General features: G+C 40.3%; 1 protein-coding gene across 2 annotated transcripts; it reads left to right on the top strand.

Moving 5' to 3' along the window:
• The first annotated feature begins 53,566 nt into the window (after window positions 1-53,566).
• On the top strand, window positions 53,567-57,552 carry LOC118559850. Of its 2 annotated transcripts, XR_004928973.1 has the most exons (4): window positions 53,567-53,762; window positions 55,059-55,168; window positions 56,322-56,531; window positions 57,032-57,552. XR_004928973.1 is itself a non-coding variant. In XM_036130378.1 (3 exons), exons 1-2 carry the CDS (start codon window positions 54,177-54,179, stop codon window positions 56,350-56,352), a joined length of 1,023 nt encoding a protein of 340 aa, XP_035986271.1. In that variant the 5' UTR covers window positions 54,132-54,176; the 3' UTR covers window positions 56,353-56,531; window positions 57,032-57,552. The 2 variants fall into 2 exon arrangements, 1 of the variants encoding a protein (XP_035986271.1); XM_036130378.1 differs by lacking the exon at window positions 53,567-53,762 and having other exon boundaries at window positions 54,132-55,168.
• The last annotated feature ends 14,537 nt before the right edge of the window (window positions 57,553-72,089 follow it).

Below are 72,089 nucleotides of genomic sequence, written 5' to 3'. Positions count from 1 at the left end.
GCATTTTCGCAGGAAATGCAAATATTTCTAGTTACTGTGAATGCAGTAGGCATTCACAGTTCTTGAGATCCTGTTTCTCTTTATTCTTTATTCTTCTTCTTAGTGTTTATTCTTCCTAATGCGTTTTTCCTGTTTAAAGTTTGATTCGCTTCTCCTCCTACAATTTTTCTCCGATTTCAACCATTCAACTTTTAAACTATTCAGCTTCTTCTGGAATGGATGGCTATGTCTTTTTGTACTTTTAACTCTTCAACTTTTTAAAATATTCAGCTTTTTCTGCAAATTTTCAGCTTTTTTTCTCCCATAGGAAATGAATGTAATTCACTAAAATTCCGCTCATTTCAGCTGCTTTTTGACAGCTTACTGCTTCAGCCTACTTTCAGCTAGAAACGCCATTCAACTTTTAAAATGTAGTGATATCTTTCAGCTATTATGGTCTATTTCAGCTTTTTCATATCTTTTACCATTTTCATATAGTACCTCCTTAAAATAATTTTGGCTTTTCAAGAAATTCAGCAAATAACATGCGTTGCTATGGTCGTCAAGGAGGCAGTTATAGAGTGCGCACTCTAGAAATTCAACAAATTCTTCTTCTCCGAACAACTTCTTCTCACTCGCTCAATTTTCAACCTATCCACATAAATTATACATCAAAACGTAGGAATTTTTGTCTGGATTCAGGAAATGTAACCCTCATTGGTGTAGCATTTATAGATTTTTCGCAAATCACCTCAGAGCGACACAAACCCGAAACCTCCCCCATTCATTTCCTATGGAGCGGTTTTGAAAAATGACGTCTGAAAATCCAAAACATCACACGTTTTCGCATCGTCGCTACTCCTAAACCGTTTGATGTACAGGCATGAGACTTTCACATATGAATGTCCCAACCCTTCTGGCACTCACAAAAAAGGAATTTTGTGGATAACTGTTACGGTTTTTCCGCAGGAACAATTTGTTCGGGAGTAGCGAATTTGCAAAATCCTGAAGACGCTTTAGAGCTGCATGTTCCCACATGATCCACTTTTTTACATCGTCGCTGTGCCTACACCGATTTTTGTACAAACATAAAAATGAGCAACATAGTCCTCAAAAGCCTGCTGATACTCACAGTGAAATAATTGTTTTGATATCTCTTATACTTTTTCAGCTAGAGCGATTTGTTCGGGACTGTTTTTAGAGGATTTTGCAAATTCCTTAAAAAACCCCTTTAGATCATAATTTTTTACGCCTTTATTAAACTTTTTCCAGCAAAAAACGATAGCTTTTCTTCTTCCCCTATCCGTTACGAACTAAACGCAGAAAAAATTACGTCTCTACCATTTAGGGATCAGGAGATATGAAGCGTTGTTCGGGGCAAAGTTCTCCATTATAATCCAATGGGACTTATTGTGAGCAAAGTCTCTGCACTTGGGTAGTACTGGCCGCTGCAGGTGTGTGAGTGAGTTTCCATGACGACGGAACTCTGAGGGCCAGAGGGAGAGGATCAATTGAGATAGAATGGCAACTTTCGACGCTCACCGCAGTTGCTGTGATTAATGTAGGAATCTGAAATTCGCACAGTCACTTCCTCTTGACATTTTAAAATTTTCAAGTGACTTTCAGCTATGTGTCATTTTTCTAGTCCCATTTTGGATTTCACATGCTTTCCTATTGGGCCTTTGCTTCCAACAGGACCTGGCATGATGCCCAGACACGACCCAATTGGCCAATACAGCACCACCCACCTGTGGGAAATGGCGCTACTGACCATTTTGGTCAAATATTGAGTTCTGGGCCCAGATGGGGTGGGGCTGAGTTGCTAAAGGAGGCCAATCTGACCCATGAACTTTGGTGACGTTTGGCGACATTAAGTATTGCCACCCCTATTTGAGGCACTTCCCAGTACAGGATTTGGACCAAACTGACAGAGTACAATCACCCGGTGATCCTGAGCACAACCATGTTAGTGGCTAATGGTTAGCATGTTGCTAATTGGAAGTAGCTCTAGGAAGCTCGGACAAACTTCTGCTTGACAGAGTCTGTACCTCCTTTATACAGAATGCTCCACAATAAGTTTGGGCCTCGTCATGTAAAGCATCTCCAAGTTAGGAGGTGTCAAACATCCAATGCTTTTCAATGGGGGCGAAACCCCTTATACTCCCTAGAAATGCAGGCCCACATATGGCAACAGTATATTCAAGTTTGAAATTCTACTTATGCTTTGTTAAACGATTCAGTGTTTAGAATGAGTTAGGAAAAGTTTGGTGCCTTTCCCTCAGTTTTTTCTTCTTCTAATAATTCAGCTATTGTTCTTTCATGTTCAAATTCTTCAGCTCTTTCAAATTCTTCAACTTTTTCAACTTCTTCAACTTTTTCAACTTCTTCAATGCTTTTCAGCTATTTTTTCTCTTCTTCAAAGATCTTCTGCATCTTTTGCTTAATCATTCAGCTATCTGCATTCACAGTGCATTTTCGCAGGAAATGCAAATTTTTCTAGTTACTGTGAATGCAGTAGGCATTCACAGTTCTTGAGATCCTGTTTCTCTTTATTCTTTATTACTGTGAATGCAGTAGGCATTCACAGTTCTTGAGATCCTGTTTCTCTTTATTACTGTGAATGCAGTAGGCATTCACAGTTCTTGAGATCCTGTTTCTCTTTATTACTGTGAATGCAGTAGGCATTCACAGTTATTGAGATCCTCTTTCGCGTTTTTACTGTTTAAAGTTTGATTCGCTTCTCCTCCTACAGTTTTTGTCCGATTTCAACCATTCAACTTTTAAACTATTCAGCTTCTTCTCTAGAATCGATGGCTATATCTTTTTGTACTTTTAACTTTTCAACTTTTTAAAATTTTCAGCTTTTTCTGCAAATTTCCTGCTTTTTTTTTCTCCCATAGGAAATGAATGTAATTCACTAAAATTCCGCTCATTTCAGCTGCTTTTTGACAGCTTACTGCTTCAGCCTACTTTCAGCTAGAAACGCCATTCAACTTTTAAAATGTAGTGATATCTTTCAGCTATTATGGTCTATTTCAGCTTTTTCATATCTTTTACCATTTTCATATAGTACCTCCTTAAAATACTTTTGGCTTTTCAAGAAATTCAGCAAATAACATGCGTTGCTATGGTCGTCAAGGAGGCAGTTATAGAGTGCGCACTCTAGAAATTCAACAAATTCTTCTTCTCCGAACAACTTCTTCTCACTCGCTCAATTTTTAACCTATCCACATGAATTATACATCAAAACGTATGAATTTTTGTCTGGATTCAGGAAATGTAACCGTCATTGGTGTAGCATTTATAGATTTTTCGCAAATCACCTCAGAGCGACACAAACCCGAAACCTCCCCCATTCATTTCCTATGGAGCGGTTTTGAAAAATGACGTCTGAAAATCCAAAACATCACACGTTTTCGCACCGTCGCTACTCCTAAACCGTTTGATATACAGGCATGACACTTTCACATATGAATGTCCCAACCCTTCTGGCACTCACAAAAAAGGAATTTTGTGGATAACTGTTACGGTTTTTCCGCAGGAACAATTTGTTCGGGAGTAGCGAATTTGCAAAATCCTGAAGACGCTTTGGACCTCCATCACCCCAAATGATCCACTTTTTTACATCGTCGCTGTGCCTACACCGATTTTTGTACAAACATAAAAATGAGCAACATAGTCCTCAAAAGCCTGCTGATACTCACAGTGAAATAATTGTTTTGATATCTCTTATACTTTTTCAGCTAGAGCGATTTGTTCGGGACTGTTTTTAGAGGATTTTGGAAATTCCTTAAAAAAACCCTTTAGATCATAATTTTTTACGCCTTTATTAAACTTTTTCCAGCAAAAAACGATAGCTTTTCTTCTTCCCCTATCCGTTACGAACTATACGCAGAAAAAATTACGTCTCTACCATTTAGGGATCAGGAGATATGAAGCGTTATTCGGGGCAAAGTTCTCCATTATAATCCAATGGGACTTATTGTGAGCAAAGTCTCTGCACTTCGGTAGACTGGCCGCTGCAGGTGTGTGAGTGAGTTTCCATGACGACGGAACTCTGAGGGCCAGAGGGAGTAGCCTCGTGAGACCATCCTGATCTCGCGAGCTTTCAAGGTTTCACTCGCAGATCAGTCTGGCTACTCTCCGTTAAAGAAAATTTGGAGCCGTTCACCAAACGAACGTCCAATCAGCGTTGGCTTTGAGGCGGGTTGAGGTGTGACGCAACGAGAAGATCGACAGTTCAGTCTAAAGAACATGGCGGCTTCAGCCGATGAAACTAGCGTTAGCGTGGCTATCGAGCAAGTTTTATCGGCATTACAGAGTATTTCTTTGCTGAGCTAACAAGCCTTTACCTGCAGCAGCAAGAGTAGCTTGGCTTGTGGTTGTGTTTTTGTCAACAGAGCGACGACGAAGCATGTTGACGAGCACGTCAAATGCTTCGTTGATCTGATTGGTTTATTTGGCTTTTCTATCACCAACATAGGCCAATCAGCTAACCAGTATTTTCGCCCCTTCCCAAAATTACTTCAACAGAAGGTTTCCAGATGGAAATGCGAAGCAAATCTATCTGGCGGCGTCAGGTTACAGAGGGAGAGGATCAATTGAGATAGAATGGCAACTTTCGACGCTCACCGCAGTTGCTGTGATTAATGTAGGAATCTGAAATTCGCACAGTCACTTCCTCTTGACATTTTAAAATTTTCAAGTGACTTTCAGCTATGTGTCACTTTTCTGTCGAATTTTGGATTTCACATGCTTTCCTATTGGGCCTTTGCTTCCAACAGGACCTGGCATGATGCCCAGACACGACCCAATTGGCCAATACAGCACCACCCACCTGTGGGAAATGGCGCTACTGACCATTTTGCTCAAATGTTGAGTTCTGGGCCCAGATGTGGTGAGGCTGAGTTGTTAAAGGAGGCCAATCTGACCCATGAACTTTGGTCACGTTTGGTGACATTAAGTATTGGCACCCCTATTTGAGGCACTTCCCAGTACAGGATTTGGACCAAACTGACAGAGTACAATCACCCGGTGATCCTGAGCACAACCATGTTAGCGGCTAATGGTTAGCATGTTGCTAATTGGAAGTAGCTCTAGGAAGCTCGGACAAACTTCTGCTTTACAGAGTCTGTACCTCCTTTATACAGAATGCTCCACAATAAGTTTGGGCCTCGTCACGTAAAGCATCTCCAAGTTAGGAGGTGTCAAACATCCAATGCTTTTCAATGGGGGCGAAACCCCTAATACTCCCTAGAAATGCAGGCCCACATATGGCTACAGTATATTCAAGTTTGAAATTCTACTTATGCTTTGTTAAACGATTCAGTGATTAGAATGAGTTAGGAAATGTTTGGTGCCTTTCCCTCAGCTTTTTCTTCTTCTAATCATTCAGCTATTGTTCTTTCATGTTCAAATTCTTCAACTCTTTCAAATTCTTCAACTTTTTCAACTTCTTCAATTTTTTCAACTTCTTCATTGCTTTTCAGCTATTTTTTCCCTTCTTCAAAGATCTTCTGCATCTTTTGCTCAATCATTCAGCTATCTGCATTCACAGTGCATTTTCGCAGGAAATGCAAATTTTTCTAGTTCTTTATTATTATTATTATTATTCCTGTTTATTCTTCCAAATGCGTTTTTACTGTTTAAACTTTGCTTCGCTTCTCCTCCTACAATTTTTCTCCGATTTCAACCATTCAACTTTTAAACTATTCAGCTTCTTCTGGAATGGATGGCTATGTCTTTTTGTACTTTTAACTCTTCAACTTTTTAAAATATTCAGCTTTTTCTGCAAATTTTCAGCTTTTTTTCTCCCATAGGAAATGAATGTAATTCACTAAAATTCCGCTCATTTCAGCTGCTTTTTGACAGCTTACTGCTTCAGCCTACTTTCAGCTAGAAACGCCATTCAACTTTTAAAATGTAGTGATATCTTTCAGCTATTATGGTCTATTTCAGCTTTTTCATATCTTTTACCATTTTCATATAGTACCTCCTTAAAATAATTTTGGCTTTTCAAGAAATTCAGCAAATAACATGCGTTGCTATGGTCGTCAAGGAGGCAGTTATAGAGTGCGCACTCTAGAAATTCAACAAATTCTTCTTCTCCGAACAACTTCTTCTCACTCGCTCAATTTTCAACCTATCCACATAAAGTATATATCAAAACGTAGGAATTTTTGTCTGGATTCAGGAAATGTAACCCTCATTGGTGTAGAATTTATAGATATTTCGCAAATCACCCCAGAGCGACACAAACCCGAAACCTCCCCCATTCATTTCCTATGGAGCGGTTTTGAAAAATGACGTCTGAAAATCCAAAACATCACACGTTTTCGCATTGTCGCTACTCCTAAACCGTTTGATGTACAGGCATGAGACTTTCACATATGAATGTCCCAACCCTTCTGGCACTCACAAAAAAGGAATTTTGTGGATAACTGTTACGGTTTTTCCGCAGGAACAATTTGTTCGGGAGTAGCGAATTTGCAAAATCCTGAAAACGCTTTAGAGCTGCATTGTTCCACATGATCCACTTTTTTACATCGTCGCTGTACCTACACCGATTTTTGTACAAACATAAAAATGAGCAACATAGTCCTCAAAAGCCTGCTGATACTCACAGTGAAATAATTGTTTTGATATCTCTTATACTTTTTCAGCTAGAGCGATTTGTTCGGGACTGTTTTTAGAGGATTTTGCAAATTCCTTAAAAAACCCCTTTAGATCATAATTTTTTACGCCTTTATTAAACTTTTTCCAGCAAAAAACGATAGCTTTTCTTATTCCCCTATCCGTTACGAACTAAACGCAGAAAAAATTACGTCTCTACCATTTAGGGATCAGGAGATATGAAGCGTTGTTCGGGGCAAAGTTCTCCATTATAATCCAATGGGACTTATTGTGAGCAAAGTCTCTGCACTTGGGTAGTCTGGCCGATGCAGGTGTGTGAGTGAGTTTCCATGACGACGGAACTCTGAGGGCCAGAGGGAGAGGATCAATTGAGATAGAATGGCAACTTTCGACGCTCACCGCAGTTGCTGTGATTAATGTAGGAATCTGAAATTCGCACAGTCACTTCTTCTTGACATTTTAAAATTTTCAAGTGACTTTCAGCTATGTGTCATTTTTCTATCCCATTTGGGATTTCACATGCTTTCCTATTGGGCCTTTGCTTCCAACAGGACCTGGCATGATGCCCAGACACGACCCAATTGGCCAATACAGCACCACCCACCTGTGGGAAATGGCGCTACTGACCATTTTGGTCAAATATTGAGTTCTGGGCCCAGATGTGGTGAGGCTGAGTTGCTAAAGGAGGCCAATCTGACCCATGAACTTTGGTCATGTTTGGTGACATTAAGTATTGACACCCCTATTTGAGGCACTTCCCAGAACAGGATTTGGACCAAACTGACAGAGTACAATCAACCGGTGATCCTGAGCACAACCATGTTAGCGGCTAATGGTTAGCATGTTGCTAATTGGAAGTAGCTCTAGGAAGCTCGGACAAACTTCTGCTTTACAGAGTCTGTACCTCCTTTATACAGAATGCTCCACAATAAGTTTGGGCCTCGTCACGTAAAGCATCTCCAAGTTAGGAGGTGTCAAACATCCAATGCTTTTCAATGGGGGCGAAACCCCTTATACTCCCTAGAAATGCAGGCCCACATATGGCAACAGTATATTCAAGTTTGAAATTCTACTTATGCTTTGTTAAACGATTCAATGTTTAGAATGAGTTAGGAAATGTTTGGTGCCTTTCCCTCAGTTTTTTCTTCTTCTAATAATTCAGCTATTGTTCTTTCATGTTCAAATTCTTCAACTCTTTCAAATTCTTCAACTTTTTCAACTTCAACTTTTTCAACTTCTTCAATGCTTTTCAGCTATTTTTTCTCTTCTTCAAAGATCTTCTGCATCTTTTGCTTAATCATTCAGCTATCTGCATTCACAGTGCATTTTCGCAGGAAATGCAAATTTTTCTAGTTATTATTATTATTACTGTGAATGCAGTAGGCATTCACAGTTCTTGAGATCCTGTTTCTCTTTATTCTTTATTATTCCCGTTTATTCTTCCAAATGCGTTTTTACTGTTTAAACTTTGCTTCGCTTCTCCTCCTACAATTTTTCTCCGATTTCAACCATTCAACTTTTAAACTATTCAGCTTCTTCTGGAATGGATGGCTATGTCTTTTTGTACTTTAAACTCTTCAACTTTTTAAAATATTCAGCTTTTTCTGCAAATTTTCAGCTTTTTTTCTCCCATAGGAAATGAATGTAATTCACTAAAATTCCGCTCATTTCAGCTGCTTTTTGACAGCTTACTGCTTCAGCCTACTTTCAGCTAGAAACGCCATTCAACTTTTAAAATGTAGTGATATCTTTCAGCTATTATGGTCTATTTCAGCTTTTTCATATCTTTTACCATTTTCATATAGTACCTCCTTAAAATAATTTTGGCTTTTCAAGAAATTCAGCAAATAACATGCGTTGCTATGGTCGTCAAGGAGGCAGTTATAGAGTGCGCACTCTAGAAATTCAACAAATTCTTCTTCTCCGAACAACTTCTTCTCACTCGCTCAATTTTCAACCTATCCACATAAATTATACATCAAAACGTAGGAATTTTTGTCTGGATTCAGGAAATGTAACCCTCATTGGTGTAGCATTTATAGATTTTTCGCAAATCACCTCAGAGCGACACAAACCCGAAACCTCCCCCATTCATTTCCTATGGAGCGGTTTTGAAAAAAGACGTCTGAAAATCCAAAACATCACACGTTTTCACATCGTCGCTTCTCCTAAACCGTTTGATCTACAGGCATGAGACTTTCACATATGAATGTCCCAACCCTTCTGGCACTCACAAAAAAGGAATTTTGTGGATAACTGTTACGGTTTTTCCGCAGGAACAATTTGTTCGGGAGTAGTGAATGTGCAAAATCCTGAAAATGCTTTAGAGCTGCATTGTTCCACATGATCCACCTTTTTACATCGTCGCTGTGCCTACACCCATTTTTGTACAAACATAAAAATGAGCAACATAGTCCTCAAAAGCCTGCTGATACTCACAGTGAAATAATTGTTTTGATATCTCTTATACTTTTTCAGCTAGAGCGATTTGTTCGGGACTGTTTTTAGAGGATTTTGCAAATTCCTTAAAAAACCCCTTTAGATCATAATTTTTTACGCCTTTATTAAACTTTTTCCAGCAAAAACCGATAGCTTTTCTTCTTCCCCTATCCGTTACGAACTAAACGCAGAAAAAAATACGTCTCTACCATTTAGGGATCAGGAGATATGAAGCGTTGTTCGGGGCAAAGTTCTCCATTATAATCCAATGGGACTTATTGTGAGCAAAGTCTCTGCACTTGGCTAGACTGCCCGCTGCAGGTGTGTCAGTGAGTTTCCATGACGACGGAACTCTGAGGCCCAGAGGGAGAGGATCAATTGAGATAGAATGGCAACTTTCGACGCTCACCGCAGTTGCTGTGATTAATGTAGGAATCTGAAATTTGCACAGTCACTTCCTCTTGACATTTTAAAATTTTCAAGTGACTTTCAGCTATGTGTCATTTTTCTGTCCAATTTTGGATTTCACATGCTTTCCTATTGGGCCTTTGCTTCCAACAGGACCTGGCATGATGCCCAGACACGACCCAATTGGCCAATACAGCACCACCCACATGTGGGAAATGGCGCTACTGACCATTTTGGTCAAATATTGAGTTCTGGGCCCAGATGTGGTGAGGCTGAGTTGCTAAAGGAGGCCAATCTGACCCATGAACTTTGGTGACGTTTGGCGACATTAAGTATTGGCACCCCTATTTGAGGCACTTCCCAGTACAGGATTTAGACCAAACTGACAGAGTACAATCACCCGGTGATCCTGAGCACAACCATGTTAGCGGCTAATGGTTAGCATGTTGCTAATTGGAAGTAGCTCTAGGAAGCTCAGACAAACTTCTGCTTTACAGAGTCTGTACCTCCTTTATACAGAATGCTCCACAATAAGTTTGGGCCTCGTCACATAAAGCATCTCCAAGTTAGGACGTGTCAAACATCCAATGCTTTTCAATGGGGGCGAAACCCCTTATACTCGCTAGAAATGCAGGCCCACATATGGCAACAGTATATTCAAGTTTGAAATTCTACTTATGCTTTGTTAAACGATTCAGTGTTTAGAATGAGTTAGGAAATGTTTGGTGCCTTTCCCTCGGTTTTTTCTTCTTCTAATCATTCAGCTATTGTTCTTTCATGTTCAAATTCTTCAACTCTTTCAAATTCTTCAACTTTTTCAACTTCAACTTTTTCAACTTCTTTAATGCTTTTCAGCTATTTTTTCTCTTCTTCAAAGATCTTCTGCATCTTTTGCTTAATCATTCAGCTATCTGCATTCACAGTGCATTTTCGCAGGAAATGCAAATTTTTCTAGTTATTATTATTATTCCTGTTTATTCTTCCAAATGCGTTTTTACTGTTTAAACTTTGCTTCGCTTCTCCTCCTACAATTTTTCTCCGATTTCAACCATTCAACTTTTAAACTATTCAGCTTCTTCTGGAATGGATGGCTATGTCTTTTTGTACTTTTAACTCTTCAACTTTTTAAAATATTCAGCTTTTTCTGCAAATTTTCAGCTTTTTTTCTCCCATAGGAAATGAATGTAATTCACTAAAATTCCGCTCATTTCAGCTGCTTTTTGACAGCTTACTGCTTCAGCCTACTTTCAGCTAGAAACGCCATTCAACTTTTAAAATGTAGTGATATCTTTCAGCTATTATGGTCTATTTCAGCTTTTTCATATCTTTTACCATTTTCATATAGTACCTCCTTAAAATAATTTTGGCTTTTCAAGAAATTCAGCAAATAACATGCGTTGCTATGGTCGTCAAGGAGGCAGTTATAGAGTGCGCACTCTAGAAATTCAACAAATTCTTCTTCTCCGAACAACTTCTTCTCACTCGCTCAATTTTCAACCTATCCACATAAATTATACATCAAAACGTAGGAATTTTTGTCTGGATTCAGGAAATGTAACCCTCATTGGTGTAGCATTTATAGATTTTTCGCAAATCACCTCAGAGCGACACAAACCCGAAACCTCCCCCATTCATTTCCTATGGAGCGGTTTTGAAAAATGACGTCTGAAAATCCAAAACATCACACGTTTTCGCATCGTCGCTACTCCTAAACCGTTTGATGTACAGGCATGAGACTTTCACATATGAATGTCCCAAACCTTCTGGCACTCACAAAAAAGGAGTTTTGTGGATAACTGTTACGGTTTTTCCGCAGGAACAATTTGTTCGGGAGTAGCAAATTTGCAAAATCCTGAAGACGCTTTGGACCTCCATCACCCCAAATGATCCACTTTTTTACATCGTCGCTGTGCCTACACCGATTTTTGTACAAACACAAAAATGAGCAACATAGTCCTCAAAAGCCTGCTGATACTCACAGTTAAAGAATTAATTTGATATCACTTATACTTTTTCAGCTAGAGCGATTTGTTCGGGACCGTTTTTAGAGGATTTTGGAAATTTCTTAAAAATGTCCTTTAGATCATAATTTTTTACGCCTTTATTAAACTTTTTCCAGCAAAAAACGATAGATTTTCTTCTTCCCCTATCCGTTACGAACTAAACGCAAAAAAAATTACGTCTCTACTATTTAGGGATCAGGACATATGAAGCGTTGTTCGGGGCAAAGTTCTCCATTATAATCCAATGGGACTTATTGTGAGCAAAGTGTCTGCACTTCGGGTAGACTGCCCGCTGCAGGTGTGTCAGTGAGTTTCCATGACGACGGAACTCTGAGGGCCAGAGGGAGAGGATCAATTGAGATACAATGGCAACTTTCGACGCTCACTGCAGTTGCTGTGATTAATGTAGGAATCTGAAATTCGCACAGTCACTTCCTCTTGACATTTTAAAATTTTCAAGTGACTTTCAGCTATGTGTCATTTTTCTGTCCAATTTTGGATTTCACATGCTTTCCTATTGGGCCTTTGCTTCCAACAGGACCTGGCATGATGCCCAGACACGACCCAATTGGCCAATACAGCACCACCCACCTGTGGGAAATGGCGCTACTGACCATTTTGGTCAAATATTGAGTTCTGGGCCCAGATGTGGTGAGGCTGAGTTGCTAAAGGAAGCCAATCTGACCCATGAACTTTGGTCATGTTTGGTGACATTAAGTATTGGCACCCCTATTTGAGGCACTTCCCAGTACAGGATTTGGACCAAACTGACAGAGTACAATCAACCGGTGATCCTGAGCACAACCATGTTAGCGGCTAATGGTTAGCATGTTGCTAATTGGAAGTAGCTCTAGGAAGCTCGGACAAACTTCTGCTTTACAGAGTCTCTACCTCCTTTATACAGAATGCTCCACAATAAGTTTGGGCACGTGTCACGTAAAGCATCTCCAAGTTAGGAGGTGTCAAACATCCAATGCTTTTCAATGGGGGCGAAACCCCTTATACTCCCTAGAAATGCAGGCCCACATATGGCAACAGTATATTCAAGTTTGAAATTCTACTTATGCTTTGTTAAACGATTCAGTGTTTAGAATGAGTTAGGAAATGTTTGGTGCCTTTCCCTCAGTTTTTTCTTCTTCTAATCATTCAGCTATTGTTCTTTCATGTTCAAATTCTTCAACTCTTTCAACTTCTACAATTTTTTCAACTTCTTCAATGCTTTTCAGCTATTTTTTTCTCTTCTTCAAAGATCTTCTGCATCTTTTGCTTAATCATTCAGCTATCTGCATTCACAGTGCATTTTCGCAGGAAATGCAAATTTTTCTAGTTATTATTATTATTCCTGTTTATTCTTCCAAATGCGTTTTTACTGTTTAAACTTTGCTTCGCTTCTCCTCCTACAATTTTTCTCCGATTTCAACCATTCAACTTTTAAACTATTCAGCTTCTTCTGGAATGGATGGCTATGTCTTTTTGTACTTTTAACTCTTCAACTTTTTAAAATATTCAGCTTTTTCTGCAAATTTTCAGCTTTTTTTCTCCCATAGGAAATGAATGTAATTCACTAAAATTCCGCTCATTTCAGCTGCTTTTTGACAGCTTACTGCTTCAGCCTACTTTCAGCTAGAAACGCCATTCAACTTTTAAAATGTAGTGATATCTTTCAGCTATTATGGTCTATTTCAGCTTTTTCATATCTTTTACCATTTTCATATAGTACCTCCTTAAAATAATTTTGGCTTTTCAAGAAATTCAGCAAATAACATGCGTTGCTATGGTTGTCAAGGAGGCAGTTATAGAGTGCGCACTCTAGAAATTCAACAAATTCTTCTTCTCCGAACAACTTCTTCTCACTCGCTCAAATTTCAACCTATCCACATCAATTATACATCAAAACGTAGGAATTTTTGTCTGGAATCAGGAAATGTAACCCTCATTGGTGTAGCATTTATAGATTTTTCGCAAATCACCTCAGAGCGACACAAACCCGAAACCTCCCCCATTCATTTCCTATGGAGCGGTTTTGAAAAATGACGTCTGAAAATCCAAAACATCACACGTTTTCGCATCGTCGCTACTCCTAAACCGTTTGATGTACAGGCATGAGTCTTTCACACATGAATGTCCCAACCCTTCTGACACTCACAAAAAAGGAATTTTGTGGATAACTGTTACGGTTTTTCCGCAGGAACAAATTGTTCGGGAGTAGCGAATGTGCAAAATCCTGAAAATGCTTTAGAGCTGCATTTTTCCACATGATCCACTTTTTTACATCGTCGCTGTGCCTACACCGATTTTTGTACAAACATAAAAATGAGCAACATAGTCCTCAAAAGCCTGCTGATACTCACAGTGAAGGAATTATTTTGATATCTCTCATACTTTTTCAGCTAGAGCCATTTGTTCGGGACCATTTATAGAGGATTTTTGAAATTCATTAAAAATTCCCTTTACATCATAATTTTTTACGCCTTTATTAAAATGTTTCCTGCATAAACCGATAGCAAGTCTTCTTCCCCTATCCGTTAAGAAATAAACGCAGAAAAGATTACGTCTCTACCATTTAGGGATCAGGAGATATGAAGCGTTGTTCGGGGCAAAGTTCTCCATTATAATCCAATGGGACTTATTGTGAGCAAAGTCTCTGCACTTCGGTAGACTGGCCGCTGCAGCTGTGTCAGTGAGTTTCCATGACGACGGAACTCTGAGGGCCAGAGGGAGACGCTCCATTGAGATACAATGGCAACTTTCATCGCTCACCGCAGTTGCTGTGATTAATGTAGGGATCTGAAATTCGCACAGTCACTTCCTCTTGACATTTTAAAATTTTCCAGTGACTTTCAGCTACGTGTCATTTTTCTATCCCATTTTGGATTTCACATGCTTTCCTATTGGGCCTTTGCTTCCAACATGACCTGACATGATGCCCAGACACAACCCAATTGGCCAATACAGCACCACCCACATGTGGGAAATGGCGCTACTGACCATTTTGGTCAAATGTTGAGTTCTGGGCCCAGATGTGGTGAGGCTGAGTTGCTAAAGGAGGCCAATCTGACCCATGAACTTTGGTGACGTTTGGCGACATTAAGTATTGGCACCCCTATTTGAGGCACTTCCCAGTACAGGATTTGGACCAAACTGACAGAGTACAATCACCCGGTGATCCCGAGCACAACCATGTTAGCGGCTAATGGTTAGCATGTTGCTAATTGGAAGTAACTCTAGGAAGCTCAGACAAACTTCTGCTTTACAGAGTCTGTACCTCCTTTATACAGAATGTTCCACAATAAGTTTGGGCCTCGTCACGTAAAGCATCTCCAAGTTAGGAGGTGTCAAACATCCAATGCTTTTCAATGGGGGCTAAACCCCTTATACTCCCTAGAAATGCAGGTCCACATATGGCTACAGTATATTCAAGTTTGAAATTCTACTTCTGCTTTGTTAAACGATTCAGTGTTTAGAATGAGTTAGGAAATGTTTGGTGCCTTTCCCTCAGTTTCTTCTTCTTCTAATCATTCAGCTATTGTTCTTTCATGTTCAAATTCTTCAACTCTTTCAAATTCTTCAACTTTTTCAACTTCTTCAATTTTTTCAACTTCTTCAATGCTTTTCAGCTATTTTTTCTGTTCTTCAAAGATCTTCTGCATCTTTTGCTCAATCATTCAGCTATCAGGATCAGCATCAGGTCTCCAGGCCTCCTCTGTCCGAGTGGTGTGAGGCCATAGTGACTTCAAAATAATAATTCTTATAACAGCCTCCTAAGTCCCCATCAAACTTTAAGGATTTTAGTGACCTCCTGTCTGTGATATGTGTTGATTATGACTGTTGAATTATTGTGGGAGACTTCAACTTTCACGTTGACAACCCTGAAGACAGAAGTGCAAAAGAACCAAGTGACACACTTAGAAACTTTGGTTTAACTCAGCATGTTAACCAGCCAACACACAAACGGGGACATATTTTAGACTTGATCATCACTAAATGTCTAAAGATTTCTAAGGTCAATGTAACTGATGTTGCCCTATCTGATCACTTTTCTGTTACCTTTGAAAGCATAATTTCCAGTGACTCATTTAGCCAAAGGGACATCGTAAGAAAACGCACCTTTAAGGACAATGCCACGGAAACTTTCATTCAAGCTTACTCTGCTACTTCAACCTTGGGCTGCAACTCAGTAGATGAGCAAGTAGATAACTTTCATTCTAAAGTCTCAGACATAATAGACTGCATTGCTCCAGTTAAAGTTCTTTCCGGGAAGAAAAAATCTCCTTGGAGAAATGCTCCAGCAGATAGAGGTGAAAGAAGGGAGTGTCGAAAAGCTGAACGCAGGTGGAGAAAGACTAAACTCTAGGTTCACTATAAAGAGAGACTTTACAAATATAACTTACAGTTGAAAAATGCAAGAGAAGCTTTCTTCTCTGAGATCATAAAGAAAAACATTAATAATGCTTGTGTCTCATTTGCCACAAATCCGACAAGTTAAAAAATCTTCCTGTGTCCGTGACTTCCGAACTCCACTCCACCAGGGCCTGCAATGAATTTGCTAACTTCTTTACTGAGAAAATCCTAAAAATTAGAGGATTACTTTGTACTACCATATCAACACCAGAACCAATGCTGTATTCAGCTGGAACTATTTCTGACAAAATGTCCCAATTCAGCCAAATAAACCACAAAAGCTTAGAGCAGATCATTCAGCAGCTAAGTTCCTCCTCCTGCTGCCTTGATGTTCTCCCCACAGCCTTCTTTAACAAAGTTTTACCTGTCATAGCATCTGAGTTGACTCAGATAATAAACACGTCCCTTCTGTCATGTGTTTTCCCCAAGTCCCTAAAAACAGCAATTATCAAACCACTGCTGAAAAAAAACAATTTAGACAAACTTCTACTCCAGAACTACAGGCCCATCTCAAACCTCCCCTTTATCAGTAAGATTACTGAAAAAGCTGTGTTTCAACAATTAAACACCTTCTTAACAACGACCAGCCGATTTGACGTTTTCCAGTCTGGCTTCCGTACTCACCACAGTACAGAGACCGCCCTTATCAAGGTGTTTAATGACATCCACATAAATACAGACTGTGGAAGAACCACTGTGCTGGTACTATTGGATCTCAGTGCAGCATTTGACACTGTCGATCACTCCATCCTGTTAGAGCGCCTGGAGAACTGGGTCGGCTTCTCTGGTACAGCTCTCAACTGGTTTAAATCCTACTTAAAGGACAGGGACTTTTTTGTATCAGTAGGTAACTTTACATCAAAGATGACAAAAATCACATGTGGGGTTCCCCAAGGGTCCATCCTGGGTCCCTTCCTCTTCAATATCTACATGCTCCCTCTAGCTCAGATCATAAAAAACAACAACATCAGCTACCATAACTATGCAGACGATACACAGCTTTACATCACCATGTCACCAGGTGACTATGAACCAGTTCAGGCACCGAGTAAATGCCCAGAAGAAATCGATGCCTGGATGTGTCAAAACTTTCTTTAATTGAATAAAAACAAAACAGAAGTAATAATAGTTGGACCAATAGAGGAGAGATCAAAAGTTAGCTCACAGCTTCAGTCGCTTCAGCTAGAAACCACTGATTAGGCCCGAAACCTGGGTGTAGTGATGGACTCAGACCTGAACCTCCAAAAACATCTAAAGACAATTACAAGGTTGGCTTTCTATCACCTGAGGAACATTTCCAGGATTAAAAGACTAATGTCTCACAAGGATCTGGAAAAACTAATGCATACGTTTATATTCAGTAGAACTGATTACTGCAACGGTGTTTTCACAGGCCTGCCTAAAAAGCGGATCAGACAGCTGCAGCTGATCCAGAACGCTGCTGCCTGCGTCTTCACTGAGACTAAGAAAGTAGAGCACATAACCCCAGTTCTAAAGTAATTACACTGGCTCCCTGTGTCTCAGAGAATAGACTTTAAAATACTTCTGTTAGTCTATAAATTCCTAAATGGCTTAGCACCTAAATACATCACAGACTTGTTATCAGTGTATCAACCCTCCATACCACTAAGGTCTTCTGGCTCCAGTCTGCTCTGCATACCTAGAACACGAACCAAACACGGAGAAGCAGCATTTAGTTCCTATGCTCCACTTATCTGGAACAAACTTTCAGAAAACTGTGAAAGTGCGGAAAGCCTGAGTTCTTTTAAATCAAGATTAAAAACACATTTGTTTAAAATTGCCTTTGACTGTTCTAGTTAAACTGTTTTACTGTTTTTAATGTTCTTTTTTGTTTCTACATTCTATCCCTACTTGCTTTTATTCTGTTTTATTTTCCTATATTTTAATCATGTCAAGCACTTTGCATTGTCTCTGTACTGAATTGTGCTATATAAATAAATTTGCCTTGCCTTGCCTACACATTGTGTAAACATCAGGGCGTTATGATTAGCTATTTAACGATTATTGGCCAGAGTTTAACATTTTATGGCACCAGGATGTTTTCATTTCAATTCTGAAAAGTCCTTGAAAATAAAAAAATAAAAATATTTTGTACAAGCATTTTTTTGATTAGTGTCATTTATTGCAAAATTGCATATTAAAATGCCCAAATAGGCTTTTACATTTTCAATAATAAAAGGATAAAATATGCGATTAATTTGAGATTAATCTTGAGTTAACTACTGACATTATGCAATTATCGCGATTAAAATTTTTTATCGTTTCACAGTCCTACTTTGGTTGAATTGTTTACTGTAACAGTGTCTTCACAAGTCTGCCTAAAAAGTCGATCAGACATCTGCAATTTATCGAGAACACTGTACTAGTTTTTGCCCTTTTTGGGCCGATTCTTCAGTCGTGCGAGAATTTTTTGGATTGGGCCGATTTTCAGCTTGATTGTGCGTCCTGCGTTGTGTAGTATACAGGGGGTAACAAGGGGCGATTCGCCTCTCACAACCACCTCCCCATCAGGAATCGGATGGTCTGTTGAAAATCAAACATGTTTCAAATTCAGCCCTCGTGAGTGATCAGGAGTGATCGTGAGCGATCGTGAGCGCGTCCTGCTGTTGAAGCGGAGTTACAACCATCTACGAGCCAATTTCCCCCAACGACACACGCGCAAACAAGTAGATTGTTCTTCGTCTTTTCAAACAAAAACATAGGAGCGGAGAGAAGCATGACGGCGGTACGTGTGACATGGAGTCAAACTATGGATGAGCAACTCGTAGAATTGCCAAGGCAGCGTGTATTTTTCTAGTAAGCCTCACATTTAACAGTGAGCATCGACACGTCTGCCTTTTTCTTCTTCCACTATTGACATTTGGCTTCCGGGTAGACGAGTCCGACTAGCGCCATCTCTCTACGGGGCTGAGTCCAACGTGTGGTTTTTGAATGCACAGTGTGAGCAGGCAGGTCGCATCAGAGGGCGGGGCCACACAGTGTAAGAACAGATATCGTGAGCAGTGAACTTTTATACCCTGGCGTTTCGTCGTACAGTTTGAGCTGTATATGAGTACCACGATTGAAAATATAGTACAGTGTATGCCCGGCTTAATAGAATACAAACTGAACCTGTATGCTTTGCAAAGTGCCTTAAGATGAGTTGTTGTGAAGCAGCTGTGAGATTGCAATCCACTGATACAGATGGAGTGGGGAGTTGTTAAAGAGAAAACTTTAATTTGGACTAGCACAGTATTCTACCTATGGCCCTCCATTTAAACATGATTCAAAACAACAACAGCTAGGGCCCATAATGCTATTATGACAAGCTGTGAAGAAAAGGTGATAAAGTAGGTTACACAGGGTTAGAGAGAAGACAGAAACTGCTCTACCTGCAACCCCTATCCACCGTAGTACACAGTAGTAGTATTAGTTGGTCAGTTTCTGAATCAATATAAAAATCAGTTGTAAAAACAAGAACAATCAATTAATCAATAAATTAAATAGTCGTTTGCAATATTTGAGATAAAAGCTCCTAGTTTAAAGTGCCCCATGCCAAAATAGCTTTCCTTCACTATTCTATCTTACCCACACACATGCCCCCACAATACCAGGAGCATATCATTGACTGAAATACAGCTTATAATTGCCTGTTATTCAATCGACTGGAATCAATACTTAACTATTTGAACTGCTGTGGCTCAGCTATTTGTCTGTTGAGGCTCCCAGTTGGCTTTCAATGGCTGAACAACATTGCATAATCTAATAGCTTCAGATTCATGGCATGTCACCAGGGGTGGAGGGCAAAGGGAGAGCCAGGCTTCTGGTTATTAGGGGAGGTAGTTGTTAGGGGCTGGTTGGATGAATCTTAGTCTGGTAGCTGACCAACTGGCAACTGCAGTCTCACCACCCTAGGGCCCATGCCATTAGAACACATAAAACTGAGATAGTTACTGGGAAAGGCTCTAGACTGCTCTCTTCACAAACCTTAAGATATTTCCATATGATACATATTCATTTTTTTTTTCTTTTCCCTTCTCTCTTCCTGATCCCTTCACCCACCACTGGATGATCTTAATACCCCTTCTTTTATTTTAAATCCTGTTCTTGACCTCACAACATTCTGCTGCCCATCCCATCCCCCACCTTTCCGTTCAGGTCCTTCAACCAAACACTACCCCAACACCCAGCTCAAATCCACCCAGACTGGTCAAGTCAGTCACTAGTAGCCCGTGGCAGTCATGACCTCCATCAAGGCCTGAAACATAAGGGCCCCAGCTGAGGAGTCAGGGCAGCTGCCAACCACCGGCCACTCAACCCCAGGCTGTCCGGATGATTGCGTTTGTCAAGCCGCCACTCTGAGTCAGCTTGTCGGAGATCTGATCATGACAATTAGGGATACAGTGACGGAGGCGTACAGAGACTAGGTAGAAGTGGCAGTTTGTGGGTGGGGCATTTATTTTACCCCAATGGTGAAAAAGCAGGGACCTTGCTTTCTTATGTGTACCAATAAATTGTTGCAACTTCCCTCGCTGGGGTTAAGGTTTCAGCTCTGTATAGCCACACATAGCTGCAAATAGATGAGCTAGATAAAATGCCATGTGTTGCTGTTGTGACCCGTGTAACCCCACTTACACAGAGTTATGGTGCATATGGGGAAAGAGCCTAAATTTTATTGCAGTTATCCTTACTGTCCTTTTTAACATATAAATAAATAAAACTAAACTAAAAGTACAATACAAAGGTAAACGATGAATTGGTATGCTGAAATAATCCATTTTAATTTCTTTTTACACCAGACAGCAAGTTAATAGTCAAAATGAATTACCTTAAAACTATTTTTTAAACTTTAGCTGTGGGGTTTTCTAGGTCATTGGCTTCTTATTTGCATAAATCTATAGACTTAACCATTGTCTTTTTTCATTTAATTTACTTAAACGAAAAAAGACAATTAGGTTTAGGAGCCTTTTTGAGCACAAAAGGCTCCTGAACCAGTTACAATTGGTTGTTGTTTCTACATATAACACTTATATTTATCTGTCTGACTTTAATGATTTTCACCCAACTATTTATCTGCTGAAGTTAAGTTTTATATGGCCCCTGTTTTGTACTCCTCTCATGTAGGTATTTATAAAGACACATGGCAAACCTCTACAACAGAGATATGCATTTTAAAACATTTCTATTTAAAGGACTGGAGTCCTTTAAATAGAAAAGCATAAGACATTCAAAGGAAAAATTTTAGTCTAGAGAATTATTCAGCCAAAGCAGTAACATTATTGTATGGTATTGAAATAAAAAATAGATGGGAATCCCTGGATTTTACTCAGTGCCAATTATATAAACACTTCAAAATATATAACTAGGACACCCATTCTGTCAGTAAAGTTTTTAAAATCTATGGTCCCTGCGCCCTCTAGTGGTTTTCATCAAAATCAGACTAAATTTATTTGTTCTGTACGAGTAGAATGAGATTTTCTATAGTACCTCTTTATGAAAATAAATTCAATAAAAAGCAAACAAATTGATTACACTAATTTAGACCCCAGTAATAATGTAAGGAAACTTGACTTTAGCTTTGACCAGGACATGCCCATCATATCCCAGATTTAACAGGACATTATTATTTCATCTGCACAACATTAACAAAATTAGAAAAGCTGTGTAATCAATATAACATTTTGTAAAAGGTCCTCAGCTGTTTCAAAATGCTGCTATGAGAATTCTGGTGATAGCTAAAAGATGAATCAAATTTCTTCAATTTAAACTCTTCTCTACTCACTGTTAAATTGAGGATAGGATTTAAAAATGTTGTTCTCAGACAAAATCCCTAAATAATCAAGATCCATCTTGCATTAATTATATAACAGATTATTTCATATTGCTCCCCTCCATCCAGGAATCGGAAAGAGAGTGTGTATGAGACAGCAGGCTGTACTGTGATAGGATGGATACATCATCATGACATTAGACTACAGTAACTACAAATGAAAAATGATCTGTGCCTGTATTCATAAAGAATTCTAATGACATCTGTTAGAAAAATGTGAATGTAATCATTTTATTTCTATCAAGTTACAGGTATTTGGTTTGTTTTAAGAGTTTGCTCTCAGGAAAGCTCTGTGGTTTTTAACCTTAGAAAGGGAGTGTTGGAGCCGTTTGCATCTCATTTGTTTTTCTGAATTTATTATGAACATATTTGCATTCTAATTCTACTGATTTATTTTTGGAAATATGTTTATGTTTCATTCTGATGTCCCTATTTGCTGCTCTTCCTGTATGGTGGGCGTGACGTTGACAAGCTGATCGATTGACGTAATATAGGTGCCGTCACCTACCGGTCAGGTAGAGTGGAGGTGACAAACAGTTTTTCAACCGCGTGATGCAGGAGCGCTTTTGTTTGTATGCAAGTTAAAGACAAATAAATGCCTCTATTTTTCGAAGACCCGCGTTGGGATCTGACCTATACTCCTACTCTGAAGCGGTGGCTGCAAGGTTGCCGCTACATTAAGTTGAAAAACTGTTTCCCGAAGTGTCGGATATTGCCTGTGTGTGGATTAACGTTTCCAATGTGGATTACTTGAAGACTGGTGGATTACTTCAAGACGTGTGTGGAATTAACGTTTCATAGAAATCATCGTCTCAACTGTTCTGTGAGTAACCTGGTGGCTTATCGTCCTACGACCCAGGTGAGCAAACATTTCAAGAGACTGGAATATCGTTTGGATGGACAATAACGTTAACAGCGCAATCACTCATCTAACGTTACTGTTGCTGAACTGAATGCCGATGTGTTTATTGGAAACGGACACTTTTAATGTCGTTGGACGATGTTAATATGATCAAATAGACTGTGTTTTGTGGACTTTATTTGAATAGCTGGCTGAACTAAAAGGAAACAAACGGGCCTGCAACAAAAAAAACTAAGTTTAAGCGCTTGGATGCGTGCAAATTAAACTAAATGAATGCGCGTAATAAACGGAACTGAACTGTTGAATACTGACGTTGTTTTTGGTAAGACACGAAACTAATTTAAAAGAAAGACTTAAATAAAACTGAGATCATGTCTGATGAAGAAAGCCAGAATGAGGCCACATGCTTGGAAGAGCAAGACTATAAAAGCGAGCTGTCTTTCAAAGCGCTCGCCGCAACTCGACGTGGTAAACTTGGCCAATGCACTCGCAAAATGAATGAGATCAAAGCTATAATGTGTGAGAATGTTGATGTTGAGGATGTAAAAAAAGAAGTGGCTGCGTTCCACACAATTCTGAATGATTTTAAGTTCTGTCATGAGTCTACTCAAGCTTTGTTGTCTGATGATGTGAAAGAGAGTGAAAATCTTGATTGGTATGAACCTAAAATCGCTAGATATACTGAATTCCTTGCTACTGTTGATGAATGGTTAAAACAACATAACATAGATCCACAGACACTAGTTGATGTGACTGACAGTGTGTCCAGGGTATCTAAGACTGCATCAAAGACTTCAAAAATATCCTCCACAGTCTCATCCATTCGTATTCAGATAGCAGTTGACAAAGCTGGTTTATTGGCTAAAGCAAAAGTTTTAGAGGAGAAGCACGAAATAGAGCTGGAAAAAGTAAAGTTACAAGCAAGAATGGAAACACTTCAATTACAAGAAGATCTTGCTATTTCACACAGTAAATTAAAGGTGTTAGAGGAACTTGAGCCAAGCCAAGAAATAAAGCCACAATGTGAAACAGAGGATGATATGAAAGCATATCTGGAAGGATATTTGCAAAGACACAAGACCAAAACGGTTGAAGTTAAATCCAGTGAAAGCAGCAGAATTGAGTCTATCCTGTCTCCACCTCACTTTGTTGAACTAGGAGCAGTACCTAAAACCCCATTACAGAAAACCCTGCGTAAAACAAAAAATTAAACCGAATTCATCTAAGGTCACTGTAACAGATGTACAAACAAGAAAGGAATCCACTCCTGAAAGGGACCAGTCTGAACATTCAGATATTTCAATACAAAGACAGTCAGACTTGACAAATCTGCTTGTTTCTGTTGTATCTCAAACATCACTCCCTAAAAAAGAACTTCCTGTTTTCAGTGGTGACCCTTTAGAGTTCCAGCTCTTCATGCAGGCATTCAGACACAATATAGAGGACAAGACTGACAGTAATGAGTACCGACTGTATTTCCTTGAACAGTTTACAGCGGGTCAACCAAAAGAACTTGTCAGAAGCTGTTTACATCTGGATGCTACAGCTGGTTTTATTGAAGCAAAGCGTTTGCTGAAACATTTTGGAAATGAGTTTAAAATCGCATCAGCTTATATGAATAAGGCCTTGACCCGGGCTACAATTAGACCAGATGATGCTAAAGCACTGCATAGTTATGGACTGTATTTAAGAAGTTGCAACAACGCTGCTCAATCTTTTCAGTATATGTCAGAACTTGATTTACCATCAAACATGAAATTAAGAGTGTCAAAACTTCCGTACAAGCTCAGAGAAAGATGGCGATCTGTTGTATGTGACATCATGGAGCAAACACAGCAGAGACCCAAATTCTGTGATCTTGTTAAGTTAATCGAAAAGCAGGTGAAAATATTGCAAGACCCTGTGTTTGGTGACATTCAAGACGTCACTAAAATCAGCCAACCAAGACGGGTGGTAGCAGATCTGCCACTTGTAAAATCTGGCGCAAAGAAAAGTTTTGCTACCACAGTCTCCCCAGTCGTTTATGTTGCTGACCCTAACAGAATTTATCCTGTGAAAATGGAAAATGGTATTAAAGGCCCTACTGCCGATATGAATGATGCATTTCTTAAACCACGCACCTACTGTAAAGGAAATCATGCTTTGGAAACTTGTCAGAAAATAACAAAAATCCTTCATCAACAGGAAGTTGATTTTCTGAAGAAAAATGGTTTCTGCTTTGCGTGTTTGATTAAAGGCCATCTAAGTAAATCATGCAAGAACCGTTTGATATGCCGCTCATGTGGTAAGAAGCACCCCACCATCTTGCACATAGCAAACAGTCCTTAGATGGTGCTGTAAGAAATGTGACTGTCTCTTCAGTGGCCAAGAAAGATGCCAGCAGTGGCACAGACTCAATCATCCTCGGCATGACATCTACAGTCCGAACAGGGGCTGGTACCATCGACCACAAACTGCCTATCGTGCCTGTAAAGGTAAAAACAGCCAAAGGAACTCACATTGTTGAAACGTATGCTTTCCTGGATTCAGGAAGTTCCACAACATTCTGTACAGAGACGCTCATGGAGCAACTGTCCATAAGAGGAAGGAAAACGGACATCTTACTTCAAACCATGGGTCAAGAAAAGCCTGTGCAGACCTACAATGTGAGTGGACTCCAAGTATGCAGCCTAGATGGTGATGACTTCATAGAACTTCCAGAGGTATTTACACAACCCGCCATACCTGCTAACAGAGAGAAAATCACATGTGAGGAAGATCTCAAGCAATGGCCTTACCTTCAAGCAGTCCAGTTAAAGTCCATCAGTGCCGATGTCAGTCTGCTGATCGGAGTGAATGTTCCCAAAGCCTTAGAACCGCTGAAGGTCATTAACAGCCAAGACAAGGGGCCGTATGCTGTCCTAACACACCTGGGATGGATAGTAAACGGACCTCTGGGTACTAGCCCACCCTTAGACCAACATGGACGACCACAGATAATAGCCAACAGAATATCAGTGGCTCGTCTGGAAGAACTCTTGCTCCGACAATACGATCAAGATTTCTCAGAATTGGCGCACCAAGAGAAAGCAGAACACTCTGTTGAAGATAAAAGATTCCTTCAAATAATGAATGAATCCATCACAAAGAAAGAAGGTCACTATGAATTACGACTGCCGTTCTGCAGAGATGACCTTCAACTGCCGAACAATAGGAAAATGGCTGAACAAAGAGCTCTAGGCCTCAAGAAAAGACTAGAGAAAGACCAGTCGTTTAAAAATTATTACGTCAACTTCATGAATGATGTTTTCAAGAAAGGGTTTGCAGAAATGGTACCTGAAGAACAGCTCCTCCGGATGGATGGAAGACTTTGGTACATCCCACACCATGGGGTCTATCACAAACAGAAAAAATATATCTGCGTGGTCTTCGACTGTACATCTTCATTTCAAGGTACGTCTTTGAACTCTGAGTTACTGCAAGGCCCAGACCTTACGAACACCTTATTGGGTGTACTTCTTCGTTTCCGACAGGAATCAGTGGCAGTAATGGGGGACATAGAGGGAATGTTCCATCAAGTCAGAATTCCTGAAAATGATGTGGACTTTCTGAGATTCTTATGGTGGCCAGATGGTAACACTAACCAACCACTCAGAGAATTCAGAATGGTTGTACATTTGTTTGGAGCAGTTTCCTCCCCGAGCTGCGCAAACTTTGCACTCTGACAGACAGCTGAGGATAATAAGAATAAAGCAGACACTTCCGTTCTTGCCACCATCAGACACAACTTTTATGTGGATGATTGTCTCAAATCAGTTCCAGATGTAAGCAAAGCCATCACTCTGGTCCAGGACCTGAAGGCAGTATGCGCCACAGGTGGATTTAAGCTTACCAAATGGACTAGTAACAGCCGTGCTGTCCTTGCCTCACTACCCTCAGAGGAACGGGCCAAAGGGATTAAGAACATTGACTTGGAGAGAGACAAACTTCCTGCAGACGTGCCCTTGGCATGCAATGGGACATCTGACACATTCTTCTTTAATATCACTTTGAAAGAACAACCACATAATAGAAGAGGAATTCTGTCTGTCCTTAATTCAGTTTACGATCCCCTGGGATTCTTATCACCAGTTATGCTGTCTGGAAAAAAATCCTCCAAGAGTTATGCAAGATGAATTGCGGATGGGACGAAGAAATCCCAACAGCTCATGCATCTAAATGGAAGGAGTGGCTGAGAGAACTTCAGTTGATTTCCAGCTTCAGAATTGGAAGATGATACAAACCAGCTGGCTTTGAAGTCACAAGTGCTCAACTGCACCATATTTGCGATGCTAGTGAGGGTGGCTATGGGACAGTAAGTTACCTACGACTGACCAGCAGATGTGGACCTCCTCACATTGCCTTTGTGATAGGAAAAGCAAGAGTGGCTCCTTTAAAGGTAGTGACTATTCCCAGACTGGAGCTGACATCAGCAGTTCTAGCTGCTCGGATAGATCGAATGCTGACGAATGAACTAGAGTTCGAGATGATAGACTCTTACGTCTTTCATTCAACATCACTCTTTTGGAGATGAAGTATATGCTTTACAGAAGGGCCAAGCTGTGAAGAGAAGCAGTCGACTCTACAAGTTGGATCCTGTTCTTCAGGATGGAATTCTGAGAGTCGGTGGCAGGCTGAGCAGACTGGCTATGCCTGAAGAGATCAAGCACCCAGCCATTTTGCCTAATGACAGCCACCTGTCAACATTACTCTTGCGCCACACTCACAAATTAGTAGGACACTGTGGAAAGAATCAAATGCTCTCGAAACTAAGAACAAAATACTGGATCCCAAAAGCCAATTCGGCAGCAAGGAGAATAACCCGTGACTGCACACTCTGCAAACGATGGCATGGAGCAGCTATGAAGCAGAAAATGGCAGACTTGCCCTCGGTGCGTGTAACACCAGATCTGCCCCCCTTTACTCACACGGGCTTGGACTATTTTGGGCCCATAGAAGTTAAGAGTGGCCGTAGACGAGTGAAGAGGTACGGCGCCCTGTTTACATGTCTTGCCAGCAGAGCTGTACACTTAGAGATGGCCTACTCCCTTTATACAGATTCCTGTATTTCGGTCATCCGCAGATTTGTCTGCAGACGAGGCCAAGTAAAAGAGATTCTGTCTGACAATGGAACCAGTTTCATGGGAACAGAGCGGGAACTGAGAGAAGCTCTGACTCAGCTGGACTGGGAGAACAAATGGTCCTCCCAGATAAGGAATGCCTTGCCTTATCCAGCTGTGCATAAACCTGGTGACTGATCACGGTCCGCAATAAAACTTGCTCCCTTCTTTGTTTTCAACCCCCATGTTGTAAATTCCTGAAACCTCCTGACCCAATCCTCCTGACCCTTTTTTCTAATGTGTGACAACAAAAGCAAGAGGACAGAAATAACCCGGCGCAGACGATCCCAAACTCTCAGGGAGTGAACTTCTCCATTTGGGTTTATCCTCTGTCCTCTTCTATAGAACAGTCTAAACTTGTGTTGTGTGCTTTTCATTCTAGGATAAAAGGGGTTATCTTTAATAACCCTATAAACCTGGTGCCGTGACGCGGATCCCAACAAATCAGCTCGCTGACGAGAGGAGCAACGCGCTGAAACTCACCGGTGGTCTGAGTTAAGGACCTGTCTAAAGTCCCGGTAAGGTAATTTCCTCGCTGGGCCAGCGTCATAGGTTAACTCCTTTCACCAACGAGGGATTGACAGGATCCGACCGGGAGAAATTTATTCATTCTTTGCACTGTTCTTGCACAAGTCACTATCACTTTATTTGGATCTATTGTTATATATTAGTTTGTGTGGAATGTTGTAAATGTATAAAAATGTTTGTATATCTGGAGCGTGTAACAAAAGTAATTTCCCTCTGGGATTATTAGAGTATATCTGATTCTGATTCTGAGTGACACCTCACACCGTCACCATGGACTGTTCTCCCTGCTGCTGTCTGGGAAGAGGCTTCGCAGCATCCACTGCAGGTCCACCAGCTTCTGCAACAGCTTTTTCCCCCATTGCCATCACACTGTTGAACTGTTGAACTCTAAACTAGACTCTGCTTCACACATGCACAGAACACATGCACAGAACCATCAATTTTCCGTCAAGCTTGTCCCTTGTGGGGTAACTAGGGGTGCTGGTGCCTCTCTCCAGCTGTCAACGAGCGAGAGGCAGGGTACATCCCGGACAGGTCGCCAGTCTGTTGCAGGGCAGAACTTTATGGCCATTTTGCATATTTATTTTGCACTGCCAATGTTGAACTTTTCAATGAATGCCTTTTTTGCACCATTATGTTTGCACTACAAACATGGTTGAACATTCTTCTGCACACCTTTTTTTTTTAAAAACGGCTTTTCTCCTGCACTGTTACATTCTTATTACTGCTGCACTATATATTGCAATGTTATCTTATTCCAATTGAGATCTCATTACATTGTTGTAAGCTGTATGCAACGGAATTCCAATAAAGTAAAGACAATAAAGTTTGTCTAAGTCTAAGTCTAAATGGTCATCTAGAAGTTTGCTTGTGTGAGGCAATCTCCTCTCTGTGTTTTGATTGCTGCACGGAGCACTTCTCATGCGAAATAGACACATCGATCTGTGGCAGTGTGCTTCAAAGTCCATCTATTTGCGTTGTGATCCAGGAATCAATTTAACTCAGGGGTGCTCACACTTTTTCAGCATGCGAGCTACTTATAAAACAACCAAGTCAAAATGATCTACCTACCCATGACAAAAAAGCAAAACACATAACTATTTTCAAGTTTATTAAGGATTGTATGTACAATGTATGTTGATGTACCTTGCATAACCAAATAAGATAATATTGCACAACACACATAACTAGAAACGTTCAACTTCTGAAGAAGTTGAAGAAGGCGCCCGTCTGGTGGTGCTTATAACTGAAGTAATTTAATTGTTACTTGTAAAAAAATAAATAAATAAAAAAATAAAAAGGAACATTTGGGGGGCCCCCCATTGCACCGGTGGGCCCAAGTGGCCCCTTAGTACGTCTATGGCTTTGACCGGCCCTGGCTGGCTGTCTGCAGGACGGAAAACTCCCAACAACTGCAGCGTACTCGCTCAATTTGGGGAGGGTTTGGGGTTGTTGCCGGTCTGAGGTGATTTGCGAAAAATCTATAAGCCCTGCACCAATTAGGGTTACATTTCCTGAATTCAGACAAGAAGACCTACGTTTTGATGTATAATTTGTGTACGTAGAATGAAAATTGAGCGAGTAGGCTGAAGTTGTTTGTTGTATTCTGGATAATTTTCACTTTGGGGTGGTTGCCGGTCTGAGGTGATTTGCAAAAAATCTAAAAGACCTACACCAATGAGGGTTACATTTCATAAATACAGACAGAAATACCCACATTTTGATGTATAATTTGTACATGTAGAGTGAAAATTGAGCAAGTAGTCTAAAGTTGTTTGTTGGTTTTTGGATAATTTTGTCACCAGGGCAGGTGAAAATGGCGTAATGAAAAACATCTATAAGTCCTACACCAATGAGGGTTACATTTTCTGAATCCAGACAACAAGACCTACGTTTTGATGTATAATTTGTCTACATAGAGTGAAAATTGAGCGAGTAGGCTGAAGTTGTTCGTTCTTTTTTGCATAATTTTGACTTTGGGGTTGTTGCCGAAGTCAATGACATCACCTTTTCTCCTTGTCCCAAGGATCAGCCGTCATGTCACTGCGGCACTGTTTTGGTATTCTCTCCCATCTGAGAATGTCTAAAATGAGACTAAACCTCTATGTTAGCACATTCCTATCATATTGACCAGGTATCTTTGCAAAGAAAAAGAAGCAGAAAAATAGAACTGTTAATAGCAGAAAGCAACAAATATTTTCAAGACACCACCTTTCTCCGTTGGAAGATATCCCGGCATAACTTGGTTAAAACTAAGCATACTTTAGTGTCCAAATATGATTATGACTCCTTACCGCACTGCTAGCACTGTCTTCTCAGAATCTTCTGTTGGCAAAAAGGTGGCGTCTCCTTTAATCTGAAAGCAATAACTCAGAGAAAGCAAGAGTGTTAATAGCATGCAGTTAAAGCCCTGGTCCCCTTAGTGTCACTTTAACGTGATGTTTTTTGCTGATCCCGGGAAATTAGATCTATTCTTTACCTTTCCTTTAAAACTCTGTTCAAAACACATCTATAGAAAAAAAAGAAAACACAAAAAAACTAAAAATTGTCTCCTAAGAAGCACAATTATGTCTTTTCAAATATGTCATTCATTATTAACTTATTACAACTTTTGATTTCTTTCTGGTCCTTTAACCATATGTATTTGCTGTTAATAATACGTTTTACTTATATACCTTTCCAAATCTCAATTGGTCAAGGGTGAAACCTTAAAGCAATGATTTTATCTAAACTGCTTTCAAATGGACTGGTTTGTGATGAATCACTATTGTTATAAGCAATAAGATCTCAGTAATTTTATATTACTTTAGAGCTAAAACAAATTATGGGGTCACTGCCCAATTCTATAGTGGAGTAAACCCAACAAGCTTTTACAGCTCATTGCCAGTTACAATTTTTCTAACAAAGCTGAAATATTTCCGTTTAAGCCATGTTAATCTCTCCGTGTATCAATTTAATTTGGGTCGTATATTGAATGTGAAAAAAAACACAAACTTTGTTATTGAAGTCTCTGTTTTCCCTTTACCCCCCTAGGGCCAAAACCAAAATTTTCAGAGCAGGCGGGTGTAACGCGACCCTCCATTCCGTACAGCCCCGTACAGCCCCAATGTCTAGGTATGCGCGGCGGCCGGCAGATGCTTGCCGCGGCCGGGCCGGCTCCCTTAAAAATCGGCGGGCCGGCCAGCCGGGTGCAGCGCGGACCCCGCCCGCCCTGCAGCCCCCCAAAGGGGAGCCCCTCTCCGCTCGCAGCATGGGCTCCATCCACAGTGTGGCGCCCGGGGGTAGGGTTGCGAGCCGTACGGCCTGTACGCCTCGCGGTCCGTACGCCGGCGGGGTAGGGCCATACAGCCCACGGCGAGCGGGAGGGGAAAAACGGGAAGGTTCACGCATTGGCCAAACCTGCGCGTCCATCGAAGTGGCGCGTTTCTGGGAGGGGCCAGGCGGCTGAAACGTAGACCGGCCGTACAGGACCCATAGACTCCAACTGCCGCTGGCGTCTGGCCTTCGGCGCCACCAACCTGTTGGAGAGGGGATGGCGCCAGAGTGGCAGGGGCAGGAAGGGAAAAACGGGTAAGGTTTGCCCGCGATATGTACGCTTTATATGTACGTCACCTACCGTGATATGTACACTTTATATGTACGTCACCTACCGCGATATGTACACTTTATATGTACGTCACCTACCACGATATGCACATTTTTCACCTAAAAAAATGCCACTTATTATAATATAATGTTAAAATTATTATTAAAACCGTTTGCATATATAGCTTCCAGACTCCTAATGTGAAATTAAAAAAAGATAAATAAATCTCCAACCTCCAGGCTGGGGGCTCTCAATCAGAGATCTCTCCCCCAAGAAAGTGCCTCTTGCCGGGTCAGAGTGCTTGACTGGAGCCCCCCCTTCTGGAAGTCTGCCTTACCATAGGCACCAGCCACCATACCATAGGCACGAAGCACTCAGGAAAAAATGCCACTTATTTTAATATAACGTTAAAATTATTATTAAAACCATTTGCAAATATAGCTTCCAGACTCCTAATGTGAAATTTTAAAAAAAAGTTTTAATCTCCCTCCTCCAGGCTGGGGGGTTCTCAGTCAGAGACCTCTCCCCAGGAAGAGTGCCTCTTGCTGGGTAAGAGTGCCCCCCCCCCTTGCTGGAGCTCTGACAAATAATGGCTGAGGCTCACTTTGCTCCAGAAACTAAGTGTCTTTGCCCCTGGTATGGCTGAGTAGAGCTACTCCTGTTGAGTTCCTATCCACCCCATACTGGAGGACTTAGAAAAAATTTCGACCGCCGTGCCCCTGGTATGGCTGGGCTGAGCTACTCCTGTTGATTTCGTATCCACCCCATGCTGGAGACAGCACTAAAAAAATGCCACTTATTATAATATAATGTAAAAATTATTATTAAAACCGTTTCCAAATATAGCTTCCAGACTCCTGATGTGAAATTTAAAAAAAATTAAATCTCCCACTTCTAGGCTGGGGGGGGGGGGGCTCAGTCAGAGACCTCTCCCCAGGAAGAGTGCCTCTCGCTGGGTAAGAGTGCTAGAATGATGCCCCCCTGCTGGAGCTCATACAAACAATAGGCAAAGTTTCTAAACATTTTGTTGGGCAGGTCACAGTTTGTAATAGTGGTAGCCACATGCTGAACTTCATAAAACAATGTTTTATTTATTCGTTAAAAATTCATTAAAAATTGGCTTATATGCGAAAGTTGCACGCAGACTGAACCATAGACACACTTAAAATGGGACTGTTTCAAATTTCTAACACATCCCTTTTGCTGAGGCAAGCACACAGGCACACAGAAATTGCAGAAACTCCTATTCAGAGACCTCTCCCCAGGAAGAGTATAGGGGGCAGATAGCCATTTCATTACTATCAGGAAGTCCACAAAATGCAGTTCGAAGTCTTCAGCTGATTCAAAATGCTGCGGCAAAAGTTCTGATGAAAATCAACAAGAGGGATCATATTTCTCCAATTTTAGCTTCCCTTCATTGGCTTCCTGTTAAATCAAAAATAGAATTTAAAATTCTCCTTCTAACGTATAAAGCCCTTAATAATCAAGCTCCATCATATATCAGAGCTCTGATTACCCCGTATGTTCCTAACAGAGCACTTCGCTCTCAGACTGCAGGTCTGCTGGTGGTTCCTAGAGTCTCTAAAAGTAGAATGGGAGGCAGATCCTTTAGCTATCAGGCTCCTCTCCTGTGGAACCAACTCCCAGTTTTGGTCCGTGAGGCAGACACCCTATCTATTTTTAAGACTAATGTTAAAACTTTCCTTTTTGACAAAGCTTATAGTTAGAGTGGCTCATACCCTGAGCTATCTCTATAGTTGTGCTGTGATAGGCCTAGGCTGCTGGAGGACATCAGGGTCTAATTTTCTCACTCTACTGATTTCTACTGTTCTTCAGTCTACTGTTCTCCAGTTTTGCATTGTATTACATTGAAATGACTGTCGTCATTTCAGCTTTTAACTTTTTGCTCTCTCTCTTTTTCTTCATAGTAGGTACACCTGGTCTGGCGTTCTGTTAACTGTGACATCATCCAGAGAAGACGGCTCACCCGCTACTACCATCTAATGTAGTACAGATTACTAGATCAATGTGTGCTTCTGTGCTTTTTGTCTCTCTTGTTGTGTCTCTGCTCTGTCTTCTGTAACCCCAGTCGGTCGAGGCAGATGACCGTTCATACTGAGCCCGGTTCTGCCAGAGGTTTTCCTTCCCGTTAATGGGGAGTTTTTCTTCCCACTGTCGCTTCATGCTTGCTCAGTATGAGGGATTGCAGCAAAGCCATGTACAATGCAGACGACTCTCCCTGTGGCTCTACGGTTCCCCGGGAGTGAATGCTGCATGTCGGGACTTTGATGCAATCAACTGGTTTCCTTATATAGGACATTTTTGACCAATCTGTATAACAGTGTTGTAGTACTCGAGTCCAAGACTCGAACTCGAGTCCGAGTCATTAGCTAAATTTAAAGACTCGTGACTTGACTTGGACTTGAGCACTGATGACTCGAACTTGGACTCGGACTCCTACATTCAGATCATTCTGACTCGGAGATTGAGAAAAAGACTTGACTTTTTTTAATATCATTAGGCTATAATTTTAATATGTCATTAGAATATTATTTGATGTATGATTTTAATATCTAAATGTCGTACCGCGCACGTGACGTCACCATCTCATGAGCAACGCCCCTTGCCGCTAAGGTTGGGCAAACAGTGTGAGAGCGCACGTAGCAACCAGGCCAGCCATTACACATGCAACAGATACAACGATATGACCGACTTTACAGCTGTTAAACTTTCACAAGAGGATGTCCAGGCGCCCATTTTACTGGTAGAACTGTGGAACAACATACCAACGTTCAGCTCAAACGATGGATTGAGTGTCGAGGGCTTCGAAAGACTGGGAAACGGGCCGAGTTGATAGAAAGGTAAGTCGTTGTTTTTCTCCTGCTCGGCGTTCATAGCGTCATTTGCAGTTTTTTTTCTGTTTGTAGTCACCGTCCAGGAATCGGTATACATTTTCCGGCCCGCCGAACAATTTAGTCCGGTCCGGTGGCCAAATGCATTATCATTATCCAACGGTTGTATCTCCTCGCTGCATCGACCGATCCACACCAGATTTGTTGTGAGTCATGGGGGAACGCTGCCGAACGCGTTTGTGGGAATCGCCCGGTGGACGGGCGAGGAAAATGCGTAACAGCATCTGCGGTGGCGGGCGGCCGGCGGTGCGCGAACCCCGCCGGCCGGCCGGAGCCGCGGCGGTGCGCGAACCCCGAACGCCGGCCTATTGGCCACCGCCGGCCGGCACCGCGGCGGTGGCCAATAGGCCGGAGTGCGCTTGGCTGCGAGGGCCGTTCGACGCTGCTTGCGGCTTTAACATCCTTCATATGCGGGCTATCAGCGTACCTCGAGTCGCTGTTGCACGTTCCATAACAACAATATTTAAAAACCATGGTTAGGAGACGTCTTAGACTTGGAAAAAGCGGTAGTTTTACCGAGTAAAACCAGGGTAACTACAGCGAAAGAGTTATTAGTGCAATGGACTGTTACTGATTCATGTCATACGTCACGTCACGGCATGTTCCTACAACGAACTTGGATCAATAAGTGACTCGACTCGGACTCGACTCGGATGAGTAGTGGACTCGACTCGGACTCGACTCGGATTTTTTTTTTAATGACTTGGACTTGACTCGGACTTGAACACTGGTGACTCGAACCTGGACTCGGACTCGAGGCATAGTGACTTGACTACAACACTGCTGTATAATCTGACCCAATCTGTATAATATGATTGAACTTGATTTTGTAAAGTGCCTTGAGATGACATGTTTCATGATTTGGTGCTATATAAATAAATTGAATTGAATAGATGTTGCAGGTGGGGGCAATGCATCCTCTGCAGGATACAAAATTGGAGTTGGTACAATATCATGGGGTGATATGATTTTAAACGGGGATTTTCAGGGGTAATTCATAATTGATTTTGTGTTGTTTTATGAAGGGATACTGTTTCACATGTGTTTGATTTTGCGATGCTGCACTATTAGATAATGCGGTATAGTTTAGCAGTGATTTTCTAATTGTAATGCTAATTATACGTTACGCCTTTAATTTTTTCTGCTTTATTTCACTATGATGTTTTTTGTATGACTTGCTTATGTTGATTCCTGCATGCTTTGTGTATGATGTTTTGCCTCAATATGTTTAACAGAATCACAGGGGCGTTTTTGTGTATCTCACCTTCTTAGTTGTATGCTTATATATTCAGTACAAAGATTTATGTGGACTCTCTTTTGAGAGTCCAAAAGAGGGAATTGTTATAGAAATATATAACCACTTATATGATAATAGTGTATTTTAAAGTTATACAAATATCAACCCTTAACCCAGTAACCTAAAGATGAGAATGTGTGCAGGGCACAAAGGTGGATTCAGACTTCAGCAAGCGTGTGCCAGCCACGGCAAAGAACGAGGAATTTATGAGAGCCTTGTGCAAGAGATAGTGGTTTAAGAAAAACCTTTTTTAGGGTCTCAATGTTATTTCAGTTAACTCCCAGGAACCGAGCTAGGGTAATAGATTACATTTAACGGTCAAGTGTCAGGAAGCACATGTTTTAGCCAGGCTGAGAGGCTGCACGAAGGGGGGGGTTAGTCCAGCCTCCTCTGGCGCTGCCTCTGGGTAATAGGGCTTGTTTCGAGAGTAAGCGCTGAGACACATTTTACAACTCACGGAGAGCATTTTCGGGATAAGATTAGGATATCCGCGTCGGTGATAAAAACTTGTAAGTTGTCTCCCACTTTGGAATTCCAAATTGTAATAAATATATGTTTAACTGTTATTGTCTTTGATTTCACTGTCTCCTCTCTTGTGGCCAAATCATCGAATCGGATGAATGAGAGCCCGTTCATGCAGAACGGCCCCATATGAGTCTGTCTCAGCAATACACACACACACACACACACATATACATATCTATTTATATATATATATATACACACACACACACACATACATATATATATATATATATATATATATATATATATATATATATATATATATATATATATATATATATATATATATATACATGCATAGGTCATGTTGCAGTTTTTGGCCTGTCTGCCTCACAATAGACAGCTCCAGAACTTTCCATCATTCATCCAGCCAGTTCCCCTCCCACCATTGATTCCTGCCACCTGCTGTCACTAATCATCCGGGACTGATTCCACCTGTCTACCCACCTATATACGCCCTCCTCAGTCCTGCTGCTTCTGTTGCTAGTCCAGCTCTCCAAGTACTCTCTCTGCCGTGCTGCTGGCTCTTCCTGGATCCCAGCGCACACCTGGCTCCACAGGACAGCACCGCAGCTCTCCAGCTCTTGAACGTCCACCTGTTCCTGCCTTCATCCTCATGACAGTACAAACTGGCCAAAATGAACCCGTCGCCCACACTTTGCTTTCGTGCGGGAGCCGAACAGGTGAAACCGGCGCCGTACAGCTTTAGTGCCGCCGTGTAGTCCGTCCGTGAGGGAATAAGAGGCTGCTTAAGGACTGCGGCTTCACTAAGCCCGCTGTCGCTGTGGGTGGAAGTGTAATAAGAAATATTATTCTGAAGTCACTATGGCCTCACGCCACTCGGACGTGGGAGGCCTGCAGACCTGATGGCTGTGTTTAAGATCTACTGTTTGCTGAGTGCAAGGCTGAATGCTGCGTAGAATGATTATTGTCTATAATAGACTGTCTTTGTTATGTCTCAAGCCAAGGCCACTGTGCGGTATTAGGGAGAGCCAGAAAGCGAGACAGGCAGAGACAGGGCAGAAGCAGACTGCAGCGGGACCGTGGGGTGCGATTACTTTCCATCTATGTGATCTCTGCTCTGTTTCTCAATAAAAGTCTTTTCATTTAGTAAAGATGGTAACTCAGTTATTATTGTCTAGAATTCCCATAACATTGGGCGTCACAAACAGGATCTCCGACCGACAAGTCAGGGAGTCCGAGGACAGGAGCAGCTTTGGCCTGCCCGGAGAGGTTATCCGGCCTCTGGTACCCCAAATGGATTTTCAAGGGATGTGGAGGAGCTCCTGGTCTCGGATAGGGTGACCAGACGTCCCCGATTTCCGGGGACTGTCCCCGTTTTGGACCACCTGTCCCCGGCTAAAGCTGTCCCTGGAAATGTCCCCGATTTTGCCGAGGGGGAATAAGTGTTGCGGTAGCTAGGTGCGCTGCGCGCACCACTAGATGGCGGTAATGATCCTTTTGGATGTCAGATGCCATTAAAACACAAAGAAGAAGAAGAAGAAGAAGAAGAAGAGCGCACCACTTTTAAAACAGAAGAAGAAGAAGTGAAAATTCGTTGTCACAAGGGGAGCTGCCCTGTGTCATGGTAAGTATTTGGATCGGGCTGATCCTGTGATAAATCTTTGGTTTTTGTCCAGGTTAAAAATGATCAATAAAAAGTAAGACAAGACCACGAGTTGCTGCTCACATCAGTAAAAGACACTTGGATAAAATGTAACAGAATAATTGAAAACTCCTTGTAAGGCGCTAAACTGGTACGCTGGTTCTCCAGGGATCAACAAGAGTCCTTCTAAAGATGTTTTAGAACTGATTGGTGACCTTTAGTTTATATTTCATATAGTTAGAAGTAGAGTTATTACTAGTTGTTTTGCTGATTTATGAGCATAGACTTCCAGGCTTAGGTTTAGCTTTTCTACTGCTCACTTTGGATATATGAAAGCTCCTCATGAAAAAATAGGAGTCAGTAACAGGAGAACTGAATGAGAAAAGATCTACATGATCTGAGAATGATGGAGGAAGAGATAACCACCTGTTTAATGTCCATTTATTATGTTGTTTTTGCTTGTAGCTCCTAATATTGTGGTAATTAGATTTGTAATATTTAATTAGATGATATAATAATAAAAATAATAATTGGAAGTTTTCATGTTGTACATTCTAATGTTTTTGGAACTGATTTTAATTATATAATGTCTGTTTTAGAATAATGTAAGATTGATACAAGAGGAGAGAGGAAGAGGATAGGAAGTCAGAAAGGAGATTAAATGGGTGGAGGAAAATAGGAACACTGATGGAAAGAACACTTGATGAGAAGAGATAAAATTTTACTTAGAGTATTATTAAAGTTCAAGTGATAAAGCGTTGACATGATTTAAGTGATAAAGTAACGTAGTGAGTAATGTAGTTTGTGAAGTTTGCTTTGTAAAACAGAGTGACTCAGGTTTGAGTTGTCTGAGGATAAAACCTCTTTCTGAGTCTCTGCACTGAACATGAGTTTCACTGCACTTCCCTAGCTGTGGCAGAAAGAAGAGGCAGTTTAGTTGTATTTTTTTCTTGTGTCTTAAAAATGTTCGTTCTGCACATAATATATCCTCTTCTCCTCTTATTTTATCCAGACCTCTGGATACAGTGGCTGATGGCTCTTCAGACACAGAAGGAAACCAGGGATGATCTCATGTTATCTGACTCACTGACCGGAGTTAACTCACCTTATAGGAGCAACCAATATACTGGCACATCAACTACTACCATACACGTAATGTAGTTATACACACTTTATGTAAGTTTATACATGCTCATGCTGCACACTGATCCAAGGGGTCTCCAAGTCTATGCCTTTGTTTCACCTCACATCACCACAACCCATTTTCTTGTCCCAAACAGGCTCCATGCACAGCTCCACTTCTTCCTGAAGCTCAGCAGCTCCTGATTAATTCAGGTGTGTCTGACCTCAGTAACCAGCCAGACACACCTGGATTAATCAATTTGTCCAGTAAAGAAAGAAAGGAAACAAAAGAGCTGCTGAGGTTCAGGAAGTAGTGGAGCTGTGCTTATAGCCCATTATGGAAAAAAATGAATCTGCTTATTTGAGATGCACAGGCCCCTGATGTGGCCAGGTGACAGTAAGAAACATGTATCACCGTTTACCTGCGGGCTTGACCTCTACTTCTTTTTGATGTTAATGCAGAAAACCTATTGCTCATAGGTATGTAGACATGAGCAGAAAAGTATTTGTTGCACTTTTTTAAAAGGTGGGGGAACTCTGTCTTCACAGAGAGCCACAGTCTAAATGTTTGTATTTACTGGTTTTTCTTTTCCTCATGTCACTCTCCCCTTAGGAGGTGGCAGAGCTCTTTGGGCTACACAAAATTGAAAAACCCTGCTAACCACCTTAGACCCCTCCACTCCCACCCCCATCACTTTGCCCCAACCCAAAGACACAGTTCTAGTTTTCTATTAATTTATTTATTTATTTATCTATTTATTTATTAATTTTATTAGTCTTAGGATATACTAAAAGTGTGGAGAGGCACATTCCTGGCTTTTACACTTGATTTTTGTTGTTTAAATATTAATAAATATGTAAAAATAAATGAAACCATTACTGTCCCCGTTTCCTAATTTCATATTGATGAGATGTATTGTTTTATATGTACGAGCAAGAAATGTCCCCAGATTTGATTTCAGAAATCTGGTCACCTTAGTCTCGGAGTGTGTCTGGGGCGTCGGTGCGAAGATCCGAACCTTTCTTACATGAGACAGTAAGGGGATTATTTTCCAACTCTTTAAAAAAAAAAAACGCAATTGCTCAAAAATGCCTGCAAACTTTTAAAATTCAAACCCCGTTTAAAGAATACCTCAAAAAAGTAAAAATTTAAAACTGTAAAGCCAGTAGAAATACTGAATTATATCCAATCCTTAAGGCAAACAAGACAGGATTTGCAATACAGAACAGTAACTAAGGTTTTAACATTAAACTAAAATTCAAAATTTAATTAAAATACGTTTTCAGCTGAAATGGGGACTCTCCCGCTGGGAGGAGGAGGGGCATAATGATTTTCACCTGGAGAATGGGAGACAGGGCTGAGCGGTTTGCAGCTGGTCAATTAAAGTCCTCCTGTCTTGTTTTGCACAAGAGACTATCCACTAGTGTAGTGGGTGAAAGCGGCAGGAATGCTTAAGTTCTTGACTTCTACGTAGACGTACGCAGATTTGAAAAGCGGGATCTCGATCATTATACCAAAACGACCATCAGATGTGAGGCCTTTCATTTTAGTTGGTCGATCTCGTGGAGGACAATTAATAAGAATAATTTTAAAAAAAGTCTGGAAGCTTTTTAACTGAGGATTAAGAACTTTGATTAAGAAGTTCTTGGATGAACGCGTTTCTGCGTTCCTATTTGTCTAGGCCTCTGTAATCTGATCTATGTGGTTTGAGTGCCTGGTCAGGAAAGGTTACGGTTCTCCGAAGCTTTCTGTTTTCAGCAACCCTGAAAACCAAAAACGCTTTACAGTAAGTGTTAGGTGTCAGGTAACCTGTGGGACCACATTGCCGTCTCTCTGGTTCCACCATCTGTGTCAAGTTTACAACAGCTCCAAACCACAGCAGCTTGTCCCTGGGTGCCATGCCCCAAGGGTCTCCAACCCCCCCTCCCCTCCCCCCTGTGTGTGTGGAACGTCTCTGGTTGCAAGGATCTCACCTTATGTCCCGTTCAAGATGTTCTTTACACAACAGGAGTTCCAATGTTGGGTGTCATTGCTGCTTTAATGTTCCTCAGAGAAAACCTTCATTCATTGATATCACCTTCAAGCTGTTACACTTTTATCATCACAGCCCCCCAGCAATCCTGATAAGATCCAAAATGTCCCCATAATTTAATCTAATTAAATTAATCTTACTTCTTTTCTGTATGTAAGACGATAACCATTAAATTAGCCTGATCTAAAAGCGCTCTAGGTTAATAGTTAGCCAAACTCAGTTTTATGTGTTTTTTTCACAGTATGTTTTAACAACTGGTTAAAAGGAACTATTCAGTTATTTGTGTTCTAGTTGAGAGATATTGAATCTCCATAAATATTGTAACAATCGTACAGTGATGCTTTAATCCCAAATTTACCCATGTTAGTTAGTAGAATGTGTCATTATGCTAATTTTATTGCAACCTTATCCATTTTAGCCAGTAACCTTTTCCTTGTGTTTTATTGATGCCTGCAGGAGTGGCTGAACTCAGCTTACTCTAAGATGTTCATTAAATGAAATGTAATTTAAAAGTTTAGATTACTCTGCTTAAATAGTGGAAACAAATTAATTCATTTATTTATTCAACTGTTGATATAATACCCACTTAATTTATTAGGTTTCTCTATGATTCCATGCAGTTGTTGCTTTAAAAGTTTTCACCTTCACATAATCCTAATGTGTTTCATAATGTGTGTTTTGTTTTAATTGTGTACAAGAATATCTGAAGTGACATGCATGAAGTCGTGTCTGCCGAACTCATCTGTGTTTTTTGTCGAAGGTTGTCCGTTGCCTCAATCATGGTCTTGCCATTGTCCATTTTCAGTCCAATGTCTGAGTTCCGCAGAACAATATTCTCCTTCCCTTCAAGAACCCATCCTCCAGTCCTCATGCCTGGAAACAGAATGAATTCTGCCAGCATTTTTTGGCAAAGAACACTACATAGGTTGAAAAGAAATTACAGCAAAGCAGTCACAAAAAACATTTTAACTACAGTGTCCCCTCTAAAATGACAAACATAAAATAAATAAAAGAATAGGGAAAAAAATAAAATTTTGTCTCTGATAAAATAAAACTCAAAACTGGATCAGGCTGAAGTCAATGACATCACCTTTTCTCCTTATCCCAAGGATCAGCCCCCATGTTACTGCGGCACTGTTCTGGTATCTCGCATATGAGAATGTCTAAAAAAAGAGTCTAGAATCTCTCTGTTAGCACATTCCTAACATATTGACCAAGTTTCTTTGCAAAGAAAAAGAAGCAGAAAGATGGAGCTGTTAATAGCAGAAAGCAACAAAACATTTTAAGACAACACCTTTCTCTGCTGGAAGAGCTCTTGGCATAACTTGGTTAAAACTGGTTAATTTAGTGTCCAAATCTGATTATGACTTCTTACCGTCCTACTTGCACTGTCTTCTCAGGGTCTTCTGTTGGCAGAAAGGTGGTGTCTCCTTTAATCTGAAAGCAATAACTCTGAGAAAATAAAAGTGTTAGAAGCCCTCAAAACCCTGGTCCTCTTAGTGTCATTTTAACGTGATGCTTTTGGCTGATCCTGGGAAGGTTCTTTCGTTTCCCTTGAAACTCTGTTCAAAACACCTCCAAAAGAAATGAAACAAAGAAATAACTGAAAAAAGAGCAACATGTCTCCCAAGGAGCACAATTGTGAATTTTCCAATATGACATAGGGTTTTTGACTTATTACAAACCTTTTGATATCCTTCTGGTTCTTTGACCATGTGTATTTACTGTTAGCAATACCTTTATTTACACATAACTTTCCAAATCTCAATTGGTCAAGGGTGAAACCTTAAAGCAATGATTTTCTCTTTTAGTTTTCTGAGCTTCTAGTGTTTCTCTATAAATGATAAGAGCTTTCCCGTAAGCACATTGAGAAGACTGCTGTTAAGATATCAACTGGGTCAGTGGAGGGACCAGCTTGACGTAGGAACTGCCTGCCACACTTAGATAGCACTGACCCAAAGAATGGCACATATCTATCAGATACCACCCCAGAGGTGACACAGTTTCTATACTGATGTCACAGTTTGGATGTGTACAGCTCTTGCATGGGTGTGTACCTAGATCCCTATATAATGTTTGTGTGATGAGCAATCGGGGCTTCTTGCCGATCAAGAACCCATCAGCGCTGGTGTGACTGTAACTGTTTCTCTGTCTTTATGTAGATAAAATATAACTAAAAGTATAGTTGTCTGTTTTATGCATCCTACATTCAAGGTAATAAGTAAGTGGGGGTCGCCTGAAGGGTAAAAAGAGCTGGGTCCACCGAGGGTGTTTCACCGTAGATGGAGTACGGTGGTTCATAACAAATTGGTGTTTCCGCCCGGGGGGTTGCGTCTTCCTCTGTGTTCGGCATAAAAGCTGCCATTCTGAGAATTTGGGTTTAGAGGTCCTTTGATAGGCACAGGGGAAAATACGTCTTCCTCTGTGTTTAGGATAAAAGCTGCCATTCTGACTGACAGGAACGCCGTTACGTGCGGCTTCTAAAACATTGTGTAGCCTAGAAATGCGGGTTTAGAGCCCCTTATTTTCACGAGGACGAACATAAAATTCTTTGTTTTCATGGAAATATAAAAGCTGCCTTTTCGAAAAACAAGCGCGTTTGAGTTGGCTTAGGTTTAGAGTCCAGGGACCACCATAAGTAGTTCCAATAGCTGCCAGCTGTTGGTTTTTTGGTTCTATAGCTCCAAAAGGAATCTTAAAGAACTTTAAAAGCTGCTAGTCCAACTATATTTGAAAAAGGTAAGTAAAAGGGTACATACAGAGTTAACTGAAGCTTGGCCAGAAAGTGTGTGTGTGTGTGTGTGTGTGTGTGTGTGTGTGTGTGTGTGTGTGTGTGTGTGTGTGTGTGTGTGTGTGTGTGTGTGAGACACGTTATTGACATTGAGCCAGTGGAAGTGAAGGGTAAGGGTGCACCTGTTCAGGTGACATATAACCTGCTCAATTAGAGTACACTGGCTCATTGAAACTGCTGTGTAAAAACACTATAATAAGGCATATAGGAACATAATAAGTTTTGATGTCAGAGAGATAAAAAAATAAGCTCTCATTGGACCGGGCTCCGGACGCTATACCGGCAGGTTGATCAAAACGTGTGAGTGCTGGAATGGCTGAAGATCCAGTAGCAAATGAGCTCCAGGGGTGTTTTTTAAGAACATTGCTGGAGACAGGAAAAGGGAGCATAATGGCAAGATTTCCACACAAAGACACTGAACATCATCTAAAACAGCTCGATGAGTGGTGCAAGGAAATGAAGGGAGACGGGGTTTTTGGTGATGAAGAGGGGCCTCCGCCAAAAGCCCAGATGCGTACTTACTATTTAGAAATGTTAAAAATAGACTATGCGCAAGCTGTCTGTCTGATATTGTTGTATTCGTCTTGTCTTGTACAACATATTGTGTCTGTTGAAATGAGATCATTGAGCTTGAGTGAGTGGGGGCGAGACTGCTTGGATCCACGGATATTGAGAGTGTGTGTGTGAGCAAATAGGTCTTTGTGTGTAAGTTAGTTTGCTCTTGAGGAACAACTAAAAAGTGTTCATCACGGAGTAAGTATTTGATCAAAATATTAGTGAAAATAAATAGGATTTTGCAGCATGGATATCAATGGGAGGACAGATCGATGTATTTGTGTGTTTTTTGGCGCAGGAGGAAAGAAAAAAAAGAAAAAAGAAAAAGGAACCGAACTTAAGAGGCGCAGCGTTGCGGGGGGTGGGGGGTTGGGGGGGACACATTTTAGTGACGGACCGGATAGATGCTTCTCTCGGCAAGTGGAGGAAAATGGCTAAAACTTAAGGAGATAAAATAAGACAGATGACGGCCAGGTGTGGGGTCTTGTCTCTGTGGAGGCGAGGCATCGGACAGCCGGTAAATTGAGCGGTGACTGCGGTGCAGGGCAATTTTGCCAGCTAAACCTCCCCGAGGACTAACAGCGGCGCATTGGATAAAGAAAAAAATAATAATAATAAAATATATATATATATCGGCAATCTAAAACTTTTCAAACATGATCTGTGAAAAATACTGTTAAACGGAGAGGCATGTGTGTGTGTGTGTGTGTTTTGCTCGTCTAATTGTCTTGTTGTATGTGTTATTGGTGTGTAAAAGCTCTGTTCTTCTGTGGAAATAACCCAGGTTAAAATTCTTGGCCTATTTCTAGATTGCCCTTCGCTTCTTCACGGTTTCAAAAAGTGTTTATTTGGGTTGAATGACTGCAGCATTCAAAACAAATGCACTTTGGAGACCTCAAATAAACAGAAAAAGGTTAACTAATAACATAGACGTTTTTCGTTTCATATTTGTCCAGCCCAAATTAAATTGAAACACAGAGATTAACATGGCTTGAACTAAAAATATTTCAGCTTTGTTAGAAATTGGAACTGGTAATAAGCCGCACATAAAGCTTCTTGAGTTTACTGTGTGAAATTAGATCCTATCACTTGTTTTTAGCCCTATTGTAATAAAATTACTGAGATCTCATTGCTTGTAATAATAATGATTCATCACAAACCAGTCCATTTGAAAGGAGTTTAGATATACATGATCTTTGATTTAAATAGATGTAAAAAACTGTGCTTTGGGTTTGAACAATACTGTATGGAACTAAATATGGTTGCTTTTCTAAGGGTTTTCAATTCATTTATTTCCTTTTTACTTAGAATTTGAATGCAACTAAAGCGACATTTAAAGAATATCACGAAGGCGCATAATCAGTTACAAAATTATCTGATGTTATTAGTTATGCTGAGCTGAGGCGAACGTCAGAAGGACAGTTCAGCCTGAAACATGGACAATGAATATGATAAAACAAATCTGACCATCTCTAAGGGAGAGCCCAGACACACTTAGAGATGGTCAGATCTCTAAGTGTGTCTGGGCTCTCCCTTAGAGATAGGGTGAGGAGCTCAGTCATCCGGGGAGGACTCAGAGTAGAGCCGCTGCTCCTCCACGTCGAGAGGAGCCAGTTGAGGTGGCTCGGGCATCTGGTCAGGATGCCTCCTGGACGCCTCCCTGGTGAGGTGTCCCGGGCACGTCCCACCGGGAGGAGGCCCAGGGGAAGACCCAGGACACGCTGGAGGGACTATGTCTCCCGGCTGGCCTGGGAACGCCTTGGGATTCCTCCTGAGGAGCTGGCCCAAGTGGCTGGGGAGAGGGACGTCTGGGCCTCCCTACTGAAGCTGCTACCCCCGCGACCCGACCCCGGATAAGCGGAAGAAGACGGACGGACGGACGGAAATCTGACCATGATGTAAACATCGAAATGTGATTTTCAAACTGGGGCAGTGTGTAGTGTTTCTGGGGCACGAAGTTAAAAGCTGAAATGACGACAGTCATTTCAATGTAATACAATGCAAAACTGGAGAACAGTAGACTGAAGAACAGTAGAAATCAGTAGAGTGAGAAAATTAGACCCTGATGTCCTCCAGTAGCCTATGCCTATCACAGCACAACTATAGAGATAGCTCAGGGTAACATGAGCCACTCTAACTATAAGCTTTGTCAAAAAGGAAAGTTTTAGGATTAGTCTTAAAAATAGATAGGGTGTCTGCCTCACGGACCAAAACTGGGAGTTGGTTCCACAGGAGAGGAGCCTGATAGCTGAAGGATCTGCCTCCCATTCTACTTTTAGAGACTCGAGGAACCACCAGCAGACCTGCAGTCTGAGAGCGAAGTGCTCTGTTAGGAATATACGGGGTAATCAGAGCTCTGATATATGATGGAGCTTGATTATTAAGGGCTTTATACGTTAGAAGGAGAATTTTAAATTCTATTCTTGATTTAACAGGAAGCCAATGAAGGGAAGCTAAAATTGGAGAAATATGATCTCTCTTGTTGATTTTCATCAGAGCTCTTGCCGCAGCATTTTGGATCAGCTGAAGACTTCGAACTGCATTTTGTGGACTTCCTGATAGTAAAGAATTAGAATAGTCCAGCCTTGAAGTAACAAATGCATGGACTACTTTTTCAGCATCACCCCTGGACAGAATGTTTCTAATTTTGGTGATATTCCTGCACTGTAAAAAATATCCGTAGATTTTACAGTTAAATACAGTAAACCATGGAAATTTAAGACCGTAAATTGGAAATCAGTTTTAGACTGTTTCTTTAACAAGTAATTACCGTAAATAAGATAATTAGCAAAAAAATTAATATTTACAGTTTTTTGTCAGAAGATTTACATTAACCTGCTGTTAAAAAAAATCTTGTAATACTTTTAACAGTAATATGCTGTAATTTTTCTAGTAGTACATACTGTAGTTTTTGCACTCATCTTTCTTAAATAATACAGTTAGTAGCTGTTAAAAATGCATACTGTTGTGACAATTACAGAAACATACTGTAATTTTTCTAGCAATGTATACCGTAGTTTTTGCATTCAATAATTATAAAGTATACAGTTCGAAACTGTTCAATATGCTGTGGCAATTACAAAAATATACTATAATTCTTCTAGCAGTGTATATAGTAATTTTTACATTTAATTAATCTAAAGTATACAGTTCAAAACTGTCAATATGCATACTGTTGTGGAAATGGAAAAAAAAATTGTAGTAGCCTATGCTGTAACCTTTGCAATGAATTCTCCTGATAGCCCAAATTATGTAAAAATAAACAAATACTTGCAATCGTCTTAAGATGGGTCCTGAATCTGGAATCTATTAAAGTTTGACTTTTTGAATGGAATTATGGAAATTAAATATCTTTCCATGAAATTTTCTGTACTGTAAATAATTTTGTTGCCAATATTGGATTTTTTTTCATTAACAAATAAATTAAAATAATCTGTACTCAGTCACTGACAATGTTTTAGAGATATTTGTAGTCTAAATTGTAATATAATTTATTCGGTTTAACAAAAGTCATGTAAGTCAACTTTCCTGCCTGTAGACCTGGCAGGCAGCCTGTAGTCAGTCTTAATTAATAGCCCAACAAGGGCCCCCTGCACCTGGTCGGCGCGGACAGGCGAAGTGAAGCTCTGGCGGTACTTTGGAAGCGGTGGATTTGAACGGACCAATCAGTGCGCTGCATTTGAGGACCCGTCGCACTCGGTGGTTCGCGTTTTTGTCCAGTTATTCCGCTCAGATTGTTCAGAGACTTCATCATCCAACCTTCTCCATCTGATCGGCTCTCTTTCTCGGGTAAGGAAATATTGCGGAAAACTTCAGAAAACATTGCAAACATTGCGAATTGCATTCAGTTGGTTGAAAAGAAATTTCAGGGGAAACGAGGAAAAAAACAGTTGTGGAAAGTTACCCTCTCCACAAAGCTGTTGCTTACATCTCTTTTGTTGCAGTTCAACTGGAACTGACTCCGTTTGGCTGACGTCACTTCCTGTTTGCGGTAAGGCGTATTGTATCACTTCCTGTTTTCACTGCGTGAGCAACGGTTTGTTGCAGATTCTCTCGCTTTTATCTTTAATCTCTTTGCTGTAACATCTGTTTCTAACACATAAGCACTTTTAAAACATTTTCTGTTGCTGCACATCACGCTTGGGAACTCCTCGTGTTTCACGGTTTGCTCTCTTGGCGTGGTAGAAGGGCGCTAGCCTAGCTTTAGCCTAGCCTAGCTTTAGCTCCACAATGGCTTCCTCTCCTACTATTACTTCAGCTTCTCCGTCTCTGACTAAGTCTCCTATCTGCTGCTCTCTGTGTCAGATGTTTAGCTATTCCTCTGCCTCCTTTAGTGATAATGGTACTTGTAATAAATGTAGTGTTTTTGTAGCTTTGGAGGCGAGGGTGTCAGAATTAGAGTCCCGGCTCCGTGCTATGGAAAGACCAGCTGATAGCCGCCCCTCTGCTAGCGCGGAGCCACATAGACCTAGCGTTAGTTCACTTAGTGGTCCTCCAGAAGCACCCGAGCAGCCGGGTAAGCAGGCCGGCTGGGTGACAGTTCGTAGGAAGCATAGCTCTAGATTTCAGCCCCCAGTTCACCACCAACCCGTATGCGTTTCAAACAAATTTTCCCCACTCAGCGATACACCCGCTGAGAAGCCGATCCTGGTTATTGGGAGCTCAATAGTCAGAAACGTGGCACTAGAGACACCAGGGACCATAGTTAAATGCCTGCCAGGGGCCAGAACGGGCGACATAGAATCTTACCTAAAACTGCTGGCTAAGGATAAGCGTAAATACAGTAAGATTGTTATTCACGCTGGCGGTAATGACACCCGATCACGCCGATCGGAGGTCACTAAAGTTGGTGTTGCTTCGGTGTGTGAGTTTGCTAAAGCAATGTCGGACTCCGTAATTTTCTCTGGTCCCCTGCCTGATTTGACCAGTGATGACATGTTTAGCCGCATGTCATCATTCAGCCGCTGGTTGTCTAGGTGGTGTCCTGAAAACGACGTGGGCTACATTGATAACTGGAGAACTTTCTGGGGAAAACCTGGTCTGATCCGGAGAGACGGCATCCATCCTACTTTGGATGGTGCAGCTCTTCTTTCTAGAAATCTGGCCGGATTTATTAGTCCTCCTAAATGCTGACAACCCAGGGTCCAGACCAGGAAGCAGAGCCGTAGTTTAACACACCTCTCTGCAGCTTCTGTACTGTTACCCATCCATTATCCTATTGAGACGGTGTCTTTCCCACGGCCAAAACTTAACAGATCAAAAACTTATCTAAAAGGAACAAATCATAAAAACCTAATAAAAATCAATACGGTTCACCTTGAACCTAAAAATAAAACAATTAAATGTGGTCTATTAAATATAAGGTCTCTCCCTCCAAAGACTTTGTTAGTTAACGAATTGATTTCTGATAAACAGATTGATTTGTTTTGTCTCACAGAAACCTGGCTACAAGAGGACTACGTTAGTATGAATGAGTCAACTCCCTCCAATTATTCAAATTTCCACATTCCCAGATCTGTGGGAAGAGGAGGAGGAGTGGCAACCATCTTTCAGTCTGATTTATTAATTAGTCCCAGGCCAATTAATAACTACAGTTCTTTTGAACATTTAACCCTCAGTTTCCCTCATCCAAACTGCAAAGCAATAAAACCTCTTCTGTTTGTTGTTTTGTATCGTCCACCAGGCCCTTACACTCAGTTTTTGGATGAGTTGTCAGATTTCTTATCTGATTTGGTGTTAAATACTGATAAGGCTATTATAGTGGGTGATTTTAACATCCATGTTGACACTGAATGTGATAACCTTAGTGTAGCCTTTAAAACTATCCTAGATTCAATTGGTTTTGCTCAAAATGTGCATAAACCGACGCACTCTTGGCTCCATACTTTAGACCTTGTGCTGACATATGGCATTGATTGTGAAGAATTAACAGTATTTCCTCACAACCCTGTCCTATCTGATCATTTTTTAATAACATTTGAGTTTAATCTAACTGAGTTCTCCACCCCCAAAAGAGGGTTCCATTATAGTAGATCTTTATCGGATAATGCTGTATCAAAACTTAAAGAGTCTGTCCCCTTTTTAATATCCTCCGTATTGCAGAAATGCCCTGTAGATGGCAGCAATGTTGTTTCTTCCAATTCACAAATAGATGTCTTTGTAAACGGTATGACTTCGTCATTGCATTCTGCATTAGACAATGTAGCTCCCTTGAAAAAGAAGGTGATTATTCACAGGAAGCTAGCTCCTTGGTTTAATTCAGAGCTGCGTTCCTTGAAGCACAATGTTAGGAAATTGGAGAGAAAATGGCGCTCTACACACCAAGAGGAATCCTACCTAATCTGGAAGAACAGTCTATTGTTGTATAACAAGACCCTTCGCAGAGTTAGAGCAGCATATTTTTCATCATTAATTGAGGAGAATAAGAATAATCCTAGATTTCTCTTCAGTACAGTTGCCAAATTTACCCAGAGCCACAGCTCTGTTGATCCATCCATTCCCTTAGCTCTTAGCAGTAATGATTTTATGGGATTCTTCATAAATAAAATTGATTCCATTAAAAATAAAATAATTGGCATCCTCCCAAACATGATTACCTCGTCCTCAGTAAGTGAGGCAGCATTGGAGGAATCCTTTGAACCTGCGCAGTGTCTGAACTGTTTAAAAGCAGTAGAGCTTTCTGAGCTATCTAAAATTTTAGCTTCATCTAAACCTTCTACCTGTATGTTAGACCCAATCCCAACCAAGTTGTTTAAGGAGGTATTCCCTCTGATCAGTGGTCCTATTTTAGACATGATTAATCTATCCTTGGTAAATGGATATGTACCACAGGCTTTTAAAGTAGCTGTTATTAAACCTTTACTTAAGAAACCATCTCTTGATCAAGATGAGTTAGTAAATTACAGACCTATATCTAATCTTCTTTTCTTATCTAAAATTCTTGAGAAAGTAGTTGCTAATCAACTATGTGAACATTTACAAAGTAATGACCTACTTGAGGAGTTTCAGTCAGGCTTTAGAGCTCATCATAGCACTAAAACAGCTCTGGTGAAGGTCACCAATGATATTCTCATGGCCTCAGATAATGGACTTGTGTCTATACTTGTCCTGTTAGATCTCAGTGCTGCATTTGATACAGTTGATCACAATATTCTCCTACAAAGACTTGAGCATACTGTAGGGATTAAGGGAAAAGCATTAGGCTGGTTTAAATCTTATCTGTCGGACAGATTCCAGTTTGTTCATGTTAATAATAAATCTTCCTCAAACTCTAGGGTCACTTGTGGATTACCACAGGGTTCAGTCCTTGGACCAATTCTATTTACTATATATATGCTTCCGATTGGCAAAATTATCAGACAGCATGGGATTAATTTAAACTGTTATGCTGATGACACTCAGCTATATTTATCCATAAATCCTGATGAATCCAATCAGTTACTTCGACTGCAGTCATGTCTTGATGACATCAAAAGCTGGATGACTTTAAATTTCCTGCATTTAAATTCTGACAAGACAGAAGTTGTAATCTTTGGGCCAGAGTCTTCAAAAAATAAAGTTCTTAATCAATCACTTAATCTGGATGGCATTAACTTGGCCTCTGGTAATAAAGTTAAAAATCTTGGTGTTGTTTTCGACCAAGACATGTCATTTAAATCCCATATTAAACAGGTTTCCAGAGTTTCCTTTTTTCACCTCCGGAATATCGCCAACATTAGAAACATTCTGTCCAGGAGTGATGCTGAAAAACTAGTCCATGCATTTGTTACTTCAAGGCTGGACTATTGTAATTCTTTACTATCAGGAAGTCCACAAAATGCAGTTCGAAGTCTTCAGCTGATTCAAAATGCTGCGGCAAGAGTTCTGATGAAAATCAACAAGAGGGATCATATTTCTCCAATTTTAGCTTCCCTTCATTGGCTTCCTGTTAAATCAAGAATAGAATTTAAAATTCTCCTTCTAACGTATAAAGCCCTTAATAATCAAGCTCCATCATATATCAGAGCTCTGATTACCCCGTATGTTCCTAACAGAGCACTTCGCTCTCAGACTGCAGGTCTGCTGGTGGTTCCTAGAGTCTCTAAAAGTAGAATGGGAGGCAGATCCTTTAGCTATCAGGCTCCTCTCCTGTGGAACCAACTCCCAGTTTTGGTCCGTGAGGCAGACACCCTATCTATTTTTAAGACTAATGTTAAAACTTTCCTTTTTGACAAAGCTTATAGTTAGAGTGGCTCATACCCTGAGCTATCTCTATAGTTGTGCTGTGATAGGCCTAGGCTGCTGGAGGACATCAGGGTCTAATTTTCTCACTCTACTGATTTCTACTGTTCTTCAGTCTACTGTTCTCCAGTTTTGCATTGTATTACATTGAAATGACTGTCGTCATTTCAGCTTTTAACTTTTTGCTCTCTCTCTTTTTCTTCATAGTAGGTACACCTGGTCTGGCGTTCTGTTAACTGTGACATCATCCAGAGAAGACGGCTCACCCGCTACTACCATCTAATGTAGTACAGATTACTAGATCAATGTGTGCTTCTGTGCTTTTTGTCTCTCTTGTTGTGTCTCTGCTCTGTCTTCTGTAACCCAAGTCGGTCGAGGCAGATGACCGTTCATACTGAGCCCGGTTCTGCCGGAGGTTTTTCCTTCCCGCTAATGGGTGGTTTTTCTTCCCACTGTCGCTTCATGCTTGCTCAGTATGAGGGATTGCAGCAAAGCCATGTACAATGCAGACGACTCTCCCTGTGGCTCTACGGTTCCCCAGGAGTGAATGCTGCTTGTCGGGACTTTGATGCAATCAACTGGTTTCCTTATATAGGACATTTTTGACCAATCTGTATAATCTGACCCAATCTGTATAATATGATTGAACTTGATTTTGTAAAGTGCCTTGAGATGACATGTTTCATGATTTGGCGCTATATAAATAAAATTGAATTGAATTGAATTGAATCGCCATTGCTGTAAGCTATCCATCGAAGTAATATATTTAAGATGTATTCGTGCAACCTGTGTGCAGAAACAGTTAAATCTGTTAAAGCCTTTGTTCTCCATTGCAGACTGCATCGCAACGAACCGAGGCGTATGTTCAAGTGTGTTGCAGCCGGTTGCAAGCAGGTATGTACTGGTTATGCAGCATTAAAAGCACACTTCTATCGTCATCATAATAGCATGCCAACAGTTGCTCTGTACACAAGTTTAACGAAATTAAAATGCACAGTTCCACTTTGTAAATGGCAGTGTGAAGGAATAAAGGCTTTGGTTGTTCACTTGAAGGAGCATATAGTAGAGGGGCGCCAAGTAACTTGCCCTGTGAAAGGGTGCACCTCTGTGTTTCGTGTAAAATCTTCCTTTACCTCTCACATCTCCAGGAAACATAAAAATTATTTGGAAAATGTGATTTGTGAAACAAGTAATGAAGATACTCAGAGTGCTGCAAGTGCTACCACAAAAGATTCCAGTGTGCCAGATGCAGAAGAGACAGTCATAGATGGACCAAATTTCAGTGACTTGTATCTTAGAAATGTATGTATGTTTTACATAAAACTACAGGGAAAGCATCTTCTTCCATCATCTACCATTCAAAACATTGTAGAAGAGATGCAGAATATACATGAATTGGGACAGACATACTCTTTAAATAGATTGAACTTGCTTCTTAAAGAAATGTCATTTGCAGATGAAGACATTGCAAAAATCTGTGATACAGTAAAACAGTCGGACTTGTTCTCAGCTTGCCACACAGGGCCGATGAGAACTGCTTATTCTAGAGCCCAGTGTTTTAAAGACATGTTCAAATATGTGAAACCCAAAAAAGTGTTGTTGGGCAAAGATGAGGACAGAAAAGATAGATTTGCATACTATGTTCCTGTGCTAAATACGTTAAAAGGTATGTTAGATTCCAAATATTGGAAGGGCCTAATGATGGCTCATGGCGTTTCAAAAGCTGATGTTCTCTCTGACTGTGACGATGGTAAGGTGTTTATGTCCAACGTATTTTTTCAAGAAAACCCAAATTGTCTCAAGCTGGTTCTCTATCAAGATGCATTTGAAGTTGTGAACCCATTGGGATCTTCAAAAAAAAAGCACAAGATCTTGGCTGTTTACTTTTCTCTACTCAATATGCCACCCCATGTCCGATCAAATCCTGATCATATGCAGTTGGTCTTGTTGTGCAGAGAGAAGGATTTCAAGGAATTTGGCCATTCCATAGTTTTTTCAGAACTGTTGACTGACTTGAAAATACTAGATGAGAATGGGATAACTATGGCAGATGAATCAGTTGTGAAAGGAGCACTGTATTGCATTGCTGGAGACAACTTGGGCTCTCACTGCATCGGGGGTTTTATGGAAAATTTCAGTACATCTCAGTACTTCTGCAGATATTGTCTGATTACTCGGTCTAAATTTCAGAGTGAAAATCCAGCTATCATTGGACCAGAGCGGACTCCAGAAACGTATCAATCTGCCACTGAACAGCTGGAAAGAGAGGAGGTGACAGAAGTACAGGGGATTAAGTTCAGGTCAGTGTTTAATACTTTAGAGAACTTCAATGTTTGTTCACCAGGCATGCCCCCTTGTCTTGGACATGACATCTTCGAGGGTGTCCTCTCATATGATGTTGCCCTTTATCTCAAATACATGATTGTCAAAAAGAAATGGCTGACATACACAATTTTGAACAGGCGCATCAGACAATTCAAATACAAAGCAACAGATGCTTGTTCCAAACCTTGTGCTGTCACTCCAAAAGCACTGAAACTCACTGGACAAGCAGTACAAAACTGGAATTTCTTGAGACTGTTGCCTCTGTTAATTGGTGATAAGGTGCAGGATTCACAAGATGATATATGGCAGTTAACATTGCAGCTTAAGGATATTATTGACCTGATTTGTGCTCAGCAAATTTCCAAGCCTCAGTTTGCATATTTGAATGTTCTCATCCAGGAATATTTGGAAACCAGGAAGGTATTGTTTCCAGATAACGCACTGAGACCTAAACATCATTATTTACAGCACTATCCAGGGCTGATTCTGAAATTTGGTCCACTCATCAGGCTCTGGACCATGCGGTTTGAGAGCAAACATAGTTACTTCAAAAGATGTGCCAGACAACTGAAGAACTTCAAAAATCTGTGTTTGACTCTTTCAGAGAGACATCAAATGTTACAGGCCTTTCTTTCTGCTGGAACAGTCACTCTCCCAACCTTGCAAATAAAAGATGGCTCACCATTCTATTTAGAACTTTACAGTGAGGAAGTTAAAGGTGCAGTTCTTCATTTTGGGTTCACTGAAAAAAATACAATGACTCCCACAGATGTGCAGTATAATGGAATAATGTACAAGAAGGGCCAATTTGTAGTCAGTAGGAATGATGAGTCACTGGAGTTTGGTGAACTCATCCTTACTTTGGTGAAGGATGAATCTTCACTTCATTTTCTGATGAGAGTGTATCGTGGAGAATTTCATCCACACTACCACATGTACTTTGTAAAGGATGAAACAAGAAGATTAGAATGCAGACACATTAGTAAACTGATTGACATTTGGCCATTATCATCATACATAAAAGATGGGAACCGGTTTGTACCATTAAAGCATAGTGTTTTGGCAGTGTAAAGGTTTGATATTAATGGTTCAGAGATCAACGTTTTTTAGTGTTCTGTATTTCAACAGATATGATGGATACACAAAAGGACATCCGTGATGCCATTCGAGCAGTGCTTCCTGGTCTTTCACAGGACGTTTTGGCTGCTTTAGAGGATGTGTTGAAGAAACTCGGCACTACAACCACAGATGATTTCCAGTATATCACCGAAGAAGACTTATTGCCTGTGCTGAAGCCCATACAGGCCAGAAGACTTGTTGCTGCATGGGCCCAAAATAGTAAGTATTTTGAGATAAATTATTGTGTAACTTTAGCATAAAAACATGTGCTTTACACCTAACTACAGATCTAAATTGAAAATAAAAGGTCAACAAAGACAAATTTCAATCATATTTCATATGTTTGTTTATTTGACAAGGACAACAATGTACAGCTTCTCATTTACACCTGGTAGTTCCTGTGCAGGGAACACACAACAGTCTGTTAGAAAAGGAAACACTCTACATTAACAGTTCCCTAACATTACTTCACACAATCAATTTTGATATCAATAACACAATTTAAATGATGAAAAATTGTAACAGTAAAAAGTACATGTACTTGTATATATTTATGTATAACTTAATTTGATATGACCAGTCGATAAGATATTTCAAGATAATTGCAGTTTTGAGATTTAAGCATATTGTGTATATCTTGTTTTGATAAACATTTTTTTTTCTTTACCAAAAACTTTTATACTTAATGTTTTTCAATTTCATGTGTTGTACCTTTCCAGACTCAATGGCTTCAACTTCAGGTGGGGCATCCTCCTCTCCACAGTCCGTTCAGTCCTCTCAATCTGCAGCCTCACTTTCACAACCATCGTCTGCTGCTACTTCATCGCCTTCCCTGAGCTGCTCCCCAGTTTTGCCAACCTGGGTTGACAGTTTTCAGATACCATGGCAGAAGCTTCCAGAAGAGCTGATACAGACTTTGGAACGACAGAAAAGGCCAAGTGCACGACTTTGAAGACAAATGGTGAGGATTATTGTCTCTGAAATTATGCTGATTTGCAAGAATCCAACCAAACGCAACACTACTGAAATAGCAGAAAGGATGGTGAGCAGGTATCCAAAGTCACTTAAGGATGTCATTGATGGTGACGTTATTGGACTTGGTTATCATTCCCTGGTAAAACAACTCCGGGCAAGAATTGAAAATGTCAAACGACAAGACACACCAAAGTTAACTAAACGCAGGGCAGAATCAGATAATGACACTGATGAGATACCTGCTGAGCAAAAAGCTAGTGTTCAAGACACGTATGGCTGTGTCAACTGGGCGCCAAAGGTTTTGCCCCTTTCTGAGACTGTAGAGAGTCTGTAGAGAAAAAAGAAGACATGAAAAAGATGTTCAAAGACAAAAAATATGCTGCAGAAGATGTGAAAGAACTTATCAAGTCCACCTATTACACGCAACGAAAGGACATCAATAAAGATACAAGCATCCTGAAGCTATGCCAAGAATGGCCTTTTTTGTTCCATGAAACTGGCATGGCAGAACACTTCCAGCAACTTACTGGCATCAGTCTGATGGAAGCCTTCTTCACCAATCTGGACAAAAAGGGGGAGCGCATTGTCAACTTCCTTAAAACTGTTTTTGCTCAGAAAGAAAAAGAAGTTCTGGAGTCTCTCCTCAAGTTAGCAAGTGAAAAAGGTCAGTCCAGTGGTTGTACAGAGATGATTCTTCTTCTACTTGCTTTTTTTGGTGAGAAGGAAGAGCATATGTTCCACTATGTTGAGAAGACGAGCCTTGCTGAAGAAGTTGAAATAAAGGATGTGCCAGCAACACCCTGCCTTATTGTGTGTGGTATGTCTGAAACAAGTTGACAAAGTAGTTGAATGGTTCACAATGGGGCTTTTTGTGATATATATTTGTTCATGTTTTTTATTCAAAGGGTCCTCTTGCTTCACTGCGGACTGCTTCATGTTGAGTATTGATCAGAAGATTATCAATGACCACATCACTGCCTTCTCCTGTGCCATCTGCCTGATGTTTGGCAGTTACTACTGTTTTAATATACACTACCCAGTGGAACTGCGGTCAACACTGGAGTTCCTCCAAAGGTAATTCTTATACTTACACACAGTCTATATTTACCAGCAAGATAAAGTTTTCACAATATAGATCAGAATGTTACTAGTTATCGAAATATAATAAATACAAAAGACAATTGAAATGGAGGGGAAAAAACTGCTAAATCTAAATATCCATCCATCCATCCATCCATCTTCTGCCGCTTATCCGGGGTTGGGTCGCGGGGGTAGCAGCTTCAGTAGGGAGGCCCAGACGTCCCTCTCCCCAGCCACTTGGGCCAGCTCCTCCGGGGGAATCCCAAGGCGTTCCCAGGCCAGCAGAGAGACATGGTCCCTCAAGCGTGTCCTGGGTCTTCCCCTGGGCCTCCTCCTGGTGGGACGTGCCCGGAACACCTCACCAGGGAGGCGTCCAGGAGGCATCCTGACCAGATGCCCAAGCCACCTCAACTGGCTCCTCTCGACGTGGAGGAGCAGCGTTGTTCATATATGAACAATGGAGAATTTGAATGTCCACTAAATCTAAATATTCATGATAGAAATAATGCCAGTAGAAACTGTGAAAATGTTTTATCATTTCTTTACTGTTGCTGAGCAGTGTTTAAATTGTATATTTTTTATGGCCATGGAGACAGAAGAGTTCTTCAGTCTGTTTGTGAAGCAGGATAGGCACAAAAGCCTGTCACTAAATATTCCTCTGGCTCTGCCACTGAATCCAGCCACCACAAAGCTGGATCTCATGATATCTTTCTGTTAAGTCATTTCTAAACATAACATTAAATGTAAGAAAATGTCTTTTCTTCAAGGTGTTTCTTTTCAATTAATCCGGAGAGAGGAACAAAAGTTGAGCATAGCAAGAGGAGGAAGATCTTTGCGGTCAACCCAAGAGTCCTCACACTCATCGCTGACATAGCAGACCATGAGTTGACTTAGACCATACTTTGTGAGTCATGTGATATGATGTGTAACGTTGTTATGTAAAACTGCATTTTATTGGTATTTAAGGTTTACACTGTAAGATTTCACATTTTTCATCTTCATGTTAAATCTTGCAAATTTATGTTAGACATTTTTTTTCTATATAACAGACGACAATAAAACAGATTTTATGCTGCACCACTGTAACAGCTTAATGAATATGTGGAGGATTTACAAGTTAAAAGTCAAAAAACCTGACAAACGTGAACAGTTTGTTATCTATTTCAGAAAATTTACAGTGGTGCCCAGCACATTTGTTAGAAAGTTCTTACTTCTGTGTATGTGCCAATTCCATATGATATGGATTATTCATTTGAAACACACTGCACCAGGGTTGAAGTGATAATGTTGTGTCATATCTGTTCAAACTGTTGCACTAATATAAGTGCTTGCTGCTTTTTGGAAGATGTGTTACAAGTTCTTTGTAATCAGTGTTCACAGGGTTGTGAGAAGTTTGTACAGCCCAAAAAGTTTTCATTAAATGGAAAAAATGGAATAAAGTTTGGTTTTTGGATATTTTATGTAAAATTTACTTATACTTTTCCATGTTTTTACCATTAGACAAAACTGGTAACACATTATTTAGCTGCTCTAATCGATTTGATAATTTTACCAAGTAAATTTACACTTTTTAATTTCACAATTTGCACTAACTAAACATTTCTTTCATGTTTCAGTGTTAATTTTTCGCCAAAAAGTGTGATATTTGTAGTCTTTGTAGTTTTTTTTCCTTAGTTTTATATAACATTATGACTTCGAAGTCAGTAATTAACCATAAAATCAGCAATGCTGGTGCTCTTTTACCATTGAAGAAAAGGATAAATATCCTACATTTTTACAGTTTTTTTCACTTTGAAAAATAAAGACAAAACATGTATTAATACAGTAATTTAGGGAAATGTTAGCATGGTAAAACTGTTAAATTTACAGTAAAATGTTTTCAAATTTCATGGCATGAACTGCATCTTATATATCAATTTTAGGACAAAATATATTTTTTTATAATGATAACAATAGTAATTTTTACTGTAAAAGGTTAAAAAAATAATAATTATTACCGTAGAATCAGCAAGACCAATACTCATCTATAAAAATATTTTACTGTAATTTTGACGGTGAAATTCTGGCAACCACAGCTGCCAGTAAATTACCATTTAAAATACAGACAAAACCGTGTAATTATACAGGAATTCAGTGACATATTTTATAATTTAGACTGTTCATTTTACAGCAAAATACTTTCATATTTTATGGCTCTAACTGTATTTGTAACATTGTTTTAATGCAAATTTTAGGACAAAACTTGATCAATTTCATCGGTAAAAACTCATTTTACGGTAAAAGGTTGAATAAAACACCATTTAATACTGTAGAATCAGCAATTGTAAAACTTTCAGGCTGTAATTTTTACGGTTAAATTCTGGCAACCCCAGCTGCCAGTATTTTACCGTAAAAATGACATTTTTTTTTACAGTGTGAGGTGAAAAAAAGGAAACTCTGAAAACCTGTTTAATATGGGATTTAAATGACATGTCTTGGTCGAAAACAACACCAAGATTTTTAACTTTATTACCAGAGGCCAAATTAATGCCATCCAGATTAAGTGATTGATTAAGAACTTTATTTTTTGAAGACTCTGGCCCAAAGATTACAACTTCTGTCTTGTCAGAATTTAAATGCAGGAAATTTAAAGTCATCCAGCTTTTGATGTCATCAAGACATGACTGCAGTCGAAGTAACTGATTGGATTCATCAGGATTTATGGATAAATATAGCTGAGTGTCATTAGCATAACAGTGGAAATTAATCCCATGCTGTCTGATAATTTTGCCAATCGGAAACATATATATAGTAAATAGAATTGGTCCAAGGACTGAACCCTGTGGTACTCCACAAGTGACCCTAGAGTTTGAGGAAGATTTATTATTAACATGAACAAACTGGAATCTGTCCGACAGATAAAATTTAAACCAGCCTAATGCTTTTCCCTTAATCCCTACAGTATGCTCAAGTGTTTGTAGGAGAATATTGTGATCAACTGTATCAAATGCAGCACTGAGATCTAACAGGACAAGTATAGACACAAGTCCATTATCTAATGTCATGAGAATGTCATTCGTGCCATTAACCTGTTTCAGTGCTATGATGAGCTCTAAAGCCTGACTGAAACTCCTCAAGTAGGTCATTACTTTGTAAATGTTCACATAGTTGATTAGCAACTACTTTCTCAAGAATTTTAGATAAGAAAAGAAGATTAGATATAGGTCTGTAATTTACTAACTCATCTTGATCAAGAGATGGTTTCTTAAGTAAAGGTTTAATAACAGCTACTTTAAAAGCCTGTGGTACATATCCATTTACCAAGGATAGATTAATCATGTCTAAAATAGGACCACTGATCAGAGGGAATACCTCCTTAAACAACTTGGTTGGGACTGGGTCTAACATACAGGTAGAAGGTTTAGATGAAGCTAAAATTTTAGATAGCTCAGAAAGCTCTACTGCTTTTAAACAGTTCAGACACTGCGCAGGTTCTAAGGATTCCTCCAATGCTGCCTCACTTACTGAGGACGAGGTAATCATGTTTGGGAGGATGCCAATTATTTTATTTTTAATGGAATCAATTTTATTTATGAAGAATCCCATAAAATCATTACTGCTAAGAGCTAAGGGAATGGATGGATCGACAGAGCTGTGGCTCTGGGTAAGTTTGGCAACTGTACTGAAGAGAAATCTAGGATTATTCTTATTCTCCTCAATTAATGATGAAAAATATGCTGCTCTAACTTTGCGAAGGGTCTTGTTATACAACAATAGACTGTCCCTCCAGATTAGGTAGGATTCCTCTTGGTGTGTAGAGCGCCATTTTCTCTCCAATTTCCTAACATTGTGCTTCAAGGAACGCAGCTCTGAATTAAACCAAGGAGCCAGCTTCCTGTGAATAATCACCTTTTTCAAGGGAGCTACATTGTCTAATGCAGAACGCAATGACCAAGTCATACCGTTTACAAAGACATCTATTTGTGAATTGGAAGAAACAACATTGCTGCCATCTACAGGGCATTTCTGCAATACGGAGGATATTAAAAAGGGGACAGACTCTTTAAGTTTTGATACAGCATTATCCGATAAAGATCTACTATAATGGAACCCTCTTTTGGGGTTCGAGAACTCAGTTAGATTAAACTCAAATGTTATTAAAAAATGATCAGATAGGACAGGGATGTGAGCAGTGGCGGCTGGCCAGTAGGGGGCGCTCGGGCGCCGCCCCCTTTAAATCGTTTAGATAATAAATGATTTCTGAACTGCAAAGTACTTAGAAATGTATTTATTCATACTGTGTCCAATAGACATGTTAGAATTTATTAAAATAGTAAATACATAATTCTATTTAATTGCTCACATTGTGCACACTTCCTATGTGCAGGGCGCCGGTCTAATGGGAGTGAATGTAGCCGCGTCAACTTTGGCAAGCACGTGATCTGAGGCTGACTTTTTATTGGTTAGCTAGGGTTTTGCATAGGGGCGCACTGCTCTGCGTCCCGGACACACCTATTCTGTTGCGTCATTACTGGTAGAGTGTCAGTACTGGCTAATTTTTTTCAAAACATTGTGTGATTGGACAATCCCCGATTCGACTCAGCTCAGCTGCAGTTCGTTAGGTTGATTCACGGTTATGCTTGCAAAGTTGAGTAGTTTCAAAATGAGAGAAAATTCTGTTTTGTCTTTACAAAAAAATGCTTTTACAAAGCGTTCACTTGAAGAAAAAAAACAGGATAAAGGAGCTTGGACCGGATCGTCTTAATTTACAAATTCAGCAGCAGGCAAGTGATCTCTCCACTCCATGGTTGGACAAAGCAGTGCAGCTAGTAGTCAGCCAGTGAAGAAGCGTCGGACACTCAGTGTAGAAGACCATGAAAGGATTGCTGCAGAGGTGAGTTGTTGTGGAAAATCACTGTTACACTGGTTTATAGTAATGTTATTTAATATATTAGGAAGATGTGCTTTGTAGTTAGAAATACCTTTAGTTGTGTCTATGCTGTGTAGGTATGTTGATGTAATGTTTGTCAGCAAGATATTTTATTATTTAAGTTGTACTGAAGTTTATGGGTAATGGGGAATAAAACATTTGGTTACTGAATTTTGTATAATCTTGTCCCACAAAAATGCTGTAACACATTTCATAACACAGCCTTAAAAAATGGCAGCAAATGTTATTAAAATCAGGAAAACAATCTAGAAGAAGTCTTTTCAGAAACTGTCACGCTCTTGAAGATCCTCATCACCACACCCATGACCACAGCTGAAAGCTGAAAGGTGCTTTTCAACTCTGAAAAGAATCAAGACTTTTCTGAGAAACTCAATGACTCAGGACAGGCTGAATGCATTGGCCATGTTGTCAATGGAGAAAAGACTAGTCACAGAGATGACTGACTTTAACAATTAAGAATATATTTGAGAAATTTGCTGGGCAGAAGGAAAGAAGGGCAAAATTCATGTTCAAATAGTGCTATTTTTTAAGATTTGCTTTGTTTGTTTTTCATTTGTTTGTTTGTGTGCGCCCCCCTCAGTTTTTTTAGCACCAGCCGCCACTGGATGTGAGGAAATACTGTTAATTCTTCACAATCAATGTCATATGTCAGCACAAGGTCTAAAGTATGGAGCCAAGAGTGCGTCGGTTTATGCACATTTTGAGCAAAACCAATTGAATCTAGGATAGTTTTAAAGGCTACACTAAGGTTATCACATTCTGTGTCAACATGGATGTTAAAATCACCCACTATAATAACCTTATCAGTATTTAACACCAAATCAGATAAGAAATCTGACAACTCATCCAAAAACTGAGTGTAAGGGCCTGGTGGACGATACAAAACAACAAACAGAAGAGGTTTTATTTTTACTTTGCAGTTTGGATGAGGGAAACTGAGGATTAAATGTTCAAAAGAACTGTAGTTATTAATTGGCCTGGGACTAATTAATAAATCAGACTGAAAGATGGTTGCCACTCCTCCTCCTCTTCCCACAGATCTGGGAATGTGGAAATTTGAATAATTGGAGGGAGTTGACTCATTTATACTAACGTAGTCCTCTTGTAGCCAGGTTTCTGTGAGACAAAATAAATCAATCTGTTTATCAGAAATCAATTCGTTAACTAACAAAGTCTTTGGAGGGAGAGACCTTATATTTAATAGACCACATTTAATTGTTTTATTTTTAGGTTCAAGGTGAACCGTATTGATTTTTATTAGGTTTTTATGATTTGTTCCTTTTAGATAAGTTTTTGATCTGTTAAGTTTTGGCCGTGGGAAAGACACCGTCTCAATAGGATAATGGATGGGTAACAGTACAGAAGCTGCAGAGAGGTGTGTTAAACTACGGCTCTGCTTCCTGGTCTGGACCCTGGGTTGTCAGCATTTAGGAGGACTAATAAATCCGGCCAGATTTCTAGAAAGAAGAGCTGCACCATCCAAAGTAGGATGGATGCCGTCTCTCCGGATCAGACCAGGTTTTCCCCAGAAAGTTCTCCAGTTATCAATGTAGCCCACGTCGTTTTCAGGACACCACCTAGACAACCAGCGGCTGAATGATGACATGCGGCTAAACATGTCATCACTGGTCAAATCAGGCAGGGGACCAGAGAAAATTATGGAGTCCGACATTGCTTTAGCAAACTCACACACCGAAGCAACACCAACTTTAGTGACCTCCGATCGGCGTGATCGGGTGTCATTACCGCCAGCGTGAATAACAATCTTACTGTATTTACGCTTATCCTTAGCCAGCAGTTTTAGGTAAGATTCTATGTCGCCCGTTCTGGCCCCTGGCAGGCATTTAACTATGGTCCCTGGTGTCTCTAGTGCCACGTTTCTGACTATTGAGCTCCCAATAACCAGGATCGGCTTCTCAGCGGGTGTATCGCTGAGTGGGGAAAATTTGTTTGAAACGCATACGGGTTGGTGGTGAACTGGGGGCTGAAATCTAGAGCTATGCTTCCTACGAACTGTCACCCAGCCGGCCTGCTTACCCGGCTGCTCGGGTGCTTCTGGAGGACCACTAAGTGAACTAACGCTAGGTCTATGTGGCTCCGCGCTAGCAGAGGGGCGGCTATCAGCTGGTCTTTCCATAGCACTGAGCCGGGACTCTAATTCTGACACCCTCGCCTCCAAAGCTACAAAAACACTACATTTATTACAAGTACCATTATCACTAAAGGAGGCAGAGGAATAACTAAACATCTGACACCGAGAGCAGGAGATAAGGGGAGACTTAGTCAGAGATGGAGAAGCTGAAGTAATAGTAGGAGAGGAAGCCATTGTGGAGCTAAAGCTAGGCTAGGCTAAAGCTAGGCTAGCGCCCTTCTACCACGCCAAGAGAGCAAACCGTGAAACACGAGGAGTTCCCAAGCGTGATGTGCAGTAACAGAAAATGTTTTAAAAGTGCTTATGTGTTAGAAACAGATGTTACAGCAAAGAGATTAAAAGCGAGTGATGAAAGCGAGTTTTTCCCCAGTGTTTGAGTTGAGGGACAGGCGAGAGGGTGGGGTTGGAGAAGACAAGCTTTGCGCGGAGCAGGGGGGAAGAACACATGCTTTGCGTGGACGACTGGCGGGGGGGAGAGGGGGGGGTGGGGGTGGAGAAGACAAGCTTTGCGCGGACCAACAGAGCGGGGCGCCTGTTTTTTCACTGCCATTCACTATAATAAAAACACCTGTTACCGTTTTTTTTTTTTTTTGTTTGTTTTTTTAATGTTAGCGAGGCAGTAGCGTGAGTTTGGCGAGGTGGCCGCCTCGCCAATATAGCGCTGCGGGAAACACTGAAAGCATAGAGCAGCTTAAGAAATTATGCTAAACCTAAACAGGTTCCACAACTTATGAATATTGGTGATTAAAGCAACGAGTGGGATACATAGAGGGACTGTTTAAACGTAAAAGGAAAGTGGATAAGAACAATGTATGCGATTCAGACAATATGGGAAAAGTACATTTACATCAATAAGAGATAATAATTATCACAAAAAAATTAGTGGGCGAAAAAGTTGAAGTAGGCATTACAGCAACAGTTAATAGCATAAACAAATCAATGAACGAACGAGTGACAAATTAATTTTTCAATATAAGCAAAAAAAACTCTGAACCTTTTAAGCTACCTGTTGAAGCGAAGGAGAAATTGTGAGCACAGCATTTACTGGGTATCTTGAAGTAAGCAGAGGCGCAAATAAGAACCAAATAATTAGGATGCCTGTAAAATCTGCCACTCCGGCAGACATCAATAAAGCACCACGGGGGTTAAGGATTTAAATGGATAAAACTGCAAGATTGGAATGATGCCTTATTCTACTAACTAACATGGGTAAATTAGGAATTAAAGCACCAATGCAAATAGTTTGGAGTTGTACGCAGTTACCTAAATGATCTAAGGAGACTTAACATCTCTCCGTTCGAACACAAAATATCACAATAGTTGTCCTTTAACTAGATGTTAAAACATCCAGAAGGAAGTGAAAAAACACATAAACAGAGTTTAGCCAACTATTAACCTAGAGGTCTTTTAGACCAGGATAATCTAACGATCGTCCTCTTGCGTACATACAGAAAAGAAATGAGGTCAATTAGATTAGTTGGACATTTGGAATCTGGTCAGGACAGCAGAATCAACTCCTGGACACAAGATGATGATAGGAGGAACACAGCTTGAACATGATATCAATGCATGAAGGTTGGCTCTATGGAACATCAGAGCTGCAGTGGCACCCAACAGTGAAACTCCTGCTGTGCTAAAAACATCTTGAACAAGACTATGCATGACTGCTTTGCTTCACAGGTGATGGAATTCAACTACAAGGTTTCACGAACATGACATGGAGAGGTTGGCATTCAGGAAACCCACCTAGAACACACTCTTGGACTCTTAACAAAAGAACATTTGAAAATGGGGATTCAACAATATGCAACTTGGGGTAAATGGGCCCTAAAGAGGGACACTTAACAGGAGATAAACTGAAAGCCTGGGCTTACAACGAGAGACATTTCACAGACAGGGGGTGAGACACCCAGGAATAGCTGCTGTGGTTTGAAAATGTCAGAGATTTGTCGCAGGTTGGAACACAACGTCATTTCCTTGGTCCAACCTGGAACCAGGTTGGACCAAGGAGATGACGTTGTATTCCCAGAGGGATTACCTGTAGCCTAACACTGACTGTGAACATTTTTGTTTTTGGGTTTGCTGGGGTTGCCAAAAGGAGCATCGTAGATGACTTTCTCTATCCTGACCAGGTCCTCACTTAAAACGCAAAGAACAAAATTACAGAGGCCTAAACAAATACGGACACAGAGAAGTGTTCATACAAAGAATTCCAATAATCCACAAATTAAGATGCAGATAATAAGGCTAAACAAGGAATTAGAAGAGGGGCAAAACTTAATGCTCATCACTTAACAACGGGTGGTCAATGTTTAGGAGGGTGTGAAGGAACTACACAATTTCTTCAATAATCACAACAGACAGTGATTGATGAAGCAAAAAAAAGCAAATTCTAGAATGGGGATTTTTAATCTGCTGGGACAAGACAGTGCAAACATAAAATAAGGATTCATAGATCACTGGGTGATTATAATTTAACAGATACAGATCCTAATTTTGTAAGAACGCAGAAAAAGTGTTAATATTAATAATGGATAAATGAAAATGGAAGAAAATAACTCTAGGTAATGTCTGCTTAAAATTTTTTCAAGGGTAAACTAAACACATGAGAACGAGAACAAGATATTTATTAAAAGGTTGCATTAGATGGGGTTAAAATTATGCTTGGCTGTATTATCAATTTAACTAAGGTTAGATGACTGAAACAGGTTTAAAGTCACAGAAAAATCTATCTAGAGCAGTATGGAGCAGTTACATGATCAGGCGGCGATGTTTTTAAAAGAAAAACAATGAATTACCGTTTTGCAGAGTATTACAGTTTAAAGGTTTGTGTCAAACAAGATTCAAACAGGGGGACATGGAATACAACCAGGGTTGCTTACAAAAGCTATCTGTTAAAACAAGCAGAAATTATTAAAAAAAAGAAAATAATGGGGTTAGAGTTGCTCTTCGCTTTGGGTGAAAGGCATATTCAACTAGAAGTCCTTTGGTTTGATGCACGTCAACCTGAAACTGATTCACAGAGCTACTTCCTATCTCTGCCCTGGGCTACACCCACTTCCTGAATGGCAGCCAATTGTGTGCGCTTGAGACATGCACAACACTTCCTTTTTCCCAGCTGAGCTTTTCAAAATAAGACAAGAGGGTTGCTTCTGAGTACCATCACAACAATATTCTGGAAATATATATAGTAAAGCATTCTTTTACAAACTTAAGGTTTTTTTCTGTTGGGCTTTTTAGAAAAATGTGAGGTGTTTTTAAAGCTGATTCAGCAAGAAGTCTCTCAAAGGTTTAATTAAATTACTTGTTGTGACTTAGTGTGCTAAATAAGTTGAGATGAATCTTGACACAGTAGCCATGAAACATATGATGATAAATTTATGTTACAGAGAACTTTCAACTGTTGGACATTGTAAGGTGAGACACACATGGAAAAAAAATTTGGTTAAGAAGTATAGAGATGATCAACTGTTCTTGAAGAGGGACAGCCTGGGAGCTGTTGTAGCACTGGTCCAGGCCCAGTTGATCATCTTTGGTGATGTACCATTTAGGCACATCATCAGGGGGTCTGTTAAGATATCAACTGGGTCAGTGGAGGGACCAGCTTGATGTAGGAACTGCCTGCCACACTTAGATAACACTGACCCAAAGATTGGCACATATCTATCAGATACCACCCCGGAGGTGGCACAGTTTCTCTACTGATGTCACAGTTTGGATGTGGACAGCTGTTGCATGGGTATGTACTTAGATCCCTATATAATGTTTGTGTGATGAGCAATCGCGGCTTCTTGCCGATCAAGAGCCTATCAGCGCTGGTGTGACTGTAACTGTTTCTATGTCTTTACGTATATAAAATATAACTAAAAGTATACTTGTCTGTTTTATGTGTGCTACATTCAAGGTAATAAGTAAGTGGGGGTCGCCTGAAGGGTAAAAAGAGCTGGGTCAGCAGAACATACTGAACCCAGCCTCGCCATTAACCTTCAGATGTTTACATAATGGTCAGATTTGTTTATCATATCTTTTGTACTGTTTCAGGTTAAACTGTCCCTCTGAGGTTCGACTCAGCTCAACGTAACTGGATAACATAAGATGATTTTGTACCTGATGACGCGTGTGTGGCCTTCTGATATTTTGACGCTTCTCAAAATTCCTTTTAGCTGATATGATTCAAATTCTAAGTAAAAAAGAAATAAAATAAATGAATAGAAAACCCTTAGAAAAGCAATTCATATTAAGTTCCATACAGTTTTGTTCAAAGCCAAAGCACATTTTTTTTACATATATTTAAAATCAAAGATCATGTATATCTAAACTTCTTTCAAATGGACTGGTTTGTGATGAATCATTATTGTTATAAGCAATAAGATCTCAGTAATTTTATATTACTTTAGGGTTAAAAAACAAGTGATAGGATCTGTGCCTAATTTTGTAAAACAGTAAACTCAATAAGCTTTATGTAAAGCTTATTACCAGTTCCAATTTTCTAACAAAGCTGAAATATTTTCGTTCAAACCATGTTAATCTCTCAGGATCTGAGCCTTGTGATGCTGCGGGCTTGATTCTTCGGACAGAGCGTCAAGAGGTAAGTGCTTCCAAGCACAAAAACTGTGACAAAAGAGAAGATCCAAGATTAGTCAAAAATCGAAAGGCAAAGCTTACACGCTAGTGTTTCAGAGCTAGTTGGAGGCCACGTCATACCACGACTGGTTTAACATTCTGGCGTCTTCCATCTGTCGGTGCTCTGCTTAAGAAGCCGCTCCAAATGAGTCGCAGGTGTGGGCCACGCCCCTCGCCAGCTAGAACCACCTGCGGAGCAGAATAGGGCACAGATACACAGGGAACCCTGACAATGCTTAAAAATATCATTTGAATTAGGGAGCTGCAGTCTCCATAAAAAAATCAACATTTTTGAAACCATGATATTTATAATTTTAACTGAATTAAATCACACTGATGAACGTTTAGTTACATATGATACATACATACATACATACATACAGTTACGTAGAAGCGATGACATTCAGACAAACAAACACACGCAGGCCTGTTTTTTCCCTATCTTACACAGATCTGTCTTTACCATATTTTTTAACCGTCAATGGCAACCCCGAAAGATGTATTTTCAACGTGTTAAGTTCCCGCTTAGTCTAAAAAGTGGAGAGCTACGACCCCCGAATGTTTCGTCCACACACGGTTTTACGCTTCAGCCCCACAAGGATACAACTCTTTGTCTCGCAGATACCTGGATGCTTATCTATTTTTCAAAGTTAGCAGTTCAGAACACTTTTATCCATAACAAAAGTGTCTCTTGTCAGTCCCCCTGTAAACGCTTCCCCTGTGCAACGTCTATTTAGTTCCGTTTCCTTTTTTTATTCAATTTTCCTGTTCTCTACCTCTCCTGCTCACTGCTTTTTTGTGAAGAACCTTGGTATCCTTGAACAGTAAAAGCATGGTATAAATATTTTGTCTTCTCTGTGCAGATTTGCACCCCGCTTGCACTTCCCTCTTAAAAAAAAGAGAGAGAGGGGAAAGGTTTGATGCAAGTCAAGCTGAAGTTGGAAAAGGCTTCCACATGGAAGGGTTTCCTTTTCTCAGCTGGGTTTTTAAAATAAAATGGAAAATGACATGAAACTAATATGTTGATGACATTTTGTTGTAGAGGACTTCCAACTGACAATAAAAGTTAAGACACACATAGAATGCATTTATTTTAACAATTACTGGGAAACTACTGCAAATACATTTAAACTTAAAGATTACTCTTTTAATTAATAATTAAATTGCAGAATTCTGAGAGCTAAATAACTGTGCACAGAACTGTGAAAGTGCTTGGAGGATGTTTTTTAATAAATTACACATGAATGGGGTTTTTGATAAGAACACTAATTCCACCTTGTTTCTGTTCCCCCATAGAAACAAGGGCTCCTGTCTGCTAACCATCTTCACAAAGTGTTGTATTAGGGAGAAAGGCAAAATAAAATGCTCATTGCAAGAACTGAACATTCATTACCATCCAGCTCAATCGTCCAGCCTGCGAGGGGGAACCAAGAAGAGGACTGGGGATGAAGAGGCCAAAGAACTCTGATTCCTTATTCTTCAACGGAAGGAGTTGCCTGAAGAACCCTAAGCACGATTAGATTAATTTCTGCCTTGTGCCCTGAATGGCCTGAAGGCTTTCTTAACCTTGCGTTCTTGACGTTTCGGACGCTTCTCATATTGTGTTACTGTTTGTTAAACTGCTCTGTTCCACTGATTCACATGTTTGATTGTTTGTGTTACGACATCTACACTGCATCATGTTGATCAATATGGTTTTATGGGGGGGGGGGGAATGGAAACTGTTTGCTTCAGACACACAAAGACCTACAGTTTATGCACTTTTTGATTTTATATAGGAAGATCCAGGATAGGATTGGCTCTAAACATCCTTTAAGATCAGCTGGTAATGGTAACTCCTAGTTTTAATAGAGGTACTTCTCGCTCAGATTGGCAGAGAGCGGGATGTCACCTGGGGTCACGTCAGTTTTTATCATCTTTTAGAAAGGATGAGGTTTTCCGGTGAGTAAAGGCCCAGCTTGCCCTCTGATGCCCCACACTGGTACTCCTGGATTTATAAGGTATGAAAGTGATGGAT

This window comes from Fundulus heteroclitus, unplaced genomic scaffold (genome assembly GCF_011125445.2).
Source record: "Fundulus heteroclitus isolate FHET01 unplaced genomic scaffold, MU-UCD_Fhet_4.1 scaffold_354, whole genome shotgun sequence".
Classification (NCBI taxonomy): Eukaryota; Metazoa; Chordata; class Actinopteri; order Cyprinodontiformes; family Fundulidae; genus Fundulus; species Fundulus heteroclitus.
Note: the sequence above shows the minus strand (reverse complement) of the source record. Positions and strands in the feature narration are given on the sequence as shown.

Bases quoted from the DNA above. Each gene is read 5' to 3' on its own strand.
- LOC118559850 (XM_036130378.1), top strand. From the start codon at position 54,177: ATGTTTTACATAAAACTACAGGGAAAGCATCTTCTTCCATCATCTACC. The intron at 55,169-56,321 runs GTCAGTGTTTAA...GTATTTCAACAG, and splicing joins GTACAGGGGATTAAGTTCAG to ATATGATGGATACACAAAAG.